The following is a 72,089-nucleotide window of genomic DNA, read 5'->3' as shown; positions in this document are numbered from 1 at the left end:
GAAAGAATGAGGATTGAATTAAAATTTGTAGCGTTCCTAATTGGGTGAATAACGATAAAGTTTCACGACACATTGAAGTTAAGCTGGCCGCTTGAAAATGCCAGCCATATGTGGTTATCAGCACTGGAATACGTAATTTTTTGAACAGGTACTCAATTTCATAATTGTCCCAAGTACTGTGTTTTGCTGACGCATAACGTATATAATGCCCCACATTGTCACCCGTTGTAAACATATTGCAGCGCTTAGTTGCCTGGGGACACTGGGAAACGTAGCGTAAAATGCCTTATATCGCGAAAGCACGTCATAAAGAATTTTCTTTTTTCCAAGCGCTGCATTTGATCAAGTGCCTTGCGTGACAAACCTTTAGCATTCCTGGCTTAATTATCAGCGTCGCAAACAAGTATTGAACACATTTTTTCACTTCCTTCGTACGTTATACGGGTTTGGTTATTCGATGTTCATAGTAGGTGATGGAAGATGACGCAGAGAAGCTACTTCGCTGTATGTCTCTCGTATTATAAATATCTTTGCTGTCCAATCAAAGCCAAAAATGTATATCAAGCAGAGCGCGTATTAGCAAGAACCTCTTACAGTATAATCGCTCGCAAGAGAAAATGATAGCCAACCCTATTCACGACATATAATTAGCGAAGGCCACCTGCAAATGGCAATGAGCACTCAGGAAGGAAAATCTTCGCAATTTCCGCCCCCCCCCGTCTCTTTCCGCAATCATGTGTTCATTTGACAGAAAAATGAAATAAAACGTATAAGCAACTCGGCCGCAATTTGACTGCCTTCCACTAAGCGACGCAGTAACACTTGTGGCACGCTTTTCCAACTGGAGGTGAGGGATCTCGTTCGATCAAGGGGACACTATCTACGCGTTCCTGTAAAACTAACCTCACGTTCTTTTTTTAATCAGAATATGTGCATTCTTAGTGTATAGTTACGGCAGCGCTACTTTTGACTAACATTTCTTTTTCTGGACAAATAAGATATCGCTTGAGAGACGTACTGTAAAATGAGAGACCGAATAATGTACCTGTTATTCTAGAGCGACTGCGTAGTTGGAGATAAAAATAGCCTGCCACCTTTTCTGTGCATATTTTAATCTTCACGCTCTACAAAAACAATGTTTTCTTTATGTGCACGCATTGTTCATCACATCTGCTCGTGAGGTTCGTTCAGTGAGGGCTGCTCTATTTATACAATCCATGTGGTTTTCTAGATAAATATGAACATTGCGACCTCGTGACGTGGGACGCTAAATGTCGCGATGGTTATTTTTTTCATAGGAAAATTTCGTGGTAGTGCTCCGTCTCTGCAGAGAAGCGTGTAGTTCCCACTGGGTCACGAGGACGACCACGACGTGGATAAGTGCTGCAATCGTTGCTCTCGTTTCACTAGCTCTTTGCAAAAGCGGCTAGGTCGCGCTGTTGTGTCACCTCTGGTGCATCTACATTCCAGGTGTACCTCGCATTGTCTGCCATATATACCAGTATGTGCGCCAAATTGAGGTCGTTCATCTTCTCACTCCTAGTCGTCGTGGCAGGTAAGTAAAGCGCGTGCATTGGCAGCGTAATACGCGATTATCTTTCGGGCGCCTCACTAGCTCACAAATGCACGATGTCTAGCAATAAATTGAACATCTGTGTGGTTGCTCTGGCCGAAGCATTCACCGCAAAAGCGAAGCTTCCCGCTGTGCACGAACTTTTCGGGCAGCGTTCGGACGCGAAGTAAGTGCTGCTGGGTAGAAGGAACGGCGCCCAGGGTCCGTATTCTGTCAAGCTTCGGTTTTCGAAGAATTAGCTTGGCATTGGCATCACGTTTGTGCGGTCCGCTGACGTAACGAAAACGAGAGGAAAGATAGAGGCCCATCGACGCAGATTTTTCAGAACGGCAGGACGTTAGAAAGCCAGGGGAAATATAGAAAATTATGAACGTTTATTGGGAAAGAAAAATTAATTTGTGCATGAGATTGGTGTGGTTATTATTTCTCATCGTGAAATGCGTGTCTGACATACTGGCGGTGAATGACTTAGCCTATTTTGTCGGCCGCGGTTGACCCATTTATGTCGCTAGGTGAGCCGTCGTACGCCGGCTTGCTGCTTTCGAGGAACCGTTGCTTGACAACCGCCTTTTCACATGTCGTCTTCGGAAATTTCGCCAACCCCATTTCTTTGCCAATGCTTGTTATCGCTTCAGCAAAAAGAAAAAAAAGGCGGCCGACTGAAGGCTGGAACAAGTCGAAGGTCCGCTCGTTGGCCACGCACTGTTGGATCCATTCGCAAAAAAAGTTGAATGCGCATAGCACTTTGTCTACAGTATCAATGCCGCTAGAGCGTTGCAGCGTCAATATAACCTCAAGCTCCTCAGGCTGCACTGTCTCTTTGGAGAGCCTGAACGGCGTCGTGAAACCCTTCGTCTCCCATGTCAAAATCGTCGTGTCGATGTTGAGGTCGTCATTGTCTCTCGCGGACACTCGCTAAAAGCACTAACACGGGCGCCACCGGAATAGCGATCGACGCCGTTTTGCTCTGAGCGCCGATGTCGCCCGTGCACACGGCCCGCGGCTGGTCGCATCGCAGCCAAGCACCCCTCGCCACTTCGCATCGCTGCAGACCACAGAGCAGAGGGTAAATTCGGTTTTCGCATGATTGGCACGCACGTAGCTTAAGCACAATATGGGTGCGCGCCCCAATGCGACGGCGTCACCCCGGGCGGGCCCTGGCGGGCCTATACCCTAGCTGCTATCGGGCTTGTCACGACGTCGTCTTCATAAGCAGCGCCGGCGGTGGCACTGCGCGCGTCGTACTGCGCGCGACGTAAGCTCGCGTTCGTTCGTCAGCACTCAGCGAAATATTGGATTACCTTCACGCTTGCTGTGCGCTACACTGAGACCAGTGCATACACACAGCAGCTCAGCAAGAACGCTATAGTCTGCCGATAGTGTATGCACGATCGCAACGTTGATGCCTGCATCGCAAGGAAGAACGCTGTCCTGGATCCGCCACCGAGGGCTGTAAAGGAAAACTAAGGGAAAGTAGAGCGCCTTCAAACATAAATTAAGAACATAGGTTGTGCTCCACAGTACATCCAAGAAAGAATGGTTGATTTACAAGACTGAAGTCGTAGAAATAACTTATCTTCGAAATAACAGAAAGCAGTACTGAAACGAATGATGAATTAAAAATGGGAGTTATGCGAGATGTATTTGAGGAGAACCTTGGTGTGAAAGCCAGCACAATTAAAATAATTCACAGAATTGGGCGAGAACATGCGAATAAATGTCTAACAATTATTGTAAGCCATTTACAGCGACGCTGTATACCTCTACTATCCAAGGAAGGTTTCGTGGCGTTGGCGTGGTAGCCGAAAATTCCCCATAAATGGGCCTATCCTGAAAATAGTGCAATGCCGGGCCGATCCGCCGCGGAGGTGAAGCTGGCGTTACGCAATCTCCGTACGTGGGCCGATCCCGAAGATAGTGAAATGCGAGACCGATCCGCGGCGGAGGTGAAGCTGGCGTTAAGCACTCCCCGTACGTGGGCCGATACCGAAGATAGTGCAATGCCGGGCCGACACGCGGCGGAGCTGAAGCAGTCGCCAAGCGCTCCTCACACGTGGGCCGATGGCGAAGATAGTGCAACGATTTTCGAGCAGCATAACATTTCTGCATTACTGCGTTTTTGTTTTTCCGTCACACTTGCAAGCAGCATTTCAGAACAAAAATAAATCACCATGAATGCCCGGCGATGCTTGCACTACTTTAGATATCTAAAGTCTAAATACAAGTGAAAAAATTATAATACAAGTGAACTAATATCTAAATACAAGTGAAAATAAAGACATATGTCTTTATGTATAACGAACAGGAGGGTGACGCGCGCAGAAGGGGGCAAGTGTACATGGAAGAAGGGGATCTTACAGTTGGTATAGACGTAAAAACCTGAAAGAGTACATTAAATTGAATAGCAGGCAGGAAAAAAAAAAAATTTTTTTTTTTTCCCGAAATGGAAGAGTAGGTGAGGTTAAGAATTAAAGTTAGCTGGTGGCCTAATGTGTTTTGTGTATTGGTTGATGATATGAGAGTTTCAGATTTAAGTTACAGCTTTTAAAGATTCTAAGTTGCCGCGTGCCAAATTAATTCCTGTCGGGTGTAGGCAATTAAACTTGTGTATGAGGTATGATTCCGTATACTTCCTTTCGCGAGGGGAACAGAAATTTGTTTGTAGTATATAGAGCCTTGCTTTGTCAAACATATGCCCATGTTCATTAAAGTGGCTGGCTACTGCTTTGGGTAAATTGTGTTTTGTGTCCGCGCGGTGACCGTTGAGTCTTGTATTAATTTGTTGTCCAGTCTCACCTATGTATTGTTTGCTACGTATTGTTGCTACATAGACAACCAGTAATAATGTAGCGGCGCGACTATCGGCTCCAAAGCAGGTGACAAAGAGGACGGGCTCACGTGCAGGTAGCGTGAGAAGCGAACCCGTTAGCACGCTCGACTTGAGTGGCCGCAGCGTCGGCCGCTCCTGAGATTTCCTTGCACCATGGCTGGACGGTCTAAATAAACCGTGGCCACGGCAGCTCCCACAAATTGGTGACCCGGACGTTATGGTATTAGCGCGCTAATACTAGCAACAACAAGCACCCACGATAGACTCAACCTCCGCGGCACCCATGATAGCGAAGCTCCGCAGATGCTACCTGCCGCCAACGCGATGCAAGAGACAGCCCCTGGGGAACGCGCCTCCCCTGCAACGTACCCTGCGTCTGTACAAATGACCAGCCATTTCCAAGTCGCTGCTGCCGTACCACGCCGAACCAGCCGGCAACAGCTGCCCTGGAGTCCCCGACTATGTCATCTCATCCACCTTTACATGTGTAGAAGATTGTGATGGTATTCAGACCGCCAGCATCCGCTAACCACACCAAGAGCCCCAATCAAGACGCGGTCCCAATACCAGGCGAAGAGTTCCGGTTACGAGATCGCGAGGAGGAGTAGACGCCACAGCACGTGAAATTATGCATCCAGCTATGGATCCTCTGGGCAACCCTGACCTTTGCTCTACTTTTCTCCCTGTGCCAGTTCTTGGTGACTTTCCGGCTCGCTAGCGACACGACCCAGCTGTCCGCGGAACCACACTACAGGGTTCCAACATTAGGAACCTCGAGAATGGCTAACATTGCGGTTAGAATGCACGCGACTGTGTCCGTGACTGCACCAGTAACATATTTCAATCGCGCTTCGCACTAGGAGGGGACACTGTAGCGACGCGACTATCGCTTCCAATGCAAGCGAAGAAAGACAAGCTCGCATTCAGGTAGAGCGAGAGGGGGACACGCTAGGGCGCTCGACTTCAGCGGCCGAGGTGTCACCCACTCCATAGATCCCGCTGCACCATGTTTGGGCGGCGTAAATAAACCGTGGCCATGTCGGCTCCCACAATATAACATAGAAGAACACCAGTCCTGAATACAGAAAATTTTTTAAAGCTAAATTCATTAAATCAACGATCCCACCTTTAATCACTGAGCATGAACTTAAGCGTTTGTTGTAGGCTCTGGGGTCTGAAATATAATGTGAAGTTCGGTGAGCTTTCCGCCTTACATTGTTGTCCGCAGAAGCAACTAATGCCTGGGAATATGTTAGCGAGCGCTGATTGTATTCACATAGTAAGCACGAATGCAATTGCTACAAAGTATTCTTTTCATCCTCTACGGCCCCACACGTTTCAAGAGCAAAATTATTTTGGCCGGCACTGTTGTAACCTTTTTCAACAATTAACATGTTCACGTTCTAGATACTATTGTAAACGCCGGAGCACTGTAACTGTATGTTTATGAAGTGCTGTATTCTTCATTTTTCCGTTTACGTCTTTTGAACATCTACTCACAGAAACTCTACCCTCTCCCGTCTTTTCTGCCAACTGGCTCAGAGAGTCAAGTGAAAAGAAAAATTCAATGAAACTTGCCTAATGCGAGCGTCAGGACAAAGCTATAGCTCGGAGCTAACTCGCGATTTCACTATTCGATATACGTAAAACGTTGAAATGCTCTAATGAGGCAAAGCCGCTAAGTACTGTTTGAATGAAATCAGTTGCACTTCAGAGGCAAAATTGCATTCAACGAATTGTAGAAGCACAATTTTTATTCAATACCTACACCTTCTGTAACAATGTTCAGAAATTTGCAAGAGTAAAACAACCTAGGCACGATGTTTACAAATCCTCAATACCTAATTATTTAGAGAAAATGAAACATCCACCCATTCGTAGCAATTGCTACGAATGAAGCCCCTACGCATTCATCGAAAGAAAAACGTCGCAATTGAAGAAAAATTCATCCTGGTCCGGCACTTGAAACCGGGACCACCGCCTTTCCGGCGCAGCCGGTCTACCATCTGAGCTAACCAGGCGGCTAGCAGATGACAGGGCGAAATCGAATGTGTCAACAACTCGAAGCAAAGGCAAGAGTATGACGTAACTGTTCTGCGGAAACCCCCAAGGTGGAGGAAAGTAATTAATTAAACAATTATTTACTTAGGCCGGTAATAAATAAACAAATTATTAATTGGCAATTGCTATGAATGGGTGGATGTCTCATTTTCCCTTAATTAGTTACTTCTCACCACCTTGCGGGTTTCCGCAGAACTATTACATAAATCCTTAATACTCCACCGAAAACAGATGTCGCAGCTTCGTGAATTTCATTATTTAGGATATCTGAATCAGAAAATCTGAGATGGAAATCTGCAGCTTACCTGAAATTGTCACAGTATTTACGAGGGTTGTGCAAAAGCCTCGCTAAATTATTAGTGGTAGGTTTGAAACAAGTGTGTTATGCATCCATTGTATCCATTTTACATGTCCTAGTTGAAGCTGTTGCAGAACAGCTATATCCTTATTTCTTACTGAGTCGCACGGTTGAATTTGGCAGCCTTTTGGAATTATTATCACGGTCCTAATTAAAAGTTCAGTTCACTCCAGAATAACGCTCTCTGTATCATGGAATCGGCTCCTTATAACGCTCATGTTACCCCCATCTTCACTGAGTTAAATCTCACAATAATTAAAATGACCTGGCACAATCGCAGCATTGTCATTTAACGCCTACTTAAAAACCCACAATTACATCATGTCACTGACAGAATTAGGCTTGCTAACGCTAAAACTACTAGGTTATCTTTACAAAAAAATATTTCACTTCCAAAATCACGCAGCAACTATGGTCAACTAACTGTTGTTTTTTCCAGTTTGAAAATTTGGAATAATTTACAGGGCTCATGTGAATTGTTCACCTAAATTATCACCATACGAACGTTGACTAAAAGCTGCATCGGTTCTTTGATGTATATCTTTATGTTAGGTATTATGTACATCTTTCGTTATGACGTGTTGCCATAGGTTTTAATGCTTTAACAAAGTAGAAATGATGTAATTCGTTCTTTGTTCATAACCGCAATTGACGCCTTTTTAGTTATATATTTCTATACTATTAAAGACAAGAGGTCCTGGTGTAGTTTATAAATGTGGGACCTCTGTATGAATAACATCTTCTCTATATATGTGACTATAATGAAACAATAAACTTGAATTTAAACCTAAACTACGGTCGCTAAACATTATTTTATCTCTAAATGCAACAAAACTTATCAAACTCCCTGCAGCTGACACAGACTAAACGATTCCTTCATCCCCATGCATCTAAAATTTCCCGAGGTAGAGCATCATTTAGTGCGAGCGTTGGCTATTCTTGAGTGATTATGGCGGATAGAAATATCGGACCTGCTGTCAACAAAAAGCATGGGCACATGGGCGCAGCGACCTGCACTCGCTTTGTATGGAATTCAATTGTGAATTCACCAGCACCGCATTAACAAACTACTTCTATATGAGTAAGGACAGATGCGTGAACTAAGAGCGAGCGGATGCTATACGACTGCATGAAAGAATGAAATCAGCCGCTAACGGAAAGTGTTGCATCAGGGGCGCCAACGAACAGCTGTCTCCAGGTCTGGTTATTTTAACATATTGGCGAACTCATGGCCAAGGCAATAAAGTAAGCATAATAGCTGCCTCCCCGTACTCATTTTGTTAGTATTTTTCAAGGCGGTGTGGACCTATGACGGGTTTTACTGTCGCACAAATACTAGAACTCGCACAGGATGCATGTCAGCAAGAGCAGACAATGATCCAAGACACCTGAACGTTTTGGGAATACAAACATGAAGTGGTTTAAAACGCGTGGAGCTACAAGTTCAAAAAGAAGAACCATTCTCATATTGTTTTTTATGATTTAATACTAGTGCCTGAGATGCCTGTTACGAGTGATAAAACCTGTATGTAAAAAGGGAGCGAGGTGATGCTATCAGTGACAGCACTACGTACTTGCCACGCACTGAGTTGTGTTCACCTGCTGATCAGTACTGACTAGCTCGTCGATACAAAATGCTTTACCTAGTGACCATAGCTTATGTAGGTTTATTTTCCTCTTTTGTTTATATAGACATTGCTGATTCTGCGACTGAAGGCAAGAAATTGTTCTGCTTTCTAAAGCTCGAAAGCTGTGTTTGCCGAAGCTCTCACAAAAGTTAGTAACATCTTTTTTTTTTTTTGCTGTTTCATTTCCCTCTCTCAAAATATTGAATTATTCTCATACAATTAGCTATCCCTGTAATCAATTAGCACATGACTTGCCTGCCGCAAGAAGTATCCTACGGCATGATGCAATAATAATCAACTACAGGGCGGCAGTTTAGAACTCAACGCAGGTTTTATCATATTTTCTGAGCATACAGTTGTTGTTACTGATGTGTTTTTCCAGATTCCTGCGCATACATTCAAATGCCAAGTTTGAGCAACCTGGGCGCGGTAAGCGTAACCATGTTTTCTAAAAATATTCCTTATCAATGCCGCACAAATTCCAATAAACGTAACTGAAGGAAACCTGAGTTGACATGGAAACAAAAGATAGTACATCAATTTTTTTATCTTTATCACAGTGGATTCGCATATTTTAGTGGCGTGATTGATTACGCTTTCTTTGTACGCGAAATTGCCAGCAGCCTCAGGTTTCCAAACATACAATGGCAATAAATATCTACGCCATGCTGATTCAATGAATATTGTTCCCTTTATAGTCCAACATTTTTTTTGGAAACGATCAATTTACAAAGTCACAAAGCCGCTTCAAGCTAGAAGGATGATGTTTAGGTGAGTCGAATAGCTTGCCGTCTTACCCATGCTGCTTGTACCGTCATACTTGTAGCTTGTCTTAAGACCAGTGCTATACTACCCTCTAGTAACTTCTGTGGGAAGCATGATAGTCGTTGTAACAGAAAAATAACACTTTCTCTTTGTCCTCTTCAAACGGGTCAACAGTATCAATGCATGGATTTGCAATGGCCGTGATGAGTGTAATTGCAGCAACGCATTGTTTTCTATAAATAAAAGTGCCGAAAGGATGGAATCGGCATGTCCAAAACTGCACAGAAATCAGTATCAAAATCTAATTGCCAAATATTTAAGGAATCTTAAGACAATCTTAAGGACCCAAATTAGAGTCCGGATCAAATTAAGCCTTTTTTTTAAATAGTCATATTCTTAAGCCGTTCCATTATAAGTATTTTTCAGAGTGTTCCAAGAAAATTGCCCACTGAGTAGAATAAGAATGTTCACAAAAAAACGACCTTCCAATATGGAATCAAATATTGAAAAATCAATAGAAAGTGAAACGTAAGAGTTGGATGTTGTCTTTAGACAAATAAAGGCCTGTTTAGGTTCTGTGGTACATATAATGTTGTGAACGACTGGATTTCTCGTCAGCTGAGATAATTGGGAATGAGAAGGGAAGGAAATACGATTATAACTTGGTCGGCGTAGCACAGGTATTATTGAAACAAAAGAACGGTAAGGCAAGAGATGAGCGTAGTTAAAGGCACTGTTCCTCGAAGGCAATAATTGATGTATTGAAACAGAGGAAATCGCTTTCAAATCCGAACATGGTGAAACAGACTCACTAATGAATGAATGGAGGACCCAAACTCGTGGGCCACTCAAGGCGATATATACTAATTTAACCGGTGGTAACTATTGCTCGTAATTGATAACCTCAATGCGTTCCCTGCGGAATTGGTTCGTCTGAGCAACAACGGTGTTTCTTCTGCCTTCTAAATCATTCGTAAGCGTCCACATGTACCAGTCCTTTGCCCTCTTTAATAGTGGTTGTTTTCTTTTGCAGTGTGAAAAAAAAACGTATATTTGACAACATCATGTAGTTCAACATTGATTCTAATTCGAATAGAATACGACGACCTGTTTGATTCGTAGTCAAAATTTGGAATATTGGCATACCCTAGAGTTCCCATACAATCACCTTCGCGGTCCATTATTAGCTTCAATTTTGGTACGCCCATCTATTAATGTCACTAATTGAGGTAGTAAAATACGCGATCGTTTTGATTTATAATGATACAAGGCGGCAGTAGAGCACTAAGGAGTAGTCAGGAGACATCTCAGGCATGGAAATAAGTAAGGTACATTTCAAAAAACAAAGAAATAGTATTTTTTGATCGCCATTTAATTAAGCCGTGAGTACATATTCCTTTTTTCGTCCAGCACGGAATAACAACGTCTGTTTTAAAGCAAAACTTTTTTTCGTACAGTGCCTGAATGCATCCTGCGATCCCTCACAGGTGAGTAGCTTTTTCGCCTTTTCACACGAGCGGCAGAAATAATAAACTACACGCGTCTATAGCTTTGCACTCCCTGTTGTTCCTTCATCTCGAAAAGCTTCATGACAGAAGTAACAATATTTTTCACGCAGGTATTTTAAATTAATAATCAGAGCGTACTGGGAGAAAGAGAAAAGATATGAAAGGCAGAAATATCCACGAGAGTAACTGACTGCTTGGCTACCCTGAACTGAGGGGAAGAATACGTAGAAAAGTTTAGAAAATATAGGATGACCTTTTGCACGTACAAGTACTATGAAGCCAGTGAATGCAGCTCTTCAGTGTGTTCCAGTGCGCTTAAAAATTACTAGTGCTACTAGAGCAACTCGGGATGACGTCAAGTGGGATCAAGGTCCAAGAATTGTTTTTCTTAAGGTGACGGTTATCAAGCTTGCCCAACAGGTTGCCGGACACTTTTCTATGGTGTCATACGGGGGCAATCCCACAAAACGTGCCGCGATTGTTTCTTTGCACCAACAAAATTAACGCTGAAGATTTGTGGCCATTGTAATGAGGAAAAAGTAGTCATTTGTGAAAGCTAATCAAGCACCAAATGAACTGTTAGACTTAGGGCCCGTCCTGTTCAATTCTGGTATCATGAGGACTCTGTCATGAAGAGTTGCTTTTGTCCTAAGAAACGGACAGTAATCATTACTAATAATAATTTGATAGCACATTGATACATTTCGCAAATACCGAATCCACGAAATTTAATCCAATCTACTGAATCGTGTTTCAATAATTCCTTTTTTTTTACAATCCAGGATCTTATAGATGGTGTTGGGCCGTTCGTAGTGGTAAGTGTGTTTCTGACAATTTACTCTAGTCAAAACATTCTTCAAATTGAGATGTTCTAACTTTAGAACAACGCCTAAAGTTCTGCACTCGCTACTGGGCTATAGGATCATTGCGTGCACTGCTCGCTTCTTCTAAGAAAATTTCACTGCAAAAAGTTTCAGAGCGTAGCTCGTAGGCGCCCATTCCTAGGTTGAGCGTCTCGGTCCCTCGGCGCCTTCATTGTCATCTTCTTCCACAGCGGGCTATGATGCAGCTGATCATGTCAGTGTTCTTATACAGCTCCTCCCTCTGCGGATGCGCTGACACTACCACTCAGTGCGATGATTTCGGACTCACATTCTTTGGAGCAGTATATCAAGAAATGAAAGCGCGTATACAGCTGCGCTCAAAATCCTGAAACTTCGCCTTAGGATCTGTCCTAATCGTGAGAGAAATTTTTCATAGGTTCTATGTTGTTTACTATTGGAGAAGTATGGCACCCCCTCAATGCCTTACATTGCTCAGTACACGTATTCCACGTATTTTGAAATATTTACCTTGCGAAATCTAGTTGGTACATTAGATTCATAAAGAAGACATGCAAAGAAGATTAGTATTTCGCCTATTGTGTCATGCACCAAAATGCCGAAGCTGTGCCATCAAACAATGGTTGACACACTCTCTTGTCAATTTACACACCGCGTCAGCCAAAATGTGGGGTACATAGATTGAAATGTAAGATCACGTAGGCAATATTCCATACGTAAAAATGTGTTCGTGTACGTTTTTGTATGTGAAGGGGTGAGTGCAGAAGCCCTTTATTGCGGTAACGTCGTTCGCACTTCTGTCTATAGAACTCAACCGCTTCGCTTCAGGCGAATGAAAGAAGAACAAAACAGCAGCTCTGTTCAATGTAGGGGGCTTATTACCATATTGCACAGGTATGTTATGGATACTGCTCATCAAAACCATTGTCTCTCTAGCTGGCCTGAAAACCCAGATATCAATTTCTTTGCAACAGTATTCTAGACAACAGTGTAGACCTCGGTGCATACCCAGGCCCGGTGTTATTACTAGGGGGACAGTGATTATTCATGACGTCGCTGCAAGTTTAGCACAAAATATATTACTGTTTATGCGGTGTCTCTTGTGGGCACACGGTTCTTCGTAGCCGTGGTAACGGAGCACATGTAGGTGCCTTACCCGCTGCTTCAAGTGTATAAGTACAGCAGGAATCAACACGGAGTGCTTTCATCGTTCATCTGTGAACTGGCGTGTCAGTCTGCTCTTCGGTCGCGGTGTGCTCTAGGCACGATATGATGTCAGAAGTGGGATAGCGTCCGTCTTCCGCGTGTCCTTAGGGAGTTTGTCACGGGCCTCGACTAACAGCGGCGCGTGTGATAGACACACGTTCGTCAGCAACCGCCCGACTGGCAGCGCCTCGGCAATTCCGCCGACGGAGAATTTCAGCTTTGACCAGACGTCGGAGTGGCCGGAAGAGATTCAGGAGTTAGACGACTACCAATACGCCGCAGGCCTGAACGAGAGGCCAGAGGAAGCCCAACTCCAGACGCTGCGGTAACCATGTATAATCAAGCCATGAAAACCATCCATGCGGCTAGTCTGCCGGAAAAAAAATGAAAGAAATCTACGAGACACCCCGCAAAAATCTTCTCACTTTGTGGCTACAAGGAACGCGGTATACGGAAGCACCTATTTCCACCGTAAGTAAGAAGTACCCGGTGACAGGGTTGACCAGGATGCCCTGGTAGGCCACTGTGATTTGCTGCATTCCACAAACGGTTGATCCGGTACAAATTTGTCGACGAGCTTTAGGATGCCGAGCTCTCGGAATTGCTCCAAATGAATTCGAGTCTTGCTCTAGAAACAGCGCTGTTGAAGGCTCGACTGAAGGAGACTGTTCAGCGACAACAGCGGAATCCACGCTCCACCGGGGTGACGTGAGAGGAAGTCGGGGATGTAGCGAAACAGAGGACACCAAGGACTTCGACCTATAGCGACAAAAACGTTCGCCAATAGCGTAGCAGTTTGGTGCAGAAAATTTTACAGGACATGCAGCAATGCCCATTTTGTAGACGTTCGTACCATACAAGGTTCAAGATCGCAGCGCGGGCAGTATGGTGTAACTGTTGCGAAGCCAAAGGACGCTTCACTTCAGTTTGCTGGAATAGCCCCCAAATTTATGACGTAGGAATTTGTGCAGTAAATTCAGAGCAAGAAAGTTATTTTGTTCGAATCGGGAATGGCTCAAACGTTAGACTTGAAGTGATGGCTAAGGCTAATTCCGGAGTTGAAGTCTATGTTGATGCGCCTAATTTTCCTGGAGTTCCTTCGTGGGTAAAGCCCTCACGCGCAGTGTTGCTAGGGGCAGGAAGCCAGCGCATCCGCTTGAAGGGGACTTTTTAAGCGGACGTGGCATGGATGCAGCAAGCCACGGGACAGACACTAAACTTTCTAGATTTGGAGCACATTGTTCTACTGGCGCTTGCAGGCACTCGGGCCCTGGGCGTGGTGAAGTTTGTGGATATGGTGTCGCATAAAGAGTTTGAAGCGTTGTACCCCCAGTTGTTCTCTGGCCCTGGTACAATGTTTGGCTAACATACAATTCGCTTGAAGTCGCAAGTCCCACTTTTCGCCATACACATACCTCATCCTGTTCCCGCTGTCTTAGCGGATGCTGTGAAAGTAGAAGTGCTCCTGGTGGAACCTACAGGAGTGAGCACAACAGTTGATGAACAAACTGAGAGGTGTGCGGGCATCGGCCCAGTGCTCAAATTGTAGGGTATAGTGTACATCTGCGTGTATTTAGCCCAGCTTAGCAAGAGTAGGTAGCGGGAGCGCTTCGGCTGGCCGAAGGTTGATGATGGGTTTGGAATATTGGGGGCAGCGTCATATGTTTAGAAGTTGCATACTACTTCTCGCGTCTATCAAATTAAACTTGCACACGTATATCAGGTGCTGACAACTTTCATCACACCTTTATGCCCCCACTCTGTCTGCCGATTGCCATTTCGAATCAGTTCTGCTCCATAATATTTCAAAAAGCGCGTGGGCGAAATCTTGCATCGTCTTTCAACGTTAATGATCCTATTGGATTAAATATTGTATTTTTTTTGGCCCACGAAAAAGCGAACACGACGAGAGGCTGCATAAGTTCTCAGCAAGCACTCTGTGGCTATAGTTAAGCTCAATCCGACTAACTGTTCATTACGTGCTTACGAAGTAAACTTGTTAGGCTATGTTGTGGACACAACAGCGCAAAAGCACACCCTGGAAAAGTGAAAGCAATCTAAGAGATGGTTGCACCGTCAGCGGTACCAGACGTGCTCAGGTGTCTCGCCATGGTACATTATTTGGGATGATTTATATCAAGTTTAGCTGAGCTGTCTCGCCACTCCGTGAATTGTTCGTGAAGGATCAAAGAGTGGCATTGGGGTTAAACGCCGGAAAGAGCGCTGGCTTGTTCGAAACAGCTGGTGTCGTCAGCTAGGTGCGTTGACAAGCTCGATCTCATGCTTCCCACAGTCTCATCAGCTGATTAAGCTTAATTCGGCATCTTGCCGGTGTTTCTCCAAATGCAGACAGATGGGCAGAAGCGAGCTGTTGCGTTTATCTCCTATGCTTACGTGCCTATTGAGCATACACGAGCGAACTGAAAAAGAAACGTTGGCTCTGACCTGGGCGGCCCAATGCCTGGAATGTCACCTAGGCGGGCAAGACTTCCAGCTTGAGCTTGATCAAAGGTCGCTCGTTCCGCTTCTTTGGACGTCCCCGATGCCCTTGTAACAGTGCAGAATTAAAAGGCCCCGTATGAGGCTTATGTGATTTTGCTTCACCTTCACCTATGTTCCGCGGAAGCAAATTATCCCGGCTGATGGCCTTTCTCGAGCGCCTTTTAAGAAAATTGGTCAGGAGCGGGACCAGTTGCTGCCCGATGAAGTTTCAACTTTTGTGGAAGGTTGCATCGCTGAAAGTCGGTCTTGAGCATATCTAGACACGGTGCGGTAGACGCAACCGGGCGATGCTTCATTTCAACAGCTTTTATTCTACTGCCGTAATAGTTACCCGTGGCTCCCACATGTCAAGCGCTGACTCGGACCTTTGTGGTCCGACGGAGCACACTTTACAGAAAGTGACGGGGTGTCAATGTACGGACCTCGCCTATTGATTCGTCAAGAGACGAGGGGCGAAATGTTGGCTGGTGTTGCATAAATGTCATCTGGGGATCGTAAGATGTCGGTATCGAGCCTGCGGATCTGTCTGGTTGCCGAGGATTAGTTCAGATTTGGTTACGGCAATGAATAATTGCCTAGAGTGCGCTAAGTGGAGAGTGCAGAGAGCAATATCGCATTTCCCTCTCGCAATACTGCCAGATTGCAATATTGCCAAGATTGCCTGAGCAACACGTGCCTCAGGCAATCTACCCCCGAAATACAGCCGATGCTTACGTTGCACCATGAAGCGTATGTGACCAACCTTTACTTCATTCCCTTCATTGAGAACAAGGCCACCGCAGCAGGGCCGAAACGCCTGTTGTTTCCAACGATTGGTCAGCGCTCGATATTTCCCGCCATAGATTACTGACACTACAGTCAACAATATTTGCAGCAGAAAATATTGTTGTGAAAGATAGAGCAGCACCAGCGTTAAGCGGGAACTGATTAAACAAGGCACCTTTGTTGGGGAATCCGCGACATAATTCAATTATTTATGGGAAAAGTACGTGCGTGTATCGGCGAGAGAAAAAAGGATATTTTTAAAATTTGCACACTACCGGCCAATCAGAAAAGTGCTTTTTATTTTTTATTTGCAGGGGCGAGGATCGAGTAATCAAAAATGACATGTCGGCGGTTACATAACTGAATAAGGCATAGGGCTAAGCAACAATAATCTAAATGGTCTGCAGAATTATCATAATAATTTTATATATAGAAGACATACTAAATCCGACGTAAAGCGACCACAGTAAACAGGAGACGCAACAAAAGCTTAATATGTCACGGAAGACCTCTAAACAAAGTAGCAAGCGCTCTCAGAAATATTTCGCAAGTAACAACAGTTTACGGCAGGTCATTGCATTCATCTTTTGCTGGCAGAAATTAAGGGAAACAATGAGCATTAGTTCCGACAAAGTGCGAGGCAAACGTACAGCTTTAATTGGAAGGGTTTTCCTTTTTAGAGCTGGGGTAAGAAATTGTGAAGTCGAATCGCGTAGTTCACCATGAAGCAATAGGCGCGGTAAATTTAGCCTGACCATTTGATTCTACGCTGCACTAGCTAAATGCTGTTCGACCTTCGTACGGATGGTGAGTCTAGTCTATTTTGTTTGTTGAAAATGAAGTACGCAGCGCCCCTGTAAACGTTTTTTAGGTGCTCGAACTCTTCCTCTGCGTCTGACACTCCGTGAGAATGGGGTGAAAAAAGTCGCCGTCAAAAAGCAAAAGAATGTATGCGTGATAGTAAGAAGAGTTCCAGAATTTCCAATTACTTAAGCATTCGCGTTCTTTTATTAGCGCCCCAATATTAAGTTAACAGCACCGTTTTTATACTCCTTTCTCAGTCGTGGTACAATGTCAATCACACCAGTGCGCTTAAACGAATTATATGGCCTCTTTCGTAAGAATCAAACATTCATAATAAATGTCGAAATACAATAAAACATTGGTAAAAGAAGCCCGCATACGATGATTATACGATTTATCTTCCCCTAAGTACTGAAAACCAGAAAAGCTTGTTGATTTTAAGAAAAACGTCATGCAGACGCATAGGAGATTTTATAATCTGAGTGAAACGGAGCATTTCTGAAGTGATTACCAATCTACGCACGGCTAATTGTGATTCGTAAAATTTTATTTATTGTAATCTATGCATCGTGTAATTTCATGCAATTCTGTGCAGGCAGTGCAGCGCCCCCAAGTTTACGTTACTAAGTGCTAAGCCGTTCATAGTCTAAGACCAAATGCAAGCGATCGTCGTCTCCATCAAGAACAATTCATGTAAATGCCCAGTTCAAGACATGGAGGCTGGGATAAGGCGATGTTTCCCGATGAAAGAATTATAAAAACGAATGCGCGCTCAGAATTTTGCTATTGGAAAGACAGGGGTAGCGTTCACTACTATTTTTCCCGTTTCATTGCTGCTTCCTTGCCTAATGCAACATGGCACGTGATTGCGAGCACACGTATCTTGTACGCGATGTGAGGCAAGCGCGTATCCGGTAGAAATTCTGGAAGTGTTCAAGAAAACTGCGCTTTATTATTCGGTGGTGTCTATGCTAAGAGGTGGGTTTTTATAACTATACCACGATTTCCGTTTCTTTATTTTTAATATGAATAGCGCCATACTAAACTAGAATAATTTCCATCGGAGTATAATAGAAGAACATAACTATGTATGAATGTAAAACCGGTCCTGTGTTGTGAAAGCTCTCATGAAACTCTCATAAAACAAATTAATCATATATCCTCACTTTGCAGACGTTTCTCCTGTTGAACACTTTACGATGCTATGTAGGATTCCGGTTGCATTTTTGCATCAAGAAAGAAGGCTAAAAGAAGCACGAAAAGTGTCGGTTAATTTTCACATGGATGTATATGTTCCGTCAACACCACATACGTGTTCCTGATTTGCTTATAGGAAAGAATACTACGACATACAGGTCACCTGATGCTTGATTATAAGCGATGACATTCAAGACATCATGTAGAGGCAGGTTTAAGTTGTGTTTATACTTTTGCCTTATAACTATTGAAGCGAAGGACACTCACACAACAGTTCTGGCAGAATGTTTGAGTGTAAATTAAGCTTTCTAATACATCTCGTTCGACGTCGCTCTTTTAACTAACTGTTCTTACCTGCTTACAACACTAGCTATGTCTATCGGCATCAGTCGTAATATACATGTACTTTTCTTCATATGTTTTAAAAGAAAGCAAAACATTATGGGAATACGAAAGTGGCATATTAGCCAAGTGCATGTTGGGAGTGAACTGTTTTATTACATGGTTAATTGAAATGATTAGTTTTCCTATGTTTCAGTGCGTATATGAAGCCTTGAAGGAACTCAAAAGTCCTGCACAGGCACTAGAGGCGTACCATCACGTCCTCCTCCAGCTTGTTACAGCGGAGGAAAACCTGCGAAAAGATCCAGGTAAGTACGTCAGAATGCGGTTTAGTCTGGCTGCGAACACGTGCCTTATCTAAGGGTCCTGTTTTCATTTTGTTTTGTAGACAATGTTTTTGTTATCAAGATACCGCCATTTTTTCGTACCACGTTTGTGTTTTTCTACCCAATATTGTGGACCGATCCCAAAGGTAATGCAGCCTAAAGCCATTCTTGTGGTTATGTGCAGTCTAAAGATGTGTGTCTGAGATCTCGAAGATACCGAAATAAAAAGTTTAAGGAGACTGACGCTGCTCCCAGTCCCCTCGCGTAGAGGACTGTCGTGATAGAGGACTTCGTGTAGAGATTCCGCTCCATTCTCACCCCCGACTCAGTCAGGAAGACATCAACGTCAACTAGACATCCAATAACGCTCCCTCTTTTTTCCCCCCTAATAACTGTTCGGTTACACCCGATACCGTAGATATATACACCCATACGAGGGAAATGCGAGAACAGCTAAGGTCGGGTTGAGGCTAGTGTGGTTACTGTTGACCTGGAGGTTCTTATATATGGTAATGACTGTGGAGAGCATACCGTAAAATCCGGAACATAGGTTGAACTTTTTTTCAAAAATACTCGGTGAAAAGGCGACCCCCATGTTATATTCCAGCTACTTCTTACCGGTTGATATCACTGTATATTTTTTAATTAAAGTTCGAAGGGTCCATTTCATTTCTGCTTTTTACGGTACGTTATATAGTATTGGAGAAACCTGTATTTAAGAGCAGCTATAATTGTTAGTCTTGCTGTTTCCTATAGAATATTGGAAGAATAGGTTACAAAAGCTCAATAAGTTGGCAATGTGCTGGGGTTCTTTCGGCGCATCAAAAGGAGTAGCTTTCAAGGTAAAGAAAATAGGAACAGCCTAATACGACCAAACCTTAGCTCTGCGTATTATAAATATCCGGCATGTTGACGAAGTGGTTATGGCGTCGAATCGCTGAGCATAAGGTGGAACGTTCTATTCTGTCACGGCGGACGCGCTCCCATAAATAAAGAATGTCAAAACGCACGTTTACTTGGGTTTAACTGTATGATAATTCTCTCAAGGTGCTCTCTATTTTTCCCTATCTCCCACTATGGCATCCATCCTCGCCTGTGTGTTTCATTGGTGCGGTAAACTCTGTAGTTTCATTTATAATATTATTTTCAATCTCCCGACCGCAGTTTCAAACTAAGTTCGGTAGACGTACTTCGTAGCTCTCAGCACAAGCAGAAGAAACACATAGCTGGTGACACCACGATTAAATGCTTTCAAAGTAAACATGCTGAGGAATAACGGCCATAACTTCTCTCCTGCGGTACCCCTATACGGAACTTATGGCTGATGTGTTTTTGTCGAGAAGAAAGGACCCAAACTGTCACATTGAGAGTCACTTATGGATTTCCTAAGCTTATTCAGTTCTGAATATTTGCACATGACAAAATCCTTACATTTTAATTTAGGCAAAGCTATGCTTGGCAGAACAGTTCTTCGGTATCTCGCAAGCTGTAGGAAGCGTCATGAATGGGAGAAATTGTCACGCACTCGAATGTAGAAAGATGGTGCAGAGAAACCATGAGGTACCGCTTCACTGCTCAAGGAAAATTCGTCTCCAGTGCTAGATTGCGGAACCAGGATAAATTTTTTCTCAAATACAAGATGTGCTTTTCCAAAAACTCTTAGGAGTTCCCTGAGTTGCTTCGCGCAACATTCGGGGTGTTGACAGTTTTCCTTCCGTTTCGAACTCTTGTTTCAAGGTGTGCTATTTTTCTGTGTGTTGCGTCGTTGCTTACCCTGGGAGCTAAGATGCACAGCCGGCACCAACTTCCCCAACAATGTGTAAACTGTATCCGCGCGTTTGTGCGCGCGTATTCGAACGTTCTTCAGGGAAAGAAAATCTCCTAGGTAAACACCCAAAGACTTGGAAATCACAGAATACCAGCAGTCGTATTAAATTCAAAATGAGCAAGCAATATTTCAAGCTGAAAAGAACATGTAAAGCGCTAAAGAAGGAATGCGCAGTGAAATACCTGTTAAGTGAATGGAACAGCTTTCACGGCGAGAATGTCCATAAGCGATGCCTGCCGCTTGAGTTTTCGACATACAAAGCTCACGCAAAGGGATATACCCTAATAAGTGAAACTTCGACCACCTGTAGAATATAAAGACCTAATGACCATGTTGTACTTCCAGCATACATGTAAATTCAAAGGCGAGGACGTGTAAACCGCTGAATGCTTCACTTTGAGAGCTGCTATCTAAATACATGGCACAGGGAAATGGTTTCACCCGCCATGCACCCCACCTCTGGTAACTGTATTAAAGGGGTTCTTTTTTTCATTTGGCTGCCAGTTTTAGCCTACAATAATTCTCTCAAAGTTAATACATTCTAGAAGTTCGAGTACCAAGTTTGCCCTGCTGTAATTTAGTGATAGATAAACACATATCGCAGTCATTTCGATTCCACCTATTAAGACATCTAAAGGGGACGAAATTGAATTGGAGTGCTTTCAAATATATCAATTGTACGTAAAATGGGCATTTGGAAAACACTCTTATGTACAGCAACGCTTTCTCTCAGTCTGTAAACCACACATATCAAATTTCTTCATCTGAGGTTGTCTGAGATATGCAGTTTGCACCATCGCGATATCTGCATTTGGTGCGGAGCTAGGTATTTTTAGGATTGATGTTAAGATGAAACCCCAGAGTGGAAAAGAGTTCATGACAAGAACAAGGGTCGATTTCATGCTCCCATGTTTTTGAAACGTACCCATGCAACATAATTTAAAAGCAATTTTCCTAATTCGAAACTCTCCTTGCTACACTTCCTAGAATTTAACTGTTTCTCCCTAATGTTGCGAATTTCATTCTAATTTTTGCAACAGTTGTGTCTTGGCAGCACGTTTGCGTTTTGTAGGTGTATCTGAATAAAGAAGTTGCAGTTGTCTCCGAGCTATGGCGTTCTCGTCACTGTATTGTGTTTGTACAATCGGTTGCTGTTGAACCACGGTTAAGTGAGGCCATAAATTTTATTGGCCAGGAAAAATAAGATGCTGACAAATCAATCAAGCAATAACTACAAATTTCACTCCCATCTGATATACGTATCCGCTGTTCCAAATAATTTTCCTTCTTCACGTTTTATTTACCTCGATTCTTGCGTATTGAGCTGCTGGGCTTACCAAATAAGGATACAGGTATTAGTGTATTATATAATTTTTAATATTACACCATCGCACGCTTTTACTTGAAGAACAAATTTTAGAATGACGTATTTTTCCGGAGATTTCTGCCCGACCTTTTGAGCAGCTTTTTTTTTTACACAGCTCAACGCCAAGCGATAACGCGGACCACAGGACCCATGTTATATTTTTCTTTTACCTGTTTCTAGAAAAGGCCTGCGAATATTCCGAACTTTCTAATCTCGTGTGAATTTGAGATTTCACTATTTCGTATTGTCTAGTGGAATTGTTTCTGTTGGAATGTAAAAGAGAACAATCCTCTTTAGGGATTGAATATCGATGCAATTTAAGACTGTTTCTTTTGAATTCACTGATGAAGGATCTCCTTTCCAACGACGCGGCACCAGTTTAAGCGAAGAAGTTTGCTTCTGAGAACAAACTGCCGTCTAACCATCCAGGACTTGTACGCAAAGTATGCCGTTAAGAGTCGCATGAGACACCGTGCAACGAATCGTTAAAATAAATTATCGGCTTCTAAATGTCAGTACAACGTTATGATTATGAGAGACGCTGTAGTTGGGGGCGTCTGATCTGTTTTGACTGCCTTGGGTTCTTTAATGTTCACCCAATGCTTTACACACGCGTTCTTGCATTTTGCCCGCATTTAAACGAGACTGCTGCGACGTGGATTCGATACCGCTGTCTCAGGCTCAGCAGCGCAATGACAGAGCGAGTCCGCCACCACTGTGGGTGGAATTAAAAGTGAAAAATAATTTCATCACATGTGCAGAAGGTGCATGCGAGTCCGTTGGTCGCTACGAACAGGAATGAGTACCAACGACAGGGGACACATTAACGTTGTTGCGCTGCGGGAAAGCCCCTCTTTCGTAGTTTTATCCTTAATCCATGGTGCTGAGCTGCAATGCATAATGCGTATGCAGCTATCTCTGTCGCCGTTCTATAAGGCAGCAAAAAATAAAAACTGCATCGCAAAATCATAGCGCAACTCAAGTAGGCAAGATACCATACTTCTGGCGCTATCGTCTCGCGTTTTTGAATCTAAGATTCAAGAGAACAGTTGTAGCTGTCCTGCAAACAACTGAGAAATGATACATTCACCATGACACTCACTTGTTTAGTCTTCCTGGCAGGGTGTTTTGCAGTAAGGTGTTGTTTCCAAGCACGGCTCCCATGTAAATGTTTTCTATAACCGAGCTCTAGGCAAGTAATTGCACTGACTATTTGCTGTCCTTAGTGGATCTGTGAACAATAATAACTCTGTTGAACGCAAAGGTGGACAAGCATAGACTACCAACTACAACCTAACATCTTGAGGTACTGTAGCCTGCAGGATTGCTATGCACTCATTGGGAGATTTTGAAATTGTGGGTCCAATTAACCTGTTTTTTAAGATACACATTTACAATGTCCACCTGTTTACCTTTCTATGTAACATGAGAATCATCGTTCAGTATGCAAAATTGTCATATAAAAACATCGAGGTCCTAGTTAACTGCTAGACGTGGCACACTGACTAAGCAGGGTTGTGGTTACTTAAGTTCATTTTGTTTAAGCTGTTGTATATTTAGATCTTCACCAAAGTGTACCAATAAGTAGCAGTGTGTCTGCGTTAAGTGGTAAAAAATGTCTAGATCGGGAAGAGAAAAATCACTTTTGAAACAGAAATTTTTTATACTGTTCACAGTCACAATTCTAAGAATAGTTGACATTTCCTGAAGATAGAAATGTGACTTTTAGAAATTGACCTTCTTGCTTCTCTGAAAATCTGCATAATTTGATTCTGTTGCAGTTTCTAGAAAGTTCGCCATCACCCATTATCGGATATTCAGGGGAACTGCGCCGCTGACCTACTGTTCCGATGAAAATATCAGTGTTTATTTACCAAGTGCCCTTGTAGAGAAGGTAAGATGAGTACATATATGTTGAAAAATGTTTTTAGGTCGGGTACAAACACGAGCGCCGCACAAAGTGGCAATGAAAGAAAAATCGAGCATTTACCTGTAAGTTAATTTCACGCTGCAAATTGAGCGTAACTACAGTAACTTAGGTTGGTAGAGTGAATGCCGAACAGACAACAGACAACGAAAATTATTACAATAATTTAGGCTCGATGATTAGGTTATTCAAAATTTTCATCCATGACCATGTGAGACGGAGAAACACTTCCACTGACCTTCATGCCAGCCTATTAGGTATAAGGCTAATGGCAAAAATAAAGCCTGCAGAAAGGCATCCAAGGTGTCACCACAATGTAGGCCGGAACATCTGCTAATCCGATTCCTCGAGCATACACTGCGCGACAGTTGACTACATTTTCCTTTGCTTAGGTCCCATTCTGTCCATCTGAATGGTCGTTGATTAGCACGTTCCAGGTATTACATAGCCTGTTCAACGTCTTCCTGAAAACATGCCTACACGTTTATTAGTTTTTAGTTTGGCGTTTGCGCGAATAGCATACACGAATAAATGTACAAGTCCAGGCCTTTTCCGTGAACACGTGCCAGTGATTGAGTGAGTGAATAAACTTTATTGTAGGGCCGGCGAGGACGCGAACTCGTCGCGCACCCGGCTAGTCCCACGTCGGGACCGGCAGGTCTAGCCCACCGGCCCGGTCACGGGCACGCCGGACGGCCAGGATTTGCTTTTCTAGAGCGGGGCTACGCAAAAGCGAGTCCCACTCCTTCTTGATTAACTTGGGGTATGTCGACCCGCACTCCCAGAGCATGTGAGGTAGAGTGGAGGTCTGGCCGCAGGACGGGTAGGCGTCGTCGCGATACACGTCGGGGTAAGCCTCGTGGAGAGCGGACAGACACGGATATGTGCTGGTCTGTAGGAGCCTAAGCGAAACGGCTTGCGCCGTATTCAACTTGGGGTGAGGGGGTGGAAAGACCCTTCTGGACATGTAGAAATATTTAATAACCTCGTTGTGAGTAGCGGGAGCGTCCCTGTGACCGTAGAGAGGAGGGGAGTCAGTGCTCCTTATAGAGGAAGCGCGGTCGGTGAGGTCACGCGCAGCCTCGTGGGCAGACTCATTGAGGTTCGGGGGAGCACCCTCGACCGATCCTACGTGAGCGGGAAACCAGACAATTGAATGGTTTGTAAGAGCATGTGGACTCGAGCAGTTAAGAAGACGAACAGCTTCCTTGGCGATGCAACCCTTTTGAAAAGCCCTAACTGCCGTTTTGGAATCACTATAGATTTCGGACCCACGACCGTCTAGCAGGGCGAGGGCGATGGCGACTTGCTCGGCGACTCCGGGGTCTGAAGTGCGAATCGAGGCGCTATTGGAAATGTTGCCGCCCGAGTCGACCACAACGACGGCAAAGGTCTTCCCGTCACTGTACTCCGCAGCGTCGACGAAGCTTGCGATAATGTCGTGTCGCTCGATCTGTTTGAGGATGGCGGCTGCTCTAGCCTTGCGTCTGCCCTCGTTGTGGACGGGATGGACGTTTCGGGGCACAGGGGCCACTTCGAACTTGTCTCGAATGCACCTAGGGATCGGGGTACTGACCATCGAGAATCCCGCAGGGTGGTAACCCAGCTCTTCGAGGATGCGTTTACCCGCTGCTGTGGTGCCCAGGCGAGTGAGTTGCGCGCGTTCTTGGGCTTCGGCAATCTCCTCGGCGGTGTTATGTACCCCCAGCTTCAAGAGATCCTCGGTATGGGTCCTGATGGGTAGCCCGAGAGCCCTCTCGACTATTTTGCGGATAAGAACGTTGAGCTTGTCTCGCTCCGCTCTGAGCCAGTTGTGCATAGAAATCGTGTACGTGAGGTGGCAGAGTACGAAGGCATTGATCAGCCTGAGAAGACTGCTTTCCTTTATGCCTCGATGCCGGTTTGCGATTCTGCGAACGAGGCGGAAAGCGTTGTCCGTCTTTGCGATAATCTTGCGGACAGCAGTTCCGTTTCCGCCGTTGTATTCGACAAACATGCCCAGGACCCGAATAACGTCGACCCTGGGTATCACCCCCCCGCCACAAGTGCGAAGTCTGATGCTGCTTTCAGAGACTGGCTTCTAATGTTTGGGTCTGCCTCCCTTCTCTTTTCTGTAAAGTAGCAGCTCCGACTTGGCGGGGGAGCATCGAAGTCCGGTGGGGCGGAGATACTCCTCGATCACGTCAATCGCCTCCTGCATGGCTTCTTCGACTCTGCCCTCGCAGCCGCGGGAGCACCATATGGTGATGTCATCGGCGTAAATGGTGTGCTTGACGTTCTCGACGCGCGCCAACCTCTCGTAAAGACCAATCATACAGATGTTAAACAATGTTGGGGAGATGACGGCGCCCTGAGGAGTGCCCCGCCCTCCGAGGGGCACATCTTCGGAGCGGAAGTCTCCAATGCGAAGCTTGGCCTTCCTGTCAGTTGAAAAGAGCTGACGCAGTTGTGGAATCTGGAACCGAGACCCAGGTCTGAAATTGTCTTGACGATGAAGGTGTGGAGCACGTTGTCGAAAGCCTTCTCGAGGTCCAGACCGAGCAGAGCCTTGACGTCTCTGGAATGGCCATCCACAATCTGATGCTTGATTAGTTTCATGGCATCCTGCGTTGAGAATCCGGCGCGGAAGCCGATCATGTTGTACGTGTAAACCTCGTTGTCTTCGAGGTACCCGTTAAGCCTGTTGAGGACAACACGCTCCATGACGTTGCCGAAGTAGGAGGTCAGAGAAATTGGCCTCAAGTTTTTGATGTTCGGGGCCTTGCCGGGCTTGGGAATGAGCACCGTGCAGGCCGTCTTCCATTCTGCAGGTACAATGCCGCTCTTCCAGGACTCGTTTATCTTGACGGTCAGAAAGACAATCGACGTGTCGTCGAGGTTTCTCAACATTCTGTTGGTGACTACGTCCGGACCCGGCGCAGACTTGCGGTTGAGCGCGAAGATGGCCTGCCTGACCTCGGCAATGGAGAAGTCTTCATCCAGCTCGGGGCGTGGAGGGCCTCGGTAGTCCGGGAGTTGGGTCGGCGGATCTCCGTCGCGACGGACAGGCAGGTACTTCTGTATGAGTTTTGCGACGAGTTCATCGACCGTGTTAGACCTGGTGGCTTCGTGAAGGACCCGGGCCAACGTATGCCTTTGATTTGACTTTGAGCCGCTTTCATCGAGAAAGTGCTTCAGCATACCCCAGGATTTGCCGTTGCGCATTTGTCCGTCGATGGATTCGCAGAGCTCGTCCCACTGCTGCTGGCATAGCGCCTTGCAGTGGTCTTCGATGACCTTGTTGAGCTCCGAAATCTTCTTTCGGAGTCTGCGATTGAGCCTTTGACCCTTCCATCGGCGGAGCATGGCGGTTTTGGCCTCGATCAGGTGGGCGAGTCTGCTGTCCATCCGCTCGACGTCGAGATCTGTTTCCACTTTCTTGGTGGCCGCGGAAGCGTCGTTGCGGATGCCTTCACACCATTCTTCGAGAGTGGCGGGGGCCCTGGCTCTCCCGGGTTCGTCACGAATCTTGCGAAAATGGTCCCAATCAATGAACGTGAATTCCCTGACCCTACTCCGAGACACCTTGAAGTTGGTCTCGAGAATGTAGTGGTCGCTGCCGAACTCCATGGCGGTGTTCTCCCAACCCACGTCCTCGACGTTCCTCACGAAGGCGAGGTCGGGTGTCGAGTCCCGGGTGATGGAGTTGCCAATGCGCGTAGGAAAATTCTTGTCAGTGACCAGAGTGAGGTCCATCTAGTTGGCGTCTTGCCACAGGTTTCGCCCCTTGATAGTGTCGTAGACGTAACCCCAGATGCCATATGGTGCGTTGAAGTCGCCGACGACGACGAAGGGTCGAGGGCCGGCCAAGTCGGTCGCCTTCTTGAGAATGGCCTTGAACTGCTGGCGCGAGTCTCTGGGGTTGCTATATACATTGAGGACGAACACGCTGTTTCTGCGCTGATTCCGCTGCGGAACGTCGAGCAGGATCTCAACCATGACATATGCGATTCTACCACTCGCCAGCTTGAGGTCGTGGGTGATATGAGTTAGCCGTTTATCGATCAAGGTGCAAATCCCTCGCCCCCCGGGCAGGCCCGACACAGCCCTGTATCCCTGGAGCGAGGCTGCGGAGATTAATGTTTCCTGGAGAGCAATGACCTGAGGTTTCGCAGAGAAAGACATGAAAAACTGCTGCAGAGGGGCTTTATTGTTAGAATACCCTCTGCAGTTGCATTGCCAAATGCGAAAACTCTCTTTGAATCTATCCATTATGGCTGACCTGACGGACTACGACCTAACGGGGCAGTTAGGCCTGCGCAAAGAATGGGTCCTCCTGTCGCCGCGCTGGTGGGATAATGAAGTGTAGCTTCCTTTAGTATGGCGGGAACGGTTAGCGGTTTTACGACGGAGGCGGATGAAGCCATTCGCGCCTCAATGGCGTCGATGCGATCTGCGAGAGCTCCGAGGCCCCTGTTGGGGTCCCCGAGCGCAACCTGAATTTGGCGAACTTATTACTGAGGCAAGCGACGCTAGCGGTGGCCTGTTTGAGGCCGTCTGCCAGGCCAATGAGACTTTGCTTAATCTCGCTGACTTCTGCAGACAACGCTCCCGATTCATATGTTTGGTTGAGTACTGCCCTGCATTTGGTGGACGTCGCAGTACCGTCTACCGGAGCTGGGATTGGAGTCTCGGTGGCCGTGATCGACGCACCGTTACCCGACACATTCAAAACGAGTTTCCTGATCTCTGCCATTTCGCTAACTAGTGTCTTGATCGTGTTCTTGAGGTCGTCGTTTTCTTTGCGTAAGCGAATGACTTCCGCGTCTCTAGCTTGCTCTGTGGGCGGGTTGCTACGAGATGTCGGAGCAGCCTGGGTATTGGCGCCGGGCTTGGGTTGTACCAGATCGGCCCAAAGAAGGGTAGGCTGCTTTCCGCAACGTGTGGAGGCGGGCTGAGGCCCGGATGCTGGCTTGGTTATGGAACCCGGGAGGCCCCTGGAACCGGATCTGGACCTGGATCTGGATCGCAGCAGAGATCTTGACCTCGACCTGGCCCTGGAGACGGAGCGGCTCCTGGTGCGACCGCTAGAGCGGCCACGAGACCTGGATCTCCCCGTGGACCGGGAGCGGCTGCGATCATATTGGCGTGCAGGCGATGCATGCCGGCCTTGATTCGCGCTCTGCATGGGCGGCAAATGTTCGGCGTTGAGGGCGCGGGAGCGCTGTCCCCTGCGCCTGACGAGATATGGCGTCTGAAACCGTCGCTTGCACTCTTTGGCGGCGGTAAGGTGGTCGCCTCCGCACAGCTTGCATTTGGGATCGCACCTGTGCTGAGCGTCGGGGTTTGCTTCTCCGCATCCTCTGCAGATGGCGTCGTTGGGCGAAGGGCAGATGTCAGAGCGGTGCCCGAGTCTCCCGCAGCTTTAACACACGTCCATTTGCTTGCGAAATAAAGTGCACCTGACGATAGTGCTGCAGTAGGAGACAAAATCTGGCACCCGGTACCCCTCGAACAGGACCACCACGGTGCCGGTGTTCTTGATTCTTTTGGCGCCCAGCGCCATGGGATTTCTCGGGTTGACGAGTTTTTTGTCGATCGCCGCGGGCCCGTCGGTAAGGGAGACGCCTCGGATGACGCCTTTGCACGTGTAGTGGGGGGCGGCCTCGTAAGCGCTCATCTCGAAACGTTGGCCGGCGACAAAGATGCCCTCGATGCCGACGTAGCGTGCAGCGTTGTCCCTGTTTGGTGTGCTGACGACCATTATGTTTTGTTGAAAATTGGGACACATCGTGTCGGTGTCCCGCGACGTCGAATCGAGCCCGGCAGCCTGCCATATGGCGTCGGCGACTGCGGTAGGTACACACTTGCTGATACACAGGCCTCCCCTGGGCCGCACGACGATCTTTGCCTCTTCCTTGGGCATCGGAGGCATACTGGCCCCTCGAATGATCTTGCTTTTAATGCCCGCGCGATTGGCGCTACGCCGAGCGTTGAAACTGGTGCTATGCTGAACGTCGGCCGCACTGGCATTGGCCGCGTTTCTCTTGCTCATTGAACAACGTCTGGCGGCAACGAGCTGCCAACCGGAGTCTTTAGTGAAGTCCTCGGGGGATAAAAACTGCCCTTCCACCTCACACTTCATTACCAAGTCCGTGGAAAAGCCTACGACGAGAAGAGGTGGGCGAGCGATGCCTCGCCTCGCGAACCCTAACACAGTTAGGCACAGCACACGGTCACGGCGTAGTTGAAAGAAAAACGGCAAGAAATGTCACAAAAGTCCACCCACCCACAAAAGTCGGGTATGGGCGTGTTCCTCTTGACTTCACGGATCCGAAAATCTGGAAAGTTCAGGGGTACACAGTCGAAAAACATCCAGAAATGTTGGCAAAAAGCGGGAGCCGAGCGAACCACGTCAGATGTGGCTCAAACCCACTGCTTGGCCACCAACACGTGCCAGTACGGCATGGTGGTAGGGTTCATGGAGCCAAGATTGTTAGGCTGCTCATCTCGTGGCTTAAAGGTCCGCGATCTGCAGGTAGCGTAATGAGGGGTGGGGAAGAGCCGCCCCCACACTGAGTCTCAGCGACAACACTTTTCGCTGGCGGGAAAGGCTACCTGCGAGGATTGAAGTGCTCAATATGTTTAGATGTGTGCTGCGGCGAAGAGGACCTTTAGAGCGGGCAAAATCACTTGTGGGTCACTTTCGAAAGCTACGAAAAGTGAGGTGTGATTTCAGTATGCGCGGATATACTCTAACTTAGAATCCTCATTACATACAAAGCTCGCCGCGCACCTGTGGAGTCATGGAGAAGATTCGGTCAGCAAGAGGCTGGGAATTTATACTCTTTGGACCTCCTCAAAGGCTTAGATTTTGTGCATATCCGAAAGGACATCGGATAGCACCTGTTCTCTTCATTCATTTAAAATCTCTCATCGTCGAACTTAAGTTTGTCCATTTATCTATTCTTTGAAAGCTTTTTCGAATCCCGCCCGCCAACTTACTCTCCTAAATATCTCCACCTACAAATCGCTGAACTAAAATTCCACACTTCCTGTTTAGCGCAAGCTCCTCGAACACGAAGTAATCTCAATGGTCACCGACGGTAAAAACATATTTCGCGCAAAAATATGCCGAACAGATAGTAAAACATTGCCAGCCTTTTTGTAGTAAACAGAAGCCTGTCGCAGTAAGAGAAACTGTAATTCTATTCTAGTAAAATTAATTTAGTTCTAGGAAAGAAAATGTTGGGAGCTAGGTTTGGCGGAAGCAAGGAATACACGTTTCGACATGTTGAGAACGTCGAGTCGACTGGCTTTATTTAAAAGTAAAAGCAGGTTTCCGGGGTGGCAATGCTGGCGCCCCCGTCGGGTAGCCTCTTCGGTTCGAGAAATAGCAAGGGGCAATGACACCAACGGCAGCGACAATGAAGTGACGGACGGTCGCTACAAGCCCCCTTCCCCCCATCCCTCTAGAATGGCGGAGACTTAGGTGGGAATGGCGGAAGAGATGACTAAGTAATGTTCGACATAGGCTGGCTTCACGCAATCGCACGTCGTTCCTTTGCCACGAGCGTCAATGTTCAAGCTTTTCTTGGAACGCGAAACCGCACGAAAGGGACTTTCATACAAAAGAGTAAATTGTGGCTTGATAGAGTAAGATGTGCGTGGTTTCGTCGGGAAACTAAACATAGGCTGCCCGCGTGTGATACGTGGGGGTATAGTGCGAAGCTGGTCGAACCAGGAATGTTGCTTGTCTATGTGCTGCCTGGCCGCCGGTGGAATATCTTGCTGGGTGCCAAAAAACTGGCCTGGGATGCGGATTTCTGACCCATAGTGCATCTTGGCTGCGTTGGTTCCGAGGTCATCGGTCATTGTTCGTCGCAGCCTCCGTAGTACTATGGGTAGTCTTTACAGTCTGTGCTGTCTGTCGATATTGGTGATCAATGACGCCTCCAGGTGTCGTTGGAGACTCTCGATCATGTCATTGCTCTGTGGTGGTAAGCCATGGTGTTATGAAGGCGCGTGCCGAGCAGAAAAAAAAGCGAGCTTTGGAATATTCGAACTCGGTCAGTAGTTATGCGCAAAGAGCAACCGTGCTGCGACGCCCACGCAGCAACAAATGCTTCCGCCGCTGTTTCCGTCATGATGTCTCGTACAGGACCGTGTTGTACGTGACCAGTGCTGTTGTGTAGCTGCCTGATTTTTGCTCCCAGAGATATGCCGGATGTCAGCAGAAAACATTTATTTTGAAAAAAGTTGCCTAAGCTCACGTCGTGAGCACGAGGAACTGTTCTTCTTGAAAACGAAGGTTAATTCTGGCCGACAACAACCCGTTTTTGTGGTCGGCCAGAATGTAAAAGCTACAAACTTCAAGAAAAAAAAGTAAGTGCTCCATAGCGCAATAGATGGCCAACATCTCAGTCCCCAATGTGCTGTAGCGATATTATGTAGGTTTGCGGCTATTTGAGAGGAAGCCCAGCAGCCTCCAGTCTGTGCTATCATATTGCTACAGTACTGCACACTCTGCCGTGGTCGACGCGTCCAGCATAACGCAAGTTGGGGCGTCGAATAATAGATTAATCAGCAACACTGCAGTCGCCAAACGCGGATTGGCTTCTTGGAAATAGTGCTCGTGCTTCTGCGACCAGTGGAAGGTAGACGATTTTTTTTAGCCGCGACGCAACAGTTCGACAAGCGGCTGAAGAACTTGTGCTCAAGATGTTATGAAGCGCCTGCGCAAATTTATGAACCCCAGAACGTCGCGTAACCTTCGGAAAGTGGACGGAGAGGGGAAGTCCTCGACTGCCTGCACCCGTGATTTCAGTCGCTTCACGCGTTGGAGTGAAATGCGATGACTGAGAAAATCCAAGGCTTCAACTCCTAAAATGCATTTATAGGGCTTTCGGACGATGCCGTGTTCGTCCAGTCGCTCAAATAGAAGGCGAATGAGTTGTTTGTGCTCGTCGTATCTGCGACTTGAAACGAACCTTTGAACCACGACCATCTGAAAAGTTTGCGGCGCATTCTTTTAACCGTAAAGCATACGAACAAACTCAAATAGGCCAAATGGAGTAGTGATTGCTGTCCTTGGGGTGTCGCTGGGTTCGACAGGAATTCTGTTGTACACGTTCATCAAATCAATCTTGCTGTGTTTTTGGTTCCTGCGAGACGAGCGCCGACAACATGATGTGTGGAGGGGATAATCATCCGGAGTAGTGACGGGCATTCATCGCATCGTGGTGTCGTCTCCCTTGTGACCTTGTTCGCGGGAGCTAAATTTGCTTTCGAATGCATTCAAAGTTCGGAAATCACCACGAGGCCGCCAGTAGCCACTGTCCTGCTTTAGAAACAGATGAAAGGGTGACAACCATTTGCTGGAGGAAGGATGAGTAACGCCGAGCTGAAGGATGCATTCGAATTTAGGGAGGGGTATTTCGAACCTCCGTCCAGTGAGCCTCCGTGGCATGGCGGCGACAGGTGGGCCGGTGGTGGGGGTATGATGCGTCACCTTTTGTTTCACGGGAAATGCATCGTTTCAAGGCTTCGCGTGTTACGTGCACTCAGCAAGTACCTTGCGGTACGTTGAGAAAGACCGAAATGTACGGATGCAAAATCAGGAGAGGGACTGTAGGCCAAATAGATTGAGGGATATGAAGTTATCCTTTAGGCGCTGATCGCGAACACTCACATCTAGGTTGAAATGGCTGAGGAAGTCCGCTCCCAGTACGGAAAAGCTGACATCGGCAATTACGAACACCAATCTGTGCAGGCGCCGGGGTCCGATGTGCAGCGTTCTTGACTGGAGCCCGCACGACACGATGGCAGCATTGATCACGGCGTGAAGATTGGTTGTGGACTTGTCGCGTTGGCCATCTGCGGCCGCGGCGAGAACGATAGACAGCTCGGATCCAGTTTGGACGAGGAGGCAGATGCCGCTGCAGCGGTGGACTACGGGTAATAGGAGGCCTGCGCGAGGGACGATGTCTCACGGCGCCGTTAGTGATTGGTCGGCGAATTCCCCGTCCATGGACAGGGTTGGGTACAGCGACTTCCTTGTTCGCGAAAACGATGGTGGTATCAGCAGAGCTGCCGTGGCGAGTCCGTAGGTGCACTGCGAGACTGTGAAGGCAAATGCTTAGGCCGAAGTTGGTCACCAGTGTTGTCAACCGTCGTCAGCTACTTCAATTAACTGGTAAGGCGTTAGACTGTTTCGTCCAGGCGCGAGATTCAGTCCTATGGCTCTCAGGCTCATGCACCGGCGATAGGTAACTGTGGCACAAACGAGCAGTCGCATATGCGGTCATCGAGTGCAGCTAACCGATCAAGGCCCGTGTCGTCATAACCCCCCAGTATCATGCGCATGGACAGTGAGAGACGTTCCCAGAAGAGCTCGCGTAAAATTGGAAGCTGGCTCTCGTTTGGGGAGTGCTCACCCTATAACTGACGCAATTGGTGCAGGAGTTGTGGCGGTTGATGGTTCACAACTTCCTCGGAGAGCTGCTGTTGGAGCCTACATTTTCATGAGGGCTCGAAGCGCTGTAGGACCGCGCTCTTCAGGCCGTCGTCTGCTGTGGCCGAAGGCGCACCCGCTAGCAAGTAGTCTGAGGCATCGGCGATGTCGGAGGGTAGCGCGGCGACGCCATGAAGATACTTTGCTATCTGTGAAGTGATGCGCCGGAGTTGAAAACGGCGGTCTGCTTGTACAAACCAACTTGGGGATTTTCGGGCCAAACGCTGGGAAGCTGAAGCTCCACGTCCCCTCTGCCAGAAGGAGTTGGAGCACCGTCTTCTAATGCTAGTGTTCGAAAGAAAGCGTAAATGTCCTAGGGCACCACATGTTGAGAGCTCGGTGTGTCGGAGGCAAGGAATCCAAATTTTTACAGGTCGAGAGCAGAGAGTCGACTGACTTTATTCAAAAGCAAAAGTAGGTTTGCGGATTGGCTGTGGTGTCGCCCCATTCGGGCAGCCACTTCGATTCCAAGATAGAGCAGATGGTAACGACTAGTGCAGCAACGTCAAACGGGTTTACGGAAAAACCGGTTATCCAGTTATTCTATTCACTGGTTATTCGAAAATGAAAACCGTATAACCAGAGTGGTCGGTTATTCGGTTGGTTATAAGGTTATTAGTAACCAGATATTCGGATAGCCGGATATTCGGATAACCTGGTATTTGTGCATCTGTACTTCTGCCCAAATTACCTCTCTTATATTAGTTCTTTGTAATAATTTTTGCGGCCTGTCGCACGAGCCCGCTTTCTTGTCTTTTCGTTCTTAAAATTTATCTTTCGGAATTGGTGTGCTCTCCAAATTAGTACCACAGGTTTTCCCCCTGAACTTATTCCAAGCGCGAGCTATGTTATTCGAAGCGTCAGTCAATTTAATCCCAGCGCCAACTAATTTATTCTATGCGCCACGTATTTTAATCCTAACGCCAGCAAATTTATTCCAAACTAAAGATGCATTTCCGGAGGTGGTATATCAGTTCGGACCAATGGCGAAAGCTTACAATTTTGCGCCGACCAAGCAGAATTGAAGAGCTTTCTTGTAGAGCGTTTTCATGGTACTAATGAAATGCCTTTCCTGCGCGGTATATCATCGAAATATCGCAATGATATGGACATTATATTACAGCCATTAACATGTCATGCAAAACGTAGCTATTTGATGGCTTTGCTGACAAGCATTGAAAGAAAGGGGCATCCAGCAATAAACTGTTGATTCGTAAGCTGATAGAAACAGGCTAAAAAGAGCGTAACGTGACCTCTCATCATTTTGTTTTTTGCAAGACCTGTTGTCATGGATATTAAAGGAACGAGATTGGAGCAATCTCTGCGATTATAACCCCGTTACGGATCTGAGATCACGTGGAAGAGGGTGTTACGGGATCTCACGTAATATTCTCTAGCATATTCCAGATTGTCATCTATATTTACATGGACATCAAACGATCGGGCTTCGAAGCAGCTCTGTTATAGTACCAGCGAAGGGTACGCTAGACCATGTGGTCAAGGATGTCACGTGATCTTCCGTAACTTTTGCAAGCACACATGTTCTTCCCAAACACAGTGAGATGAGTGTCAAACGAACGGGAATCGCAAGAGCTATGCGATGCTAGGCACGTAGCGAATGTCAAATCACGTGGCAAACGCTGTCCCGTGACCACAAGTATATTTCGCCGGCCCATACGTGATTCCCAATCACACTGACGTGGATATAAAACGATCGCGCTTCGAACAAGGTCTGCGGTGGCACGCTCTTCGCGTACGTAATACCACGTGAAAAAGCGTCACCTGACGTCACGTAACTTTAGCCAGGCCATGAGTAATTGCCAACCATGCCGACATGGATATCAAACGAACGGGAAAATCAAAAGCTATGCGATGGTGTACACGTAGTTAGCCTCAAATTAAGTGGTAAAGGGTGTCACGTGACCTCACGTTTCTTTCGCTAGCCTATGCATGATCCCCAACCATACTGACATGGATATCAAACGATCGGGTTTCGAATAAGTTTTGCGATGGTACGCACTTCGCGTACTTCAGACCACGTCGAAAAGCGTCACGTGACATCACGTAATTTTAGCCAGAACATGGGTAATTACCAACTATGCCGACATGGATATCAAACGAACGGGGCAATAAAAAGTTATACGATGGTATACGCGTAACGAACCTCAGAGCAGGTGGTGAAGGGTATCACGTGACCTCACGTAAGTTTTGTACACCATAGATGCTTCTCAACGTATCGACATGGATAGTATACGAACTGGCTTCCAAGAGGCTCTACGGTGGTTCCCACGAAAAGCATGTCAGCCTACGATAGAAGAAGTGTTATGTGACCCCCCGGGATTTTCTCCTGTCATTGGGTCATTCACAGACGTACTGGTATGTATACTAAAGGAATGCGAATGGAACAGCCAGGGTGACTTTCGTGCTGTGACAACACCACGAAAGCGGAGGTGCAACGCGGATCACGAGACTTCACATAAATGAGCGTTCAACGTGATTAACTGTAGAATCGATTGCCGTGCATATCACGGCGAGCGGAATTTACCTTGAATGTGAAATGGTACTGATACAGGACATGAATGGGTAATGCGTGCTATAATTTTTTTTCTTTCCTCGCACACGCACCAGACGACTGAAATACTAGCAAATTCTGGTGTCGGTAGTTGCTGTTCACACATTAACGATGCTATAAAATTGTTGTAATGGTCTCGTTCATACGGATGCTGTGCTACATTGTGCGTAACTAATGCACACTGAGTCAGGATCTTCAGGGGACATGTTTGCAAACGTTGCGAATGCATTGGGTGCTAATAAAATTGATTAATATTTTCTTCCATTTCCATTCGAGAAGGTGACTCTCACCCTAGGAATGGGTTTTCCTTGTTGGGAAATGAAGCTGTTAGGAAGGTCAGGCAGTCGTGTTAAGCGATCATTATATATAGACATGTTGGCTAGACATGTTTGCTAAAGGTCGGTGGTGCCTGCCAGGTTGATCGTTGTATAAACGGAACTCTGTCTAGATTTCTTTTTTGCGCACACTTTGGTTAACTGAGTAAGTTGCCCCAAATGAGCCACATGTGCTGTGGAGAAATCTAGAAAATGTTGCCACGAGAAAGCACAGGGACGCAAGTGTGAAAATTCTCTGACTTATGTTCTTTCGATGCACGTGGTGTATATGACACATACTTGCTATTTGCGTACCTCAGTGCGTCGCGAAGTGCTCATTTAGATAAAGATGGCGAGCTGAAATATTTAAAAGAACTAACAAAAGATAAAGTACAACGCTACACGAGTTCAAGCATTGCTTTGGTTGAAGTAGAGAAATAATAGGAAGACAATTCTCCCCGATTTTATTCTGGTCACATATTCCGTTCCGTCGACTGGTGACTTCCAGTGAAAGCAGGCGAGCCAAAGTCAAATGGCGAATATTGAAAAATATATATAGAAATGACTGTTATTATTTATTGCGTCCTGTCATGCTTCTGCTCATCCAGGGTTCAGAAAGGTGTGTATCTGTTTTCACATACTAAGGAATTTTATTTAGTGATTCGATAGCATCGTTAATGTGTGGAGGGAGACCAACTATCGAAGGAAGAATTTGCAAGTATTTCAGGCTTCTTGCGTGTGTGCGAGGAAAGAAAAAAATATGGCAAGCTTTACCAACTCATTTCTTCTATCAGTACCACATGGCTTTAAACGTAAATTCTTCTCGCTGTGACATCTACGTCAATCGGTTCATCAGTCATTTCAATGCAGAATTACGTAAAGTCACGTGACGCGCTTTTCACCTCTGTTTCCGTGTTGTTGCGTGGCAAAAGACGCACTGGCTGTTTAATTTCCCTGCGTTTAGTACGCAACTGTTACGGTTCACTATGTGCGGCTATGAATAAAATGGATGCCAAGCACTTGAGACGATGTGCCTGATCATCACGATCCTCACATGAAAAAACTTGTTCGTTGGGGTTGTGCGGCGGGATTATGCACCAGTGCAAATCCCACTCTCCTTTGTCCTACGTTCTCTACCTCTACGCCAGGGAGTGGTATCGCTTCGAATTCCTCTGTGCGGTTTGGCCAGTGGGTTGACCAGTGTGTTGTCACGACGTGACATATGCTTTCCACCACTGTACCAGTGAGTGGTATTTCGCCGTATTCCTCTGTGTGCATTGCCAGTTAGTGGTTTTTCTCAGTATTCCTCTGTTTTCCCTATGTCAGCCATTTGTTTATTTCGTTTTTTCTTTTCTGTATTTTCGCTTCCTATTTTCTTCTCTTCTCTTTTCATTCAGTCCTCCAGAAACAGCAGGCAGGCGCTGTGTCCCTCTCGGTCGCAGTCGTCAGCTTGCTTCCGCCCTGTTTCTTTTGTGTGTCTTTATGTTTCCATACCTATTAATACTCATTTTAATAATATATGAGCTGACCAGTGTGCTTCCAAGACCCTGTACCAGGGAGCAAGAGAGAGTGAAGTTGCCGGGATGGTTTAGCCTATAAGAAGGTAAGCGAAATGCCATGAACCGATCTTCTCGGTCCATGCGTGCATTAGCACGCACGCAGAACGTCCGCTCACCCGTAATGATGCCTTAAACTTCTGGTATTTACTTTTACATCATATCGTCTTTCCTGCCGGACCCTCTGCGACGCTCATTCTGGCTCGAACTCTAAGCAGACGCTGTTGAACGTCACCAAAACAATGTCCACGTGACGTCTTTGCCTGCGAATCACTGGTCCCGTGAGGGTACGTGACGCTCTTTATCACGTGGTCTGACGTCCTCTTCGCCGGTACAAATGCAGAGCCTCTTTGAAGCCAGTTCCTGTAAAGTGCACGTTAATGGAAGTTAAAATAAATGAAAAATATGATTGGGAAGCAGTCATGGGTCCACGAAAGTTATGTGGGCTCACATGATGATGATCATCATTATTATCAGCCTCGTTACGCCTACCGCAGGGCAATGGCCTCTGCCATACCTCTCCAACTACCCCGGCCATGTACTAATTATGGCCATGTTGTCCCTGCAAAATTCTTAATCTCATCCGCCCACCTAACCTTCTGCCGCCCCTGCTACGCTTCTTTTCCCTTAAAATCCAGTCCGTAACCCACGATGACCATCGGTTATCTAGCCTCCTCATTACATGTCCTGCCCATGTCCATTTCTTTTTCTTGATTTCAACTAAGGTGTCATTACCTCGCGTTTGTTCCCTCACCCAATCTGATCTTTTCGTATCCCTTAACGTTACAGCCATCATTCTTCTTTCCATAGCTCGTTGCGTCATCCTCAATTTAAGTAGAACCCTTTTCGTAAGCCTCCAGGTTTCTGTCCCGTACGTGAGTACTGGTACGACACATCTGTTATACACTTTTCTCTTGAGGGATAATGGCAATCTGCTGTTCATGATCGGAGAATGCCTGCCAAACGCATCGCAGCCCATTCTTATTCTTCTGATTATTTCAGTCCCATGATCCGAATTCGCGGTCACTACCGGTATTAAGTAGATGTATTCCCTTACCATTTCCAGTTCCTCGCTATCTGAACTGTTGTTCTCTCCAGAGGCTGTTAAACATTACTTTAGTTTTATGCAGGTTAATTTTGAGACCCACTCTTCTGCTTTGCCTCTCCAGGTCAGTGAGCATGCATTGCAATTGGTCCCCTCAGTTACTAAGCAAGGCAAGATCATGAGCGAATCGCAAGTTACTAAGATATTCTCCATTAACTCTTCTCCCCAATTCATCCCAATCCAGGTCTCTGAATACTTCCTGTAAACACGCTTTAAATAGCATTGAAGAGATCGTATCTTCCTGCCTGACGCCTTCCTTTATTGGGATTTTGTTGCTTTCTTTAGGAGGAATACGGTGGCTGTGCAGCCGCTATAGATATCTCTCCGTATTTTTACATACGGCTCGTCTACATCTTGATTCCGTAATGCCTCCATGACGGCTGAGGTTTCGACTGAATTAAACAATTTCTCGTAATCAATGAAAGCTATATATAAGGTCTATCACCTGATTGATGGTGTGAATATGGTCTAATGTTGAGTAGCCTTTACTGAATCCTGCCATGGTCCTTTGGTTGAGAGAAGTCTAAGGTGTACCAGATTCTATTTCCGATTACCTTAGTAATTACTTTGTAGGCAGCGGACAGTAAGCTGATCAGTCTATAATTTTTGAAGTCTTTCGCGTCTCCTTTCTTATGGATTATGACAATGTTAGCCTTCTTCCAAGATTCCGGCACGCTCGAGGTCATGAGGCATCGCGTATACAGGGTGGCCAGTTTTTCTAGAACAATGTGCCCACCATCCTTCAACGAATCTGCTGTTACCTAATCCTCCCCAGCTGCCTTCCCCCTTTGCATAGCTCCCAAGGCTTTCTTTACTACTTCCGGCGTTACTTGCGGGATTTCAAATTCCTTTATACTATTCTCTCTTCCATTATCGTCTTGGGTGCCACTGGTACTGTATAAATCTTTATAAAACTGCTCAGCCACTTGAACTATCTCATTCATATTAGTAATGATATTGCCGGCTTTGTCTCTTAAAGCATACATCTGATTCTTGCCGATTTCTAGTTTCTTCTTCGCTGCTTTTAGGCTTCATCCGTTCCTGAGAGCATGCGTAAATCTATCCATAATAAGTTTCTTTATGTCAGCTGTCTTACGCTTGTTGATTAACTTGGAAATTTCTGGCAATTATATTCGAGCTGTAGGGTTAAAGGCTTTCATACATTGGCGTTTCTTAATCCGATCTTTCGTCTCCTGCTATAGGTTACTGGTATCCTGTCTAACGAAGGTACCACCGACTTCTATTGCACACTCCTTAATGATGCCCATAAGATCGTCATTCATTCCTTCAACACTAAGGTCCGCTTCCTGAGTTACAGCCTAATACCTGTTCTGTAGCTTGATCTGCAACTCCTGTATTTTCCCTCTTACCGCCAACTCTTTGATCGGCTTCTTATGTTGCAGTTTCTTCCGTTCCCTCTTCAAGTCTAGGCTAATTCGAGTTCTTACCATCCTATGGTCACTGCAGCGCACCTTGCCGAGCACGTCCACATATTGTATTATGCCAGGGTTAGCGCAGAGTATGAAGTCTATCTCATTTCTAGTCTCGCCATTCTGACTCCTCCACGCCACTTTTGGCTATCCCGCTTGCGAAAGAAGGTATTCATTATCCGCATATTATCCTGTTCTTCAAACTCTACTAATAACTCTCCCCTGCTGTTCCTAGAGGCTATACCACATTCGCGCACTGATTTGTCTCAAGCCTACTTCTTGCCTATCGTGGCGTTGAAGTCGCCGATCAGTATAGTGTATCTTGTTTTGACTTTACCCATCGCTGATTCCACGTCTTCATAGAAGCTTTAGACTTCAGGGCATCATGACTGGATGTAGGGGCGTAGACCTGTACTACCTTCAATTTGTACATCTTATTACGTTTCAGAACGAGACCTGCTACCCTCTCATTAATGCTATAGAATTCCTTGATGTTACCAGCTATATCCTTATTAATCGGGAATCCGACTCTTTGTTCTCGCCTCTCCGCTAAGCCCCGGTAGCAAAGGACGTGCCCGCTTTTTAGCACTCTATACGCTTCTTTTGTCCTCCTAACTTCACTGAGCCCTATTATATCCCATTTACTGCCCTCTAATTCCTCCAATAGCACTGCTAGACTCGCCTCACTAGATAACGTTCTAGCGTTAAACGTTGCCAGGCTCATATTCCAATGGCAGCTTGTTCACATGATACCCTTCGCCAACTGGCCTGAGGTTCGCCACATGGGTGCCATCGTATAGCTTTTAATTTTCCCGTTCGTTTTATATCGATGTCGGTATGGTTGATAATTACCCATGGCCTCGCTAAAGTTACGTGATGTCTCGTGGCTCTTTCCCACGTGGTCTGAAGTACGCTAAGTGCGTACCATCGGAGACCTCGTTCGAAGCCCGATCGTTTGATATCCATGTCAGTATGGTTGGGGATCATGCATGGGCTGGCGAAAGGTAGGTGGGGTCACGTGACACCCTTTACCACGTCATTTCACGCTAACTACGTGTACACCAACGCATTGCTTTTGATTGCCCCGTTTGTTCGATATCCATGTCGGCATGGTAGGTAATTACCCATGTTCTGGCTAAAGTCACGTGATGTCAAGTGACTCTTTTTCACGTGGTATTACCTAGCGAAGAATGTGCCATCGCAGACCTTGTTGGAAACCTGATTGTTTTTATCCATGTCAGTGTGATTTTGGAATCATGTGTGCGACTACGAAATATACGTGGGGTCACGGTACAGCGTCTCCCACGTGATTTGACGTTAGCGACGTGCGTAGCATCGATCGCTCTTACGATTCCCGTTCGTTTGACACTCATCTAACTGTGTTTGTGAATCACATGTGGGCTTCCGAAAGTTACGCAAGGTCAAGTGAAATCCTTGACCACGTGGTATAGCGCACCCTTCGCTGGTACTATCACACGGCTGCTTCGAAGCCCGATCGTTTGATTTCCACGTCAATATGGATGACAATCAGGAATATGCTAGAGAATATTACGGGAGATCCCGTAACACCCTCGTCCACGTGATCTCAGATGCGTTAAGTGGTTATACGCGCAGAGATTGTTCGAAGCTCCTTCATTTGATATCCATGTGAACGGCCCTTGTAAAAAACATAAGAGATCACGTGACACTCTTTTTAGCCTGCTTTTATCAGCTTACGAGTCAACAGTTTTTTTACTGGATGCCCCTTTGTTTCAATGCATGTCACCCAAGTCATCAAACAGCTACGTTTTACATGACCTGTTAACGACAGTAATGTCCATATCAGTGCAATATTTCGATGATGTTTCACGCGGTAAAGGCATTTCTGCAGTCCTATGAAAATGCTCTACAAGAAAGCTCTTCAGTTATGTTTGGCCGGGGCAAAATTATAGTATTTCGTCAATACTTTAAACAACCTAGAACTCCTTCGCAAATGCATCTTCGGAATAAATTATGTGGCGCTGAGAGTAAATGTATGGCAGCTCAATTAAATTCACTGGCGCCTGGACTAAAATAGCTACCGCTTGAATTAATTTGGGTGGGAAAATTTATTAGATTCGAATATTCAAATATCCGACTAACCGGTTATGTTAACCGGATATTTTCAATATCCGTTTCTTGCGGATAACCGGACAACCGGTTTTCGAGACCGGATCCTCTCGCCTCCGGTTGTTAGTCTGCGCCTGTGTCGTGTGGTTCTTTCTCTGCCTTGTTCTTTTTTGCGCAGTTTTTGGTTGTTCGCATAATGTCATACCAACTAGCCCCTCACAGTACGCTTCTAAACCGGATAGCCGGTTTGATGTATACTTGCAAGCACTAGTGACCCGCACGTCTGCGACAACCAAATAACAGACGGTAGCTGCAAAGAAGACATCACAACATCTTCATAACAGCTGCTGCTTGAAGAGAACTGAGTGAACAGTATTTCCTTCGTGTTGTTCTCCATCAAGTAGTAATTGTGTACATCTGGCGCCGGTGCTAATACCGTTCCACTAAGAGATAATCCAGAGAATTGTTTACAGTTTGTTTGAATATCCGGTATCGGTCAGGTAAGCACCCTATATTTCTATGCATACCATATATGTTTTTTTATTTGCAGTGTAAATCTGGCCTTGGTACCAGCTGTGAAACGGAAGTAAGTTTCTTCTTTAACTTTTAAAATCGGTGGGCCTTTCTTCTTGGGAAATACATCAGGGAGTAGTTCAGAGTATTGTCGTTGGCAACTGCTACATTTCTTTCAACACTATAAACAAAACGCTTATTAGTACACTGTACTCAAAATAAAGATAGCAAAATGAGAGTGCAGAGATCGCGAAATGAAACATGACATTACCGACAATCTCAACACATCAAAGCATCCGTACTGCGTGCCATATCAACGTTGTGCCACAAGTAAAAACTTCGCCTACCTGGTTTGAAAGTATAACGGTACACACTTCCAAACATTTAGGGTAGGTGTCAGTTGGGCGTGTTGGTCAACGTTCACGATGCCAAAGGGTGTTACTCTAAAAATGGAGACTTAGCTAAAACACAGGAGTGCTCTGTCCGATGTTCTTGCTAAGTGTCCGTTTCTAGTAGCGCTTTTTCCATCAAGAACACTTTACAGCATTTAAAAGCAATGCGGGAGCGTTTGCACAAATTGTTCAAACTATGCTTAGGGAACATAAAAGGGTGTTAGGGCAGTAGTGGTATGCTATTATAAAGGATGAAACGATAACACAGTGAGCAAATGAGGAACACTGAAATAGGTTAAAGCGCTATCGCACACATTCTCGCTCTCACTCGCGGAATGTGTCACAAAAACATAGATCAGCAAAGAATCAGCCGCGTAAACAAATGCACGGCTGAAATCAGTTCCAAATGTTCCGGCCTTTCGTAATACTTTCAAAACTTCTAAACCATGCCGAAAAACAGATTTAGGTGCCAGACCACTGGAAAAGAACGGTGGCGCTAGACCTAGCTACCAGTCGGTACTTATTCGGTATTCCCGTAAACTAGTAGCTAACACTTTTTCTTACAACTGAAATTACGACTAGTTTGAATGGTCATGGCCATGGTGGTGTCATAGGCAGAAAACAAAACACAAAAAGCAGGGAGACGAAAAAAGCCCCGTTTTCCGCCCCTTTCAGCTTTGTACTCAATTTGGTTCCCGTTGCAACACGATTAATTCTTCGTGTGAAATTTTGACGTCGCTCTAGCAAGTAGCTCAGATTTGCATTCTTCTCAAGCATTTATATTTTTCCCGCACAACGGGAACTCACCATAGCTAACATTAGCATCGTTGTTTCTCGGCAGAAATATCAATAAGCGCATAGTTTTTTATTGAACATTTGTTTTTAATTACTACTATTACGACCGCGCGCACTCATACTCCATTCACATGGTCGCAGAAAAACAATTGCTTTCAGTTCTTCTGTAAAAAATTATTAACTAGGGATTCTTATGTGCGAAAAGCATGCTATGATTGTGAAGTACGCCGCGGTTGTACACTGGAATAATCCTGACCACATGGAGTTATATAACGTGCCCTTAGTTCCAAGTATACAAGCGTCGTTACCTTCCGCCCCCATCGAAATACGGCCGCCGCGACCGGGATCATAAAGTCGGCAGCGCAACGCGCTAACCTGTTTTTCTTTCACCCCCACAATGGACGATATGCGACATCCCGTAGCTAGGGGCGCTTTGCCGCAAGGCCGGAGCTTGTCAAAGATTGGGTTCTTCTCCGCACCTGGCGAATACCTCGAATGAATGAGTTAAGTGAATCAACAAATAAAGTTCAACCTTAGACAAGACTGCCTAGGGAGATTTGGTTTCAATGACTTATCTAGAATTCCTTTTGCGTGATCATCCTTTGGGCGCTTCCTCACGAGCGTACGAAAGAGGAGTCACGTGGTCGTACCGCTGATGCCTGCTTTCATTAGTTAATTGTCCCATCCAGTGCATTGCCTGCGCAAGGCAGCTATGGAAAAAATTTTTTCCTGGTGTATTTTTATTAGGCTATAGATTGTAGTTTGTAAGCATTGAAAAATGCTCAATATTTGCGCAAACCCTGCTTTCAAAAAAGTCGCGGTTTCACCTGAAAGGAGAAGCATCGATTGCGATGGAAAATTAGTAGACCGCTAAGCGAAGGAAGGGTAGTAGTTTTATGGACCGTGTAAACTTGTTAACATTCGCTTAAAAATTAAATTATTAAGCCCGATGCCACGCGCGCACAAGTAAGCATGAACGCATCTAACTCGATGGCCGCGGAAGTTTGCTGCCGAAACGCTGGCGCGAGGAAGCGCAACAGCGGCGAGCGAGCGAGTTGACCTTCGTGCTGCCTCTCCCTTCAACGCGAACTAAGTGGTGAAAACGCAGTGCACACGAAGCTATCGGCATTCGCACTCTGTCACCATCGCAGATGGCTTTCAAGACAGGGCCCACAAGATATTGTACACGTGGTAGTGAAGGTGCCGTAAATGTCTATATGACCGGCAATGGCGGCTTGTTGTGGCACTGCAGCGCCATTTAAATTTCGCTGCGCCAGTATCTCGGCGGAAAAAAACTAACCGCTTGCTATTCGAGATTTGTTCCGCCAGGTGGTCTACTGCTCTACTACACCAGCTCTCATCACCTCACATATAGTGAGCACACAACCGTAGAAAATGAAACTCGAGTACGTGATAATATTCGCCCCGATATGGCGTGACAATGTAACTTCAATACACCCATCAGTATTTATACCTTTGACTCCCTAACGGCACGCATTACAATGGTTAGCCTTGATAGTTTTGCATAAATTCATAGCAATGTGTTCACCCAGATCTTGAACGATGTACCATATGCATGTGTGTATAGTACGAGCACACGTCTGTTATTTCCGCGTTAAGAAAAGGTGAACATTGCAGTGAAATAATTCATAAAAAACAGACTTTAATCTTCACTAACTCAACCCGCGTGCCACCTATATCTGTAGGTTTCTTCTAGCACTCAAGACATGGCGAAAACATAATTTTTAGTGACAAGGAAAGCGGAAAATAAAGTTGCCGACCAAATTTATAAGGTTATAAGATTAATACCGTGTAAAGTGCCCTTACTTTCGATACCTACGCTTAAGAGACTTGTGAGAAAATTATAGTGCTGAATAAGTTACCACAAAAAGGGCATACGTGAGTACGTATTACCAAGAGCAACCTTCAGAAAGCCTGCACGGCTTAGTACCAACAATTATTCGTGGACCGAAGAAAACAACCTGTGACTTCACATTTTCTTATTGGAGGTACATTGTCTGTACTTTTTCAAATATTTCCGTTGATGAGGAATTGTGTGCATAATTTTCATCAAGTAGTGCATCGCCCCGCGAGATGTAGTCGCGCTTCAACGGCACGACCATAATTGAGATGGTTGCTCATTCGTTTGAAACCACATTTCCGCGCGACTTTCGCGACCGCGCCAAGCCGCGCCATACGCAGGAGCCACTGCAGTGAACTGCGGCTATTAGCACGTCGGAAACAGGAGTTAGCGAAGCTTGGACCGTATGAGGGCGGGAAGGCCACACGAATAGCGTCATCATCCATCATGTTGGCACCCTAATCACAATCCATCCCGACGTCCTCCATCGTGGTTAGGCCAAACTAGGTGCGTGGAAAATGCCAGCATATGGAATTTTGTATATTGCCCATGGCGGGAAGATTTCGTTAGAGCTCTCCTCCTAAACTTTAATGAAGACACGTGGAGTCAGCTAGCGTAGTGTCTTCCCTTAAAAAACAGCGGTTTATGCCTGTATTTTTCCCCAGTATACAATGTTGGTAGTGCTGCTCATTTGCCTTAGGATTCATTAACTGCAACGACAGAAATAACATTACTTCAAATATCAGCAAAGCATTTACCGCACGCTACAGGCGAAACTTACTAAATGCCTTTTTAAATAGCTTCATCGTCACGCCACAAGTTCGTGAAAGGTGACTTTTTGGGCGTATTAATATACCATTCTTGACGCAAGCAGCGCAATAAATAAGAGTTGTAAATAAGGAAATATCATTCTGTCCTTCTTCCTTATCTTTCTATTATGTATTCTTTTTCGCGCTGTTTGCCTCAGAACTGGCTGGAACATGGCTATTATACATATTAAAATAAAAAGGGGCGTGGGAAAAGTAGCACGGTGCTACACGAAGCACTTGGATGTGGTCCTCCCGGATGCAGTCCTAGGGGTGCCTACGCCTACAACAACTAAACACTTCGTACTAATGAGTGCTCAGGAAACGCTCTACCACCGCCTGAGCTAACAAACGCTTTGTGGGCCCACTATAATTGATTAAGGGTTTATTCGTGTTTTCATAATTAGTGGCACTTTGTGGTAGGCATGTAGCTAGGTAGGTAAATTCCTTTCTCTCCTCGCTTTATTAAAGAAAAGTGTCGGCAGTAAGTTGCACTGCTGTAACATGTGAAGGCGAAAGCCTGCTGCGCCCTTGGTAATGCGTCTCGCATCGACGCGCTGCTGCTTTCGCAGTTAGGCTCGTTGTCAAGGCTTAGCTGCGGGCTCGCGCGTTCGTATTGTGGGGTCAGGTTTGAGCGACCGGCGTTTCTCTTCGACTTTGCGTTGGATTGCCTCAGCAGGGGATTCAAACGTGTGCTGTCCTGCTTGTTGTACGGGGCATGTCCGTGTGATTTCTGTTCAGCGCGTGTGACGAGCACAATGTTCTTTTTTTCATTTGCTGCTTACATCGAATGTAACCCGATGAATCAAAATAGCGAGTTGTGTTTTTTCTTAGATGGACGTGTAACTAAAGAAAGACCGACTTCTGGCCTTGTTGGTGCGACATGTTTGATATATGATTTTAGCAAAGCAATGAATGCTTTGCCTTTCGGCCGAAACTGCAGCTTTTTCTTTCGTTTGTGCAATTTCGTACGTTTTCGTGGAAAGATTGACAGCCTAATAAATTTCCTCTTTTAATCTCTTTTTCTGAACGCTCATAAAGTACGGCGTCGTTGAAGCAAAAATATTTTTCCGTTCCCATGTGTTTAGAGAGAAGCTCTTGTGACGTTTTCTCTTAGTGTCACCAGACGGACGAGAAAGCTGTTTGTGCGCAATTTCCTGATTCATTGCCCTAATACCATTATTAACCTACTGATAATGCCAGAAAAGATATATGTTTACTTCCGCAAGCGGCAACAGTACATTGTATGGACTCATCAATATCATTTGAAGAAGCCCTACGAGCCTGAATAATGAATGAAACATTCCTACCGTAACCGCTGCATGACTGTAATAGTGCTACAAAAGATGTCGTTAACTATATTACTTCGTCAGTAAAAGGCCTAATATTAGTAACTGCTGCCTTCAGCAATAATCAGCAGCACCTAGTGCAGTAGACTTTGTGTCCAGCTATCTTGCGCACTTCAATGAGCCTAACTGTCCTGAAGAATCATAGAGCCGTTGCTATCTTTGACGCTGCAGATTCGTAAACAACCCGCAGGAAAAGCCGCTGCCGGCTTCGGTAATGCGACGACTGTGCACTGTTCGTAACGGGTATTCCTTATGTAGATGCATCTAGAACAAGAGACCTGCTATCGTAGGACACACTATATCCTGTATCACTCACAACTCGCGGAATGCGAATCGTTACAGAGTTTGCCATAGATATTTAATTGACCTCGGACACTCGAGTTTATTCCTTTCTCTTTTTTTTTCAGACAAGCCTTGATGCGTCGCTTGTGTCCCACGTAGAGGTATGTGAGAACCATATCCTTCTCGGCAGTTTTTTTCTTCTACTGGAATCGTTGCTAGATCAACTATAATATGCAATCTTTTGTAAAGACGGGCTTTCATTTAGGACTGGTTTATTCTCGAATGTTTGTCAGTGCAATAAGTAAATCTGAAAGCAGATGACTAGGAACCAGATTATTAGGAACCATATTAGGATCATAGATGTACTTTGTACTGGGAACATCTATGATCACCTACGATCGTGTGTTTTTTCTTATGTTGTGGAGGATTTTGACTGAACGAAAAGGACATTTAGAGAGCTATCTTGAGCATTGAATGGGCGAAGTATCTGTAGTACTGTTATTTTATCATTAGGAGCAGCGGTGTTAGGATAGAATCGGAAGGGCGTTTCCGGTGCCGTTTGTTTCGCGGTTTTTTTGTTTCTACTAAGTATATCATCGTTTCAACTTTGTTTCATCGGGCTGTCAATTTTAAACTCGAAAGAACTGAGTCTCCGAAATTCCCTTTCCCACAATTGTGTGATTTACTTTTTTTCATTAGTTTTATTCTCATAGTATTTCTACACTTTTGAAGGAACACTACATACTATGCATAATTTACATTAGGGTCGGTTTCTTCTGTATCTAGGTCATGTTAATAAAAGTGTTCTATGACAGAGCCCACAGAAAAATTGTCCCATGTACATATCTCATGCAATTATCGCCACGCAAATCAACAAGATGAAGATACTTTGTCGTTTTGGAACTACCTAATGGTTAGGAAAGTAGACGGAAAGAGTAGAGCGTTTTGCCTGATAGATGAAATTAGCTTGGACCACTACGTTCATGAGCGTAGTGTTGTCGTGGTCCTTCTGTTGACGTCATTCCAGCTTTGTCATCTGACTCTCGTCATATCGTCGTCGTCATGCCCTATACACCTATTCAGTGGCCTAAGTACTCTAGCACCTTACGCAATTGGATAATTGCTAGTGGTCATAATGCCGTCGGGGGTGTTCCATCGCTGTCATTTCAGCTCTGTCATTCGACTCTCGTCATGTCGTCGACTTCACGCCATCATCGTCATACAATTTTCAGGCATTCGTTGTCATTCTGTTGTCCTCATGGCGTCGTCACGCTGGCTTCGTTATTTCATCGAGCTATTCTTTGTCCATCATTAGAACACTTGCTCTTTAAATTGTGAATATGCCGCTCTTACATTACATCCTGGTCATTCCAGCTCCATCATTCGCTTGTGCTCATCAACTCATCGCGGTCATACCGGTCGTTTTTTCGTCCTTTTCGCCCTGTCGACCATATGCCATCGTCATCCTTTCCCAAAGACCATGTAATTGTCGTCATGCGGCCTTTGTCATTTCGATTGACGTCATCCTTCATCGTCCACCGTAGTCACTGCGTCGTCGCCATGCAGTCATCGCCATGCCGTCATGGTCATTGGTGATCTGGGCAAGTGAGTTGCAAACCACAGCAGCACGAAAGCGGAGACAGTGTACGCCACAGATAACCCAAAAAACGGAAGTTTTGGAATGCCCGGAACACAATTCATATAAACGTGACTTCAACAATGTGGTTTCACTACATTGCTTGAATAGTGATCGCATTAGCGTCGATACTCGTCACGAGGTCGGTTCTCCCGTATTTCGTTTTGTGATTGCCACTATTTTTTGTCCTCTCCGTGAAAGGGTATCAGTGCCTTTGTTGAATAATTGTCGTCATCATTACCTCCGTTGCATAACTAGGTCACGAAATAGTGCCGTTTCGTTTGTCCTTCTGTTCCTATTATGTAGTATTTCTCAGGCCGTTCTTTTTTTGTGCTGTGCGGGAAGACGATGTGCACAGTTTGTAGCTAAAATCTTCTGTGATCGCATAAAAGCTTCTGTCATCGTGCCAAAGGTACCCACAATCCAATTAAATGTTCAATACAAATAAACAAAGAGAACATTAAATAAATTGCCGTCCGTAATGTTCCCATACGATACCCTGAATTTTAAGGGCCCGTTCAACGCTGTATTTAGCATTAAAAAGCCCCTCCATAACTTTTTATACTTACAGTGCCTTTTGGGAAACGCACTTCCCGATGCTCCGCTAGATAAGATCATCGCCCTTGTCTGTGGCATCATCAGCCGTACCGACAGGGCTGCCTTCACCGCCCTACCACTGTGGTTTGGCCTCTACAACGTCAACACAAATTTGTGTAAGTTTTACAAAGTAGGAGTCACCAAGTTTCCGTAGAGAAATAGTATAGTCATGTAGTTTCTGCACTGTATGATTTGTCAAGGAGTTCTAATCGGGCGCTTATGGAAAGCGCGTGACGCAGGCCTTGGTGTGACAGCTAAAGAAGATAGGCGCCAATGAAAGAAAGGGCCGCCGTAAGCTCATACTATCTGTTTGTAGCTTGTTCACTTTGAATGCACGTGAAGTAAGTCTTTTGAAATGTAAAATGTTACGCAGTATCACTCAGCACTGTACTATCGGCAACTGCAACAGAAGAACCCCAAGCCGGAAGGCTGGGCAATAAGCAGAAGAATCCTTGTCATCTTTGTAGTGCTTTCAAATCTGTCAGGAAGTGCACTGGTTCTTAAACATAAGCGCCCGCTCATACGTCAGGACTTGCACTGGTTAAACATATGTGCCCGCTCATACAATTTTCTATCTGAATCTAGCTATCAGTCCAAACCGAGCATGGCATGTTAGGGGCATATACGAGTGCGGGCTCCGGACTAACACATGTAACTCTTCTTTACGTGAGTGTAGTTTTCATCTGAATGTATTTCATACTGATGCCGTAAGAAAGATATTGCTTTACATGGGGACGCATGGTTCGAAGCTCATTATAGAGTAGTATAATGGGACGCAGAATAATATACTGGGTTTCTTAAATAGTTCCTCTTGAAAAAGACTGCCACTTATGCCCGGAGGCGAGGCATTGAAAGTAACAGTAAGGGTTTGCGTCACACTGAACGAATGCCGCAGAAATAAATTTATGTGACACAACGAGCAGCGTGCGTGGCACTCTATAATGCTGCACCATAGGAAAAGCAGCGGCGTTTCCTAAAGACCGAATTAAATTGATTTAACCCGTTCCGACCGCACTAGGCAGCGCGGCTGCTCAGCAGTAGCACTAATGTGTGGGCGCACAACACGTATGCCAGCAATGGAGGCCAGAACGCTGGCCTGGCTCTGGCAGAGCCGCTGGAATTGAACGCACGTCTGGAGTGTACTTCGTCACTTTTACCACCAAACGTGATGCGCGTCTTTCTAGTCCTTCTAACACTCCCCGCGCGAATCGTTTATTCGCGTAGATACCATGACAGCGTGATTGACAGTGACTACGATGGCGGTGATGGCAGTGGTTGCAATGGGGGTGGAGGTAGTTCGGGTGGCGGCGCCAGCAACAAGAGTGCGAGCGGTCCATTAAATTGGGGCTGCCATCATCGGAACAAACAATGCGCTCACGTAAAAAAAACAAGAAATCATACCCAGGAGTTCTAACGAGCCGTAATTCCAGTGGCTGCTAAAGAAGTCTATGATACTGATTTTTCTGGTAAGTGATGCCTGGGTATCCGCTTCAGTGGTCATGTAAATTATCTTAAACATGAGGTTCCAACTGCATATATGTTCGGCGTAACTTTCCTTGCAGCGGTTAAATCTTTCAGCGCATGAACGCATGATTTGCGCATGAACGCAAAACACGGCCGACCACGCTTGTAGCAAGTTTAGTGCGGAGGAGTGCCAGGGGAGAATTTAGTGAGTGGTTTGTCAAGGAATACGAGGAACCAATCTGATAGCTCGGCGGGACTCTTCAGTGCCTCCCGCAGGGGCGCTTGCTGGCAGACATTTGGTGTGTTGCGACACAACATACGCGAGCACAGGAGGGATGGATCATCCCGCGTTTAACATTGCATGGCTTAGTCATGTCCGGAGAAAAGGGGACCCAGGACGTTGTGCCGATGCTGATTGTTTACACCTTTAAGGCCCCTGGCGGTAGCCACTGGACCCCTTTCGCCTCGGCTTCTCGTAGACGCCACCCACGGACTGACCCACCGGTGGAAAATTGGTAGGTGCCTTTTCCTGGCGTCCTCTCCAATGTCACTCACTTTTAATCTTTCCTTCGTTCTCCCCTCTTCTCTATTACTTCTTATCTTCTGGGCAGCGAGGGTTAAACCTGTGTCAGTGGCCAACGTAGGTTATGTGATATTCGGTTATAGTGTTAACGTAGAGCTGGCGTTTGCAGGGCATGTTTTACGGGCCCTGCAGCGCCCCTGTATAGGGCGCCATGGTGGGTGGCTGGTGTTACTGCCCATAAATACACACTGAAATATGGCTTGCTTCTTCCCACACTACCTGATTAGACCATGAAGATTGGACCACCAACGTCCTACATATGTGCAGCAGAGATCCGAAGCGGAAAGTTCGAACGTTCCTAGGAAATATGTAAGAAACCTGTGGATTATTCTCGGATGCCCACGGAATCGCCGCATGCACGCGAATTGACGTTCATAGAAACGTCCCAGGAATGTCATAATGTGATATTCGGACGTCCAAGGGAGGTCTAAATATGGATTGTTCTTATTGCATAATTCCGAGTACGTCCTAAGGACATTTGTGCCATGATGCAGGACGCTTCTGGGACATTTTTGTTGCCTATCGTCCAAAGGACGTTTGTGGAAAATTTGGTTGTGGATTCAGGACGTACACGGGACGTACGGCCATTGTATTATAAATTAATATAATATGGAAAGTTCTCATAATGTTCCCGAGCAGTGCAGCAAGCTTGCTGCTCTTTACATACCATTAACAAAGCTTCGCCTGGTTTTGTGCTGGTCATTAGGGCAACGATGAAAAGGAACTGCATGGCTCTTGAAGATGAATCCTAGTGGTCAAATAAGGCAATCAAGCATATTTGTCATGCAGAAGCTTAAGTACCCGCAGACAGGCGAGGAATGCAGCCCACCGCATCTCAAGGTACGCCAAAGAAGACTGCAGTGCAGCTAAGCATTGTGCACATAATTCCCTGCTATGGTAAGGTAATAAATTACATACAACTTGATAAAACTGCAATGAATCAAAACATATAGACATACAAGCTCTACTTTTTGGGCTAACAAAAATGAAGCTACAGAACAAAGTTCTGCAGGCGGCTGAATCATTTGACAATCTAAATAGCACTAGCGCATTTATTTAAACAGAGCAAGTGCAGAAGATCATAACTTCAACTGTCAAATTCCCTCAGCAGTTTTCAGCCAAGCATATCAAAGAAAACAAATAAAACTGTATAATTTCATCACACTATCTCAGGTATTAAGAGTTATTTATGACACCAATGTTAGTAAAAGTGTGCATGAATTAAACTGTTTACAAATGCACTTTGGGTAGCAAGAAAAAATAATTCGCCGTGGGGCCCCTAGAGAAATTGTCACGAGTCTTGCTCAGGGCTCACTTTCGTCGTCGCAGGCACAGCAACGCAAAATTGGCTCAACAGTCTAGGCATGTTAGCTTTTTAAGTTACCAGAGCCTTTCTCTAGGCCATATTCAGTATATACACACACTAACACGAGTGATGCTAGTGACGTGACAGCTACAGTAGACATTAACGAAATTACTTGAGACTAGTTCAGTGGCCACATATAGACACAAACAGCTGCGGTATGATAAGTCATTTATATAGCAAAATGCGCTCTGTATTCATAATAAATTCTGGGAAAAGTCACCAGAGCATACACTTACACTTTCGTGTTGAGATGAGAGCACATCAGTTTAGCTAATATTTTACAGATGCACCTCGGGCACTAGAATAGGTTTAAGAACCTTCAGCAAGCATGGGGAGTACAAAGGAAGTTAGGAGGGCTACCGCAGGCTGGCTCACTTCAGCGGTCGCAGACACATCAATGCAATATATGCTGGAAAGTTCATAGGTGTCATAGCCATTAAGGAAGCGTACTCGAGACTTTATTCGGGCCTCCTGAGGGGTAGCACACAGTAAATTACTGGGCATTAACAAAGTACTAAAGGATTACTTAAGCAGTTGCAGACACGAGCATTAATAAAGAGTTCACGGGTACAAAAGCAGTTACAAGATACATACTGCAGCACAAAAGCAAACTGATTTCACGGGTACTTGAAGTTACAAGACACTTGCTGTACTTGCGTGGTCACAGACAGAAATTCTACGTAAGTGTTCATAGGCTCGAAGGCCTCTAAGTAAGTGAACAGAAGCTGAATGCGACCTTTCTGTTGTCGCTGCCAAATATTGCTGAAGCAGTCGCATGTACCTTGGCAACTACACGATTAATTAAAGGTTTGCAGCATGCCAGGTTCAGGACTCAGACACCAAAATGCATTGTATGAGTTCACCCGTGCCAAACGTTAACGGAGGATTTGTGTGGGCTTGTTTAAGCGGTCACAAACAAACACAAGGTGAACCTGAATATTCACGGGCGTTGGGCCGCCTCGACGGAAGTTTCTATAGGCAGAGCGTGGCTGTTGTTGCATTGCAGCAAATACGAATAGTTCTGAAAAGATCACAGGTATCCTGGCAACTAAACATTTTACTAAGGCTTGCTGCAGGCTAGCTTTAGCGGTCACAGAGAATTAGATTGCAGTTCACATGTACTAAGAAGTTTAGTGGCGCATTTTTGTGGACTTGCTTCAACAGTATCAAAGACAAAATTTAACCCAGAGTGTACAGGTACCTCGGCCCATAGGGACGTTACCACTAGCTGGGTGCAGCCTTTCATCCATGGTTGCAGATGCCGAACCGAAGAGATGACGGGTGCGATACACAATTCACTAGTAATACTGCAGGATCTCTTGCAGTGGTCGCAGACAGGATAATGCACTGTTATGATCATAGGTACTAAGAAAGATAGCAGGTTTCTGTGGGCTTGTTTTTGTGCTAATCATCAACGAAGAATCATGTCTACCCAAAGTGACACCAGACTTGTGGCAGGAAGACAGTATAGTTGTAACGCAAGCAAGAAAAACGTCTTAGAAATGTTGATGAAAATTACTATCCTCCATGTGCATGTTAACAACCTGCACTTTCAAGCAATCTGCTGGTTCCGACAGCAACTTTGCTCCCTTGTGGCTTTATACAAACTTGATGAGCTACAGTCATCAGAATAAAGTTGTAATAATTTCTACTGTGTGCACAGACAAAAGGAATTCTCCTAGTTTCTACATCAGAATAGCTTTGTCAAACGAGCTGATAACAGTAAAAATGACACAATTTTGTCCGAAAAGCGAAGCAGTGCTTTAGGACTACAAGCTGCCAGACAGCTATGATTAAGCACCTCCACGTGTCATCGCAAGCGAACCTTCGCTTCCTTGTTAGTATAACATTTGTGTCGTGCGCAAAGCGAAACATGAACACATCTCACAGACGGTAAACTTGCTGTAGGAACGCTGGCGTGTTGAAGCAAAGCAGCAGCGGCAAGCGATCACTTCTTGCTGCTTTCAGCTACAATGCGTTTCAGAGCCAAGTTTACGCGACCTTCGACACTACAGCTGCGTGGGAACAGCGCTAACGGAGCCATATGTCATCGAGGCGCAAGTTCGCATCAACGCAATTTCGCCAGGAGAGTCCATGCAATTTCTATCATAATAATAAAAAAAAAATATGGCGAATACCGACATAGAGCTTTACTAAGAATGCAATGAAAATAAGGGGATACAGCAGTCTCGTACTCTAGTCCAGCACGTTGCTCACACATGCCAGAACATAGGCTGGCCCAAATGATCAAAAATGCAGGATGAAAGAAAACTGAAGGAGCATGGTTGGTTAGCCAACCTGTGTGAGAGGCGCTGCCAATGAAATACAAATGGCTGTAATAGTTCGGTTATTCCGCCCTTCCCCGGGTTTACCATTGCTTTTGTACTCACAGTTACGCAAAGAAAGCTCAAGCAGTAGAAGAAGCTTAAAGGACACGGTAAATCACCTGACAGAAATGTAATTACCACTCAACAGATACAAACGTTCTCCATTACTTGAAAAATAAATTATTGGGTTTTACGCGCCAAAAAACAGGATCAGATTTTGAGCCACACTATAGTGGGGGACTCCGGAATAATTTGGGCTACCTAAAGTTCTTAACCTGCACCTAAATCTAAGTACACTGGCGTTTTCACATTTCGCCCCCATCGAAATTCGGGCGCCGTGGCCGGGACTCCATTACTAAATATACGACAACTGCTAAGGAACCATAGTCTACTGATTGTAAACGTTTCGATCGTTACTGACAGGTGAGACGTAAGGTTGACCTCACCATAATACCAGCATGCACCCGAGAACGTCTAAATGAGCAGCATTTTCACAATCGTCCAAAACTTTTTTATCTCCAGAAACGCAAGCGTATGACATTTTTTGGCACAAACAATATACTGACCTAGAAGTAACATTAGCAGTGAGCAGCTTGACCGGCCAACCATCAAGGATAGAAAGCGTTCGGATCGTGATAGAAGTAATTACAAAAGTTTAGCTATACCAACCTTACCTTGTTTTACGATTGCTCTCACAATTGCGCGGCCACGCAAAGGGAACTCAAGCAGCAGATGAAGCTGCTGCTTGAGTTCCCTTTGCGTGGCCGCGCAATTGCTTGAGCGACACGTTTAACCAGCGATATCGCGTGACAGAAATTTCACTAACAGTCAACATAGACAATTGTCCCCCTTCAATAGATATATGACAACGTGCGAACGAGCAACGGTCTAATAAGTAGCGTAAAGGTTGCGATCGTAACAGACAGCTGAGACGTAAAAGCTTGGCCTCGCACTCATACTAGCACGCACCCGACGCATGTAATTAAACAGCAGTTCACAAGTCATCCAACAGTTTCGTTATTGCAAGAAACGAACAAGTATTACTTGATAAAAATGTGTGGGAAAATTCAGCAGCGCCGCCTGCCAACCAACGCGTGCAACAAGCACTGCGATCGCGACCCAGATGCCCACAAATATTTAGTTATTTCAACCGTACATCGTTTTACAATCGCTCTCAAAATCGCGGTTCCGCAATGGAAACTCGAACAGCAAACGAAGCTAAAGACACACGGTCAATCAGTGATGGCGGGCGCATGACACATATTTAGCAGTCAAGCATTGACAAACGTTTTCTATTACTAGTACCAAACAGTACGACCACGTGCGAGCGACGTATACTCTATGTAGCGTAGATACTTTGATCGTTACGGGAATCTGAAGCTTAAGCTTGATCTGATTATCATCATAATAGCACGCATCCGATAAAATGCATGTAGGCAGCAGCCCAACAAGTTGCCCAAAAGTTTCGTTATTTCGAAAAAGGGGCATGGCACTGTTTGGGACGAATATACCAGCCGTAAAGACAAGCGTGGTAAATTTCAGCAGTGTGGTGAGCCAAAAAAACCATCACATGCAGGAAGCGCTCAGGATCGTGATACAGATGTCCACATTTTCATTCCACGTCGCAATTTCACGTACAAACGTGTGCGCTTATTCGTTCGTTAGAAAAACAGCGACAAGCTGTTCCATCGCACATTTAAATCACGATTTCCACTTACTGTATATAGTGCCTCTCCGCTTTGTAACACCCCACTCGACATTCAGAGTCCATTCAGAGTATTGAAATAAATAGATAAAGGAAATTGAAGTGTAGCATCCTTACGGAGTTTTTACTATTGCTGTCGCGATGGTTACGCAAACAAACCCTCAATGGCAGACGAAGCTTAACTAACATGGTTATTCAATACGAGCGCTTGACAGAGTCAACTATGACACACATTCATAATGAAAACAATGCGACCACGTGCGAAAGAACTAATCGGCCCGCACGTTTCGTCGTTAAAGAGCTGAGACACGAAGTTGAACCTAACAACGTACTACAATGCATTAATTCACGAGTAAATAAGCAGAAGTCTAACAAGTCGCACAAAGTTTTCGTGATTACCATAGGTGCGCGACACTGTTAGCCAAAAACAATACCACCCTTAAATACACGCGTGCTCAAATGCAGCAGTGCGACGGCCATCACGGGCAGCAAATTTTCAGACTGCGATACAAACGCCAACAAAAGATGTCTTATTGTGATCGTACGCCGTTTTACGATTACTTTGGCAATCACGGTTACGCAAACAAGACGCCAACAGCGCACGCACAGAAGTTTAAGCGACGCGGTTATCACTACGAGCCCGTGAAATAGTCAACTCAGAAAAGGTTTCACTGTTACGCACTAAAAAATACGACCACATGCGAACGCGCAATAAATTTGGCGGAAACGTTTCATTCGTTACAGGCAGCTAAAAAGAAAACTTCACTGGATGTCACCACAATACTAGCATCCGATCAGGCCTACGTAAGCAGAAGTCTAACAAGTTGCCCAAGAGTTTCGTTATTTTTAGAAACTGCACTGTTTGACAATAGCAATATAGTAGCCCTAGAGGCGGGCCTGTTAAAATTCAGCAGCGTGGTAACCCATAATGTGCAGCAACTGTCCCGACCGTGATAACAAATGCCTACAAATGTTAAGCTATTCCAAACTTACACAGATGTACGATTACTCTCGAAATCGCGGTTCTGCAAACAAAAAGCAAACGAAGCTCAAGCATGGTTATAATGAACAGTGCTTGTCGAGAATAGTTATGATTACTAATATAATTTTGTTATGGTCCGCCACTATTCAGGAAAGACACAACGATAACTATGTGTGCTGCATGTGAGTTAGAGGTTCTTAAGTTTCGCATTAAGTAATTTTTTTTGGCGTACCTCAGTTCTGAGCAGAAAGAATATAGGACAGAGTACGCTTGGAAGCTTGCAGAAGAGCAGTACGATGCGAACAAATGCAGCACGACGGATGGTAAATCACCGATTGATATTATTGTCACCGCAAACCACGGAGATGTACAATACCCGTCATTCGACTACGCACAGACGCGACGACACTCTAGTAGAAAAATATTGCAGGGCTGCTTATAGAAAAACACGAACTTCATGAACTGTCATTTACCTCTTGATAGGCGTAAGGCGTACAAGCGCCGGGGGATGGAGCTAGAAAGCGCACGGCAAAAACCTTCACCTAGAATTGAAAAATATTCAAGCTGGAACTCATGAGTACATGACATGATCGCAACGTTCAGAGAAAACGTGCACACTGTTCGTGGGGCGCACCAGCCTTCATGTATTCTGAGCCTACAGAGAAGGGCGAAGAGATCCAATAAAACAGCAACGTTAAGTCATGCGACTCCTTACGCGCAAATCAGCGCAAAGCGTGCATGCAACAGACAGTGGCGATTCGACTAGGTAAAGGCAGTGACTGCTCTCTTCTACGGCAGTGGTTGTAGCCGTTACGAAGGTTGCAGTGCTCGTCTTTCTCACATTTTAGGAGAGCCTAAGAACGTAGAACCCGATTGATTCGGTTACGCATTGAGGTAGGTGGTAATACGTGGTAATGCGCAGCTTTTCAGGCGCTCTGCCTATCGCTTTGTGACGTGCCCTCTCAATATGCTTATGCAGTTTGGCTCGTTCATTGCAGCTTCTCCATTTATTCTCTATTCGAATTTTGATCCTGTGTGAAGCAGCCCCATGTTGTTGAATGACATGTCTTTTCTGAAGGGCTTGCGATCAGGGCATCCGAATAAGAGACTTCATATTCCGCGATATGATCACGTATTACGTGGTGGATTGTGTTCGTTGGTCCAAATATGTCCGGCAAGGGAGGTCCCGTTGAAGCAACCTTCAGATATTGATTTGGGATTTGTTCAGATCTTAGAAGTTCAATCGTGTGGTTATCCGAAGGATGTGTTAAGTAGAACATCCCCAATTGAATGTCCTCATATTATCTACCGGACGTCCTAACCGGGATTTGGACGTTCGGATCTAGTCGGGATGTGCAGAAAATAATTGTGGCCTTCAAGTGAAGTCTTCGAATTTTTCGGTTGCCAAAAGGAATCCTCCCCCTGATTTCATGTCATCCACTCTAAAAAAAGCAAGCAGGAACAATTACATTTTGTTGTCTTGAAATTTGTAACTGAGGCACTTAGACCACAATATAAAGAATCAATGATGGCTAGCGGTGATCTCCTTTTGGAACTGCGTTATCAAAAGCAACATGAGAAACTGCATACCTTAGTATCATTTGGAAACGTCCCAGTGACCGACTCCGCAATGAACGATGAACACCACACGTGATGTTGATTCCAACGATGACGTGATGGAACTCCCAGAAGCTGATCTATGAGAAGGCTTGAACGAGCAAAATGTAATCAAGGTTACGAGAGTTCTAGTAGGCCGCAAAGTGAAAGAGATCAAAACAAAGCATCTAACACTTACCTTTTGTTCAAGTGTGCTCTCTAAGGGTATTGAGACAGGCTACATGAAGATTCGGGTCAGACCATATGCCGGGGCCGCTAAACGTGTGCTAAATACAGTGCTCACGAGCACTCCTCTGAATCCTGGAAAAGCTTTCGTCATTGTGTGAACTATGATCGGGAGCACGCCGCGTACTCGGGGCCATGCCCATCACCAAAAATGAAAAAGAAATTGTCAAAAACAAAGTAAAATAAAATATCTAATTCAAGGGAGAACTATGGCGGGTGTTTTACCTGCCTAGGTCAGTTTTGGCGAAGTGACCCGTCAGGGGGCAGCCCACCAACGGCCTCACGCGGCTGTCCGGCCCGCACACATTCAGCCTGAGTTGACGCCATCCTTGTCCTTGGCGGCTGCAGCTAGCGCTGCTTCATTTTTCCAAAAGAAGGCGCCATCGACTTCAGCGCTGGTGACTTCTAGGGTCTCGTTCCAAAGGGATGGAAACAACACTCATTGATACGGTGCCCTTGGCCGACAGCGTGGGACGAATCTCTCCACCGCTCCAAAAAAGATAAAGCTCGAATCACGGCGCCCAGAAAGGGCTCTGTAAGCTTACTAGTTTTTCTTAAACACAGCATAAAAGCCATATTCAACATGCATACACAAATATTACACTGGAATGTGAGAGGTCTCCTCCTCAACCTCAATGACATTAGGAATTCTAGAAGTATAATATAAAGGTGCTGTGTGTACAAGATACACATTTAAAGCCCACGCAAAACAAGGTTTCTGGGGTAATACGCCATTTTTCAAAACGATCGAGACAACACTATCGCGTCGTCCGGTGGTGTAGCAATACTTGCAGACAAATATGTATGTTATCTATGTGTGGCCCTTTAGACGGCACTTGAGGCAGTGTCAATTCCAGTCTTTTTTTCAATAACTTGGTCACGCTATGATTGCTCACGGTATGTTCCACTGATATACCGCCGAAACATCACATCAGAAAAGCAAACTTTAATAAGCGTATTGATTAGCTTCCCCAGCCTTACATAGTCGTGGGCGATTTTAACGCTTACAACACGATGTAGGGAGACTCACGATGTGACGCGCGTCGTCGACTCATTGAAAACTTCCTGGTAAACTCAGGTGCGTAACTCTTAAATAAGAAGGAAACTACATATTAGAATCTTCATCACAATTCATATTCGTCAATAGACTTGCCTATTAGGTCTGGTTTCCTTTGTTTCAACTTAGAATGAATTGTAATAAAAATCCATTCGGAAGTAACCACTTTCAAGGAACTCAAAACTTAGTAGCCAAACATGATTCCCCTCCGCATGCTCCTAGGTGGCAACTAGCGTCCGGCGAATGAAAACTTTTTAAAGAATCGACAATTTTATCAGAACATTTTATCACTGAATTTAGTATAGATGACGCAGTGACGTATTTTACCGCCTGTAATATTGACGCAGCACGAAAATGCGTTCCACCAGCAAGTGACAGGTCGTTCAAAAGACAAGTGCCTTGGCGGAATGAAGACTCTTAGCAGGCACGCAATGAATAAAATAAAGCATGGGGCATACTTCGTCGATCACCAACAGCTGAAAACCTGGTCGAGTTCAAAGTCGTTCAATCAGAAGGAAGGCGGACGCGACGGCAAGTAAGAAGGGCAAGCTGGGATAGGTTCCTTTCTGGCTATAATTCGTATACACAGGGGGCAAATGTATGGGACAGGTTACGAATTCTTCAGGGGAAGCAAAGCGATCCAATAACCCTAGTAAAAGACAAAGGGAGCACCCTAGAAGATCAAGCTTATGCGCTAGGGGAATACGTAGAACGTGTCTTTAGTTCTCATAACTATCCCAAATCATTTCTTAATTACAAAGAAAGAGAAGAACATAAGGAACTCGACCACTGAAGCAGACAAAGCGAACCATACAACTGTCCCTTCAACATCGCTGAACTGAAAGCGACCTTGAACGAATGCAAAAGCTCCGCGCCTAGAGGTGACAGGATCTCGTACAACATGTTCAAGTACTTGCAAACTGACGCGCAAATGAAGCGGCTCCCTCTTTTTACCAGCATTTTGGCCGCAGGATACCTTACAACTAGATAGAAGGAACCTGTCGTTGTCCCAATTTTGAGGAAGGGCAAGGACGCATCCTTGGTATCAAGTTACCACGCAATGGAACTGACCTACTGCCTATGCAAGCTTTTCAAAAAATCATTATTATCTGTTGCACTTTCTCTGATAGACTTAGTTGCTCGACCGACATTAATGCGGTTTTAGGGAAGGGCCGCCACGAACAGACCAGCTCGTACGCGTCTAGGCTATCATTCGGGACGTATTTGCGCACCAACAGTACTTTTGGTTGGTTTTTCTTGTCATGAAAAAAGCATGCGACACCACGTGGCGGTAAGGAATACTTCGGGATTTGTCAGAAATGAGTACCCCAAATAAAATGTTAAACGTTATTGAATGCTACTTAACAAACCAGACATTCCCTGTTGGAACTGGTAATACTTTCTCCAGGAAACTGTTGTGCCGCAGGGTGTCGTAATTCGTTGTGCCCTTTTTATTAGAAAGATGCGTCCATCCATTCAGAAGGGTGTTTACTCTGCCTATGTAGATGATGTGCAAATTGAATTTCAGTCGTGTAACCTCGGAGTTTGCTAAGGACACTTCCAGCTTTGCCTAAACAAAGTATCCAAATTGGCTAACGAAAATGGGTTGAAGGTAAATCCCCAGAAAAGCTCCTGCATCCTCTTTATATGAAAGACAGGCCACGTGTCGGAGCCCCCTGTCGAACTCCCCGGACAGCGCTTACCTCTAAAAAGGGAGCACAAGTTTTCAGGTGTGATATCTTGCTCTAAATTATTCTTCCTTCCCCACATTAGGTACCTAAAACTTAAATGCCTACGAACAATCAATATTCCCTAAATACTGGCACACACAACATGAGGCAGTGACAGAAAGTGCTCACTGAACCGGTACAAGAACCTGGTACAATCACTCTTACATTACGGCGCCGTGGGGGATCACTCTGTTGCACCAACTGCGTTAAAGATGCTGTATGCGATTCATCATTTAGGTATCCGATTCGCGACAGGTGCCTTCAGGACAAGTGCTGTGAAAAGTTATTACGTGGAACCGAATGAATGGTTTCTGGATTTGCAGAGGTCCATACTCCAGCTTTACTTATTTTCAGAAATGCATTCGAACCCTACCACCTCTGCTACACGACCATAGACAATACCAGATTTGCCAAAGTGTTTTGCAATTGACTTACAGCAACAGAGCGCTTCTCACTGCGTGTCAGAAAGCTGTGTAATGAAATGGCCCACGCATTGCTCTAACATAGCCTAACGCCAGCAGCAAAGCTACCTTCGTGGCAGTGGTGGTTGTTAGAATACGACACGTCCTTCATCGAGGTCACGAAAGACACTCCACAGAGAACATTCACATGCACTTTTTAGAACTTCAGTCAAAGTTCTCTAGCCCCAAATTTTACACGGATGCGTCAAAGCGAAATGCTGGCGTGTGTTTCGCCGCTCTCAGTCGCTCTTTCTTTGAGTATGGCGTTCTGCACCCTCAGAAAGTATTTTTACTGCAGAAACCTATACAGTACTATCTGCGGTAAAACGCATCAGAGAATTGAAAATAGAAAAGGCAATAATGTTCATCGACTCATTAAATGTTTTAGACGCTCTACGTTCTTTAGAAAAGTGCAAGAATTCTGTTTTTCTTGAGCGTTTTTCACTACTGAGCGCAATTTATTCATCTCATCAACAAGTGATAGTATACTGAGTTGCTTGGTATCGAGAAATAGAGTGATTTCTGAAGTGAAGGCGCTAAAAAGACGGAGGACAAAGAAGAAACACACACACACAGGGCGCCCTGTGTGTGTGTGTTTCTTCTTTGCCCTCCGTCTTTTTAGCGCCTTCACTTCAGAAATCATGCTTAACCAACACGCCCAACTATCCATCCTAACGAGAAATAGAGTGTAGTATGCTTAAAGACGAAATGGCTACATCAGTAAACACAGAACAAAGTAATTCCTCCATATCTGTCTCTGTCATGGACTTAAAGCCCTTTCTTTGCAGAAAACTGAAGGGCCGTTGGCAGCGTGCGTGGGACATTGAAACACAAAATAAACTTCACGTCGTTAAGCCAGACGTCGGAAGTTTGCCACCATTAACGAAAACAAGACAAACTGAGGTTATTTTCGGCCGACTCAGGATTGGGCACACTTATGGTACCTATAACTTGCTACTGACTGGAAGTTACCCTCAAACCTGCGGTAGATGTGATGAAAGGCACTTTCCTCTAACCAATCGATGCCGCATTCACCTTCATCCGGTATTTTTTCTCGGAGCAGAACCAATTTTTGATTATAAATCAGCTTAAATTTTTTTGAACACGTTGATTTATTGTGCGTTATCTGCTCACAATATTGGTCGCACATCCTTTCACGAGAGGCTGATACCGCGATAGTAGGGACCTGTGTGGCACATGCCTGTGTGCCTTTGTGTTTAAGGGCCTTGGTGAGGCAGTGGTGCTAAATTTAGCGACATATTTTCGCGCATAACCTCTGTGTAGTGCATCGTTTCTGCATGGCATATTTCATTATTCATTGTCTAGTTTTAATACGAACATATTTACGCACTTTTCAAGGAATATTTTAGGCCTTTATAAAGCCGTGTTTTATCCACGTCTCGATGATCAATATTCATTTACCAATGGCAGTATATTCTCATAGTTTTGCCACCCTTTGGCCACTTCTGACCCTTGCGCCAATAATCTGTAGTCATCATCTTCAGTGCCCGCCCAGTTCCCTTTGCTTCTTTGCGTTAGTCACTGCGTATTATCAAATGAAACGAAATCTTTATTTCCATCATGTACACAGAGCTTTGTTTCCAGAGGCGTCGCATGCATTTCCTTGCTTCGTCCTCTCATGAATTTCCACGGTTTTTGATTAAGCTAGGGCTGTCTTCGGAAAAAATTATGCAAGATTTCTGACAGAATTTTCAAGACACTGAATTCTAGACTAGGGCCTGCGCTCACTAGCTTCAAAGTACGAAATACGATTGGCCATCGGCGCGTTCATCAGTTTCTTTTCACGGTGATGGCTTTTTTAAATTGGCCATCGCTAGAACGCAGGGAAATGAGCAAACAAATTTATTTGGGAGAGTTATTTAAATTTGAAGAGTTGTGTAGAGTTCGTTTATATGCGAGAGCTTGGGAGGTTTATTATTACTGTAAGATTTTCCTTTAGTACATCTTTTTGGCCTCTTAAACATGAATTTCTAAGGCACGCCATTCGTTTATGATGCCGGATTTATTGTGAACATTGCAGAAAGTACTTCGAGTAAGCCGTCCCTCAATATTTATACATATACACAGCGTACGCAATGTAAATATGTACTTTCAATTGACTCAATTTATTTACATCTGTGGTCATTATCCTACAAATCATAGTTTCTATGTCCAAGTAGGTTTTTCATAGTGTACGCGATACGAGTATACAATGTGGTAATTTTATTCCAGCAGGCTGCAATATAAATGATAATGCGTGTGCTACTTACATGCCCTAAGAAACAATTATATAGGTTCATTCATTTATTTACATTCTTTATTCAATGCCTTTAAATGTATTTAGCAGTTGGTCCTAAGCCTTTGAATATAAGATTGGCCGTTTCTATGCTAACGCCAAAGCCATTCCTACTGTGACGTTAGAATTACATGCACGGCCAGCATTCTTTAAGAAGAATCACTCTCCTGTGTGTCACATGAGACTAGCAATATTAAATGCACCAAGTTGTAAATTTTTTTCTATTATTTTTATAATATTTTTCTCACAGCGTTTCTCGAGGAGCATCTCCACTATTCTGGTGGTAAATATGAGTGAGCTCACGAAATGTATAAAAATATGAAAGCATAAAAAATTGCACTAGTTCGCTGGGCAATCCATTGAGTCCATCTGAGGACGCTCTGACGATTGAATGTTTCGCGCATCAAGCGTTTCGTGTGGCAAGTGGGACAGTTTTAGATTGTGTGTTGGGATGTTGTGTTGGGAGTTTATATTGTGTGTTTGTTGCTTATTAAGCAACAAAGCATCTTGGTTACACGTCTCACTATTCTTACGACACGAGAGTTTTGTGTATACCTCCAACGTGACGTTCAATCTCTCAGGAATGTGATGCTTCTGAAATACAGGTTAATTTTATCGCAGAACAAAAACTTATTTTGCAGAATTTACCGACGGTACACCTGCTCAGGGTTAGTTTTTCGAACAAGCTACCAAGCTCCTGGTAACGTAGGTATACTAGATGAAGCTGGCACAGTTGGCGTTCGATTTTATTGGCACTCTCGAAAGGGCAGTCCACATCCTTAATAGAAAAAAAAAAAATATGAGCAGAATTTCAATAGATATGTCATTTCTGCTATCAAATATCACATCCTTCTCCTGCAAAAATGAACTAAATAAGCTTTTCTATTATATTTTCATGTTCAGTTGCTCAAAGCTCCAAGAGTATGTTAAGAGTGAGTGAGTAAAGACTTTATTTGAAAACAAGGTATTGACGGATGACCCTGTTGTTAGGCAGCCACAAGCCCCTGGGCCCGGGCGGCTTCTTCAGCTCTCTCGATGACCTTGGCCTGCAGGTCAGGTTCGGAGCTGAGCAACACGGCCTCCCACTGCTCAGTATTACTTATTCCGTGATTTGTGTGATTTTCTGCTGGGCACGACCACATAATATGGTCCCGGTGGTGACCACCATCCGTGTACTAGGCCTCTTCATGCAAGCTCACGGGCGCAACGGCAACACAATTCATAAACTGGAAGCATGAGTTCAGCTGACGATGCGACCCATTTCAAGAATTGCCAACCGACACTCTGGCATGAAAGAAGCCAACCTCATAAGGTTGGTACAAGCCTTCGTTCTCAGCCGCATCACCTACATCACCCCGTACCTCGGCCTCAAAGCGGCTGAGAGAGAGAAAATAGAGGGAATTATCCGGAGGGCCTATAAACAGGCTCTTGGGCTACCTATAAGAACGGCCAACGCTAAATTGCTAGCCCTAGGTGTGCACAACACCCTCGATGAACTTGTAGAAGCGCACCTTATATCTCAATACGAAAGGCTAGCTCAGAGTGCCGCCGGGCGAAACATCCTACAGAATCTCGGCATCAACTACGAGTCGATGCAAAGCATTAAAGTAGACATTCCTCACGATCAGAGGCGCCATCTCAAAATTAATCCACTCCCTAAAAACATGCACCCCGAATTCCACAAGGAAAGGAGGGCCGAGCGGTCCAAAGCTTTACATCAGAAATTCCACGCCTTCAAAGACGTAGTCTATGTCGACGCAGCAGAATACACAGAACGCAACTGTATGTCCTTGTAGTGGTGGACTCCTCAGGTCAAATACGCGCTGGTGGTTCAATTCGCACCAGAAGCTCCGAAACAGCGGAAGAGGCGGCTATCGCTTTGGCAATAGCCTCCACACATTGTCATTACATTATTAGCGATTCCAGAGCAGCAGTACGCAAGTTTGCGAAAGGTCGGGTCTCGGCTCCCTAAAAGCACATAATAGACACCAATCAACACCCACGACCAATCCAGATCATTTGGGCACCAGCACACTCCTCCCTACCCGGCAACGATGCCGCCCACACCGCCGCTCGAGTACTTGCCAACCGAGCACCCGGACGGCTCACGCTAGGATCAGAGAGGGATCGCATGGTCAGTTACCAGGAAATAACTCAGCACTACAGGTTAGCCAGGGCAGTGTACCCGCCAGCACACAAATCGCTTAACAAGCGACAAGAAGTAGTTTGGAGACGACTGCAGACGAACACTTACCCCAACCCCGTAGCCTATCACTACTACTACCCGGACCAATACCCTAATACATGTAAGCATTGTAAGCAAAAAGAGTATGTTAAAAATATGTCAGCTTTCATTGCCTAATAGTGTTTAAGAGGTGAGCGCTTCATGCTACATTTCAAACGTAAATAGAAGAGAATAGTTTTGTTTAAAAAACAGGTGATTTAGGTCACTTCTGTGGTAAGATTTAGAAAAGTGGCTTGCCATAATAAACGATTTCCTTTTTTTCTTTTTCCAGGTGTGCAATTCGTTCTAAACCGCGCATCGAAGCAACTGCACCCCAAGCCTTCATCAGAGAACTAGCTCCTTTTGTTAAATGTAGCTGTGTTGAACAAAAGTTAGTTTTCTGTTTAATTATACACATGTGTCAAAGAAACTGCTCCTTTAGCATACTTTATTATGATAAGTGCTTTTTTGCTTGCATTCTTATAACTCGCTGACATAAGAAAGTTTATATACTGGCTGTTCTTTTTTGTTGTTGTTGATCACAGATTCTTTCTTCTAAATGAATTCTGGCCTATTCCCAAATTATGGTCATTGGGAAAGATTACTTATTGAGGTGGGCATCATTACGTACAGAAATGCAATAAATGCATACTTTGGTTATTAAAAAAAAGTCACTACCAGCTGTTTTGATTATTTACCTTACGGTACCTATTGAAGTGCACGAATTCTAAACAATAAGTTAGCATACCGTATCGATTTGGAACAAATTTTCAAGATGACACAAGTTTCGACCTATACATTGCCGTAGCGTGCGACGAAATGCCTGCGTGTTCCTGTTACTTCTGTGCTTGAATGTATAAAACGAGGAGTTCGTAAATATAAAAATTCAAGCGGTAGGATTGTGCATTTTTACGATAGTTTTAAGGCATGTATCCAGAAACCCACGCAATCATTACAGGTAGCTCCAAACAAATTTGCATTGCAAGCTCTCAGGCTGGAGTTTCTAGATTGCAATACGTTGTTTAACGGTAATAACAAAAAGTTAATTAGCAATTTCTGCTAATGAGTCAATTATGCAATATGCATGATAGTAATGTCCAGAATTTAGTGACATTGTACTCAAAGATTACAAACGCGCTATCAGTACAGACAATTTAAAAAAAAATATTCTGCATGGTCTAAAAACAATAGATCACGTTCTTCTAGAACTCGTATCCATGCAGAAAACGAAGGACAGTCGCTTTTCAATAAATGTTTATAGCAGTCCAAAATTCAGACACCTTAAATTTAGAACGCTTAAAAAAAAACTTAGCCATAGCGGGCAACCGAGCGGTAGTGATCGGAATGCATTCTGACACCCAACACGCGGCATGAGGCTACAAAATCGATACTCAGAAAAGCAGGGACCACTGGCTAGAGGCGCACCATGAAGGCCTGACCCTCGTGACCCTCCCATCGGTTCCCAAGAAAATAGGTATCAGTGTTTGCGCGGATACTAGGCCAGATTTAACATTCACCAAGAACACAGGGGACACGCAGTGGACAAATACGCAACGCGATTTTGGGAGTGATCACAATATACTAGAAACAAAGGTAAGGGCAGGACCGCGCAAGACAAAGGGTAGAGAATTTAAGGTTGTTGACTGGGACAAATTCAGGAAAATGAGGGAGGAGGCCGACGACACGACACTAGGTATTGAGGAATGGAGCGAAAAACTGAAGGGAGATGCGGCGGCTACTACAAAAACGGTCCCGCCGGAGGTGCATTTAGAAAACTTACACAGTAAGCTTCTACACATGTGGGAGGTTAAGGCAGGGCTGCAACAGAGATGGAAAAAACAAAAACACAACCGGAGGCTTCGTAGAAAGATAGCCAAATTGAACAGGGACATAGAAATGTACGCCCAGCAGCTATGCAGACAAGAGTGGGAGGAAACATGCAACGAAATGGACAGTCAGATAGGAATGACAAAAAAGTGGAACATGCTTCGATATTTGTTAGACCCGGACGGGACCAAGTCGTCAGATAGGCAAAATATAAATGGGCTAATACAAGCGTACCCAGGGACAGAGCAGTATTTCCTCAAGGAAATCGAGAAAAGATGCATCTTGCAAGCGATGCCCGTCGTACACCCCGACTACACAGCGCAGGTAAATGTCGAATTAGACAACAAAGTCGGCGAGTCAGAGGTCAGGGCAGCCCTACAAAAACTCAATACCAAGTCGGTACCCGGACTAGACGGGGTAAAGAATAAAACGCTAAGGAACTTGGACGATGAGTCTGTAACTAAGTTAAAATATATTAACGAATGCTGGGAGGCAGGGTTGATTCCGCAACAATGGAAGACGGCACAAATCGTGTTAATACCTAAACCGGGCAAGCGACTGCAGATCGAGAACTTGAGACCCATATCTCTCACTTCTTGCGTGGGGAAA

The 72,089-nt window shown here is 45.2% G+C and overlaps 1 long non-coding RNA gene across 1 annotated transcript; it reads left to right on the top strand.

Annotated features, from left to right (window-relative positions):
• Nucleotides 1-43,935: 43,935 nt before the first annotated feature.
• LOC129388370 (uncharacterized) lies at nt 43,936-70,325 on the top strand. Its single transcript, XR_008615329.1, has 5 exons — nt 43,936-43,971; nt 49,509-49,544; nt 51,591-51,732; nt 53,513-53,595; nt 69,946-70,325. It is a non-coding gene; the product is annotated as an uncharacterized lncRNA (long non-coding RNA).
• Nucleotides 70,326-72,089: the final 1,764 nt, after the last annotated feature.

Source organism: Dermacentor andersoni, chromosome 10 (assembly GCF_023375885.2).
Source record: "Dermacentor andersoni chromosome 10, qqDerAnde1_hic_scaffold, whole genome shotgun sequence".
In the NCBI taxonomy this organism is placed as follows: domain Eukaryota; kingdom Metazoa; phylum Arthropoda; class Arachnida; order Ixodida; family Ixodidae; genus Dermacentor; species Dermacentor andersoni.
The sequence above is the reverse complement of the archived record's forward strand: the minus strand, read 5'-3'. Positions and strand labels throughout refer to the sequence as shown.